Below are 64,879 nucleotides of genomic sequence, written 5' to 3' on the forward strand. Positions count from 1 at the left end.
GAAATAGCTCCAAAGTGCAATTTCTATTTTGGTAGCATCTAGTATCTACATTAGAGATTTTCAGTTCCTTGGAATTTCAAAATACAGGTTTCCTAGTAACAATGCACCAGTGGCATAATACTCCCATTTAGTTGTTCGTGGAGGAAAGTTCTTTAAACTGGAAGGAATTTGTAGTCTTACAAAGATTACATTAGAATTAGTTCGTTTTTTCCTCTAGGAGGGCGGACATTTCTCCAAAAGTTTTGGTAAAAGTTATGGCTCAGATTTCAAAATGCAAACAGATGTTCCCGAAGCATCTGAAATGGGCCACTCCAGTTTTATTCCCAGAGCCATGGCGACTCTTTATTTTGTGTCCCAACCCCTGTAAAAGGAACCCCACCCCCCCCCCTTTGATGTACACTTTCAAGAGAAGTGGCACCGCACACTTTTGGCGGTTCCCAAAGTGGCTGGCGACTTGTGAGGTCAGGCCGTTGCACGAGTCGGGGCTGGAGAGCAGAAACCTTGAGGGCAAGAGCACTCAGAAGTTTCCAAGCACTGGGCTCAGGAAGGTTTCTACATGCCCCCCATCTAGCTGGTCCCAGGGAAAATTAGTGGTTGTTACAGTAGAAAGAAGGCTGTTCCTCTTTGCATTTGCAGCCCGGGCTGCCTTGGTGTATGGGGGGGGGGGGGGAGGACGACCCGGTGGGGGCACCCGGCTCTCCGACCTCGGAGCCTGCGGCTCGCGGCCGCGCCAGAGGGACGCACACTCGGTGCTACGACCGCCCCCCGCCCCCGAGGCGCCAGTCTTGGGAATCTGGCGTCGCCCCCACCTTGCCCGTCCAAGAGCGGGTCCCGCTACGCTGGGCCTCGCCGCCATACCCAGGCCGAATGGGGCTGAGCAAGGAAGCTTGGCGGAGCTCGGCCTCAAGATCTGCGGCCCCGTGAAAGGAGAGCAAGGAGAGTCGTTTCACCCAGTCTCTCCCCAATTAGGATCTCGGGAAACACGAAGTTACTACCCAAGAACCCCGCCCTCCGTGAGAGGCGAGGCTGCAGGGCTGCCGGGACGGTTTGAGGACCAGGCCCGGCCGGGAGGACTCCAACCTTCAACCCTCCGGTCCCCGGTCCCACGTCCCGCCGTCTCCCGGCACCGCCACTTCAGGCAACCCACTCGGCCCGGCCTCTCCCCGCGCCCGGACCACCCCCCACGGGGTGCTCTCACTGCGCAGCGAGTCCCTCCGCTGCCTCCTCCCAGCCCAAAATGGCGGCGGCGGCCACCGATCCTTCTCGTCGCCTTCCTCTAGGGCCGAGGATCCCTCCGCGCCCAAGCCCCTCCCGTCTCAGCCGGATTTATTTTCTGCCTAGTAAAGATTAACGCCATCAATGAACTCTTTAATTGCGGTTCGGGGGCGGATCTCGTTGTGCTTCCGCACAGCTAATCGTTGACGAAAGTGAGTATATTGGCAGACGAATTGACCAATCAAAGGAGGCAGCGGTGAGCGCGGGACGACACCCGCTCAAGGGTCGATGGGTTTTGGAGTTCTTGGTGTGGCTGTTGACGTGACAGCATCTTGGTGAGCCTTCCCAGGCGAGAAGAACTACAATCCCCAGCAGGCGCCGAGCGATCAGGCTGCGCCCTCCCCCAGCTGTAGTGCCTGAGCGACTTGACCAGAGCTGCTGCAACTGCAGCACAAGGTAGGGCTGAAGCATTGGGAATTGCACAGACAGGCGATCACACAGATGTAGTCGTGTGCATAGCTCTTGACAGCAAATAGGTCAGTTCCGCCTTTGTAAAAACCTCCTTCCCGCACCAGTTTTCCTTTTCCAAGGAATCCATCCTTATCCCAGTTGCGTTTCCTCTCAGCTGCGTGCAATGCGAAGACTTCTCCCCCTTTCCTCTGTTTCCGTATCCTGAGAGGAAGGAGAGAGGCAGGCCAGGCCCTGTAGATGAAAAGGCCTCAGTCCCAGCTTCAGCCCAGGCCCAGCCATGTTTCTTGAAACACTGACTTCTGGAGCGCAGCCTGGGGAGGAGATGGGAGGTTGCAGTTAAGATGGAGGCCTCTGGAAAGCACTTGTCCTGAGCCTGCTACATATTTTCTTGTTGGAGCCACTGCCCCACTCCACTCCCAGCCTCTCCAGGTCATTGCTGTTTGTATATTGACCTCAGGCAGTCTCTTTGCCCCACCCCTTTCTTGGCCTAACTCCCTAGTTGGCAGTCTGGACCACAGTGATTTCTAGGAGAACAGTATAGGATGTACGTCCTGGCCTGGAGCCTGACAAACAGGACTGGAAAGAAGACTTCTTAATCCCTATTTGCCCCTTGCTGGCTAGAGGTGTGAAAACCGGGGTGTGGAGGCAGCCTACAGGGCCTTCATTTGAAAATGAGGGTGTGCAGGTTTGGTGCTACAAAATGGCTGCTGCTGCCTTGGTAAAAAAAAAACATTCCTGGGCAGCCAGAGTCTTCCCGAGAATTCTCCTTCAGGATTTAAGTTTCTGTTGTTATTTAAAGCAGGTGTCACTGGGCATCTGCTGAGACATTTGGAACAGAAGAAGGTGACCACTCCGAACCAGACCTACTGTAATAGAGTTGCCAGCAGCCCTGGAGGAGGCCAAGGTAAGCCTCCTCGCCCGACTGCCTGGGCGCCATGAACGTGGATCTCGCCATTTGGGATCCTGGCTTATCTAAGATGTGTTGGCAGATTTGGAAAACCAGTATTTTTAAATGAGTCCCTAATATGTGCTGGGCGATATGCCAGATGCTACATCTATGCTATTTCATGACAGTCCAGTAGCCCTTCAAAGTAGGATTTTTAAATTTCTATTTTAAAGAAGCTAAGGCTCTAAGAGCTGAAAGACTTTCTCTAGAATCATGCAGCCAGCAAGCACAAGACCCAAGGTTTAAACTTAAGGCCTTCTGTCAGCAGAACCTTGCCTTGCATTTTGTCCAGGCTGAGAACCAAGTCTGAAGCAGGGAAAATAGTTTGAGCAGTTGGTTCATAATTTGGGATGGGGTGGGGGTAGGATATCACCCAGGAGAGAAGGAGAGACAGATTGTATCAGGCCCTCAGAATGTCCCCTTCTCATCTAGCAAAGAAGCCCAAACCCCCCCAGCCCATGCTCTCTCTTACTGCCTCCACCTTGCCCATTCTTCTTTCCTAGTCCACAACTCCCTATAGTTGAGGAGCGAACGCAGCTTCTCTGACTCATCCTGCCTAGCCACTTCCAGTGTTTCCTGGATTTATTTAATTTGGACTTCATGACATGTGAGGGCTAGAAGGTTCAGAGGGGGCAAATGACTCACCCCAGTCAAACAGCTTACCTGCAATAGTGGTAATGGTGGTAGACGGACAAGCCTCCAGGAAGGAGGCAGCATGCGGGGCTGAGGGGCAAGGCTGGCTTCGGTAAGGGGAAAGATCATTAGGGGACATTTGCTGAGGGTTGGGAGCAGGTGAATGATTGTGTACATATAAACAAGCCACCTGCCTCATAGTTCCCAGCAGCCTTGCTTCTTCCCAGCTGGGACAGAGCTCTGTCTCATGTGGCCCAAGACACTTATGGAGACAAGGCCTATCACCCTTGATTGATGGTCTCCCTGCAGGTGAAGTAACAATACAACAACAAACAACACACGCACACACCCTCTAACATACTTCCTTTCCCCTGAAGTTCTCTTCAGAGTCTCCAGAACACACGTAACATACCTCTGGCCCTTACAGGACTGCATTCATCTCCCTTACATGCCCCATGATTGTATGGACTCATGCTCAGATGTCTCTGAACCATATTGTATATTATAAAATAACATACCAGCGGTAGTATTATAGTTATTATTAGACTTCCCCAAACCACAAACTTAGAGCAACTCATTTCCCCTCCCCCACACTAGTACTCCCACCCTCACCAGGGCAGAGATAACCAGATGCCCCGAACACACACACTCTCTTGACAGAATCCTTTCCACCTCTTAGATAAGTTCTATCATTCTCTCAGCTACAGACTGGAAGTTGACCTGTATGGTTAATTCTCTTTCCTGCCCCAACTTTTGCCTGGAATAAATGTACTTTATCTTCTTCACCCTAGAATGACAGAAAGGAGAGTCTTGTGTTCTAATATCTTTTGGATCCCCCTCTCTTCTGGGCCTTATGTCATTTAACATGTGTTTGTTAAGTACTGCTTACCTTGGGCCATGCATAGGGACGCAGTGGAGAACTAAACAGACAAGACACATTCTTAGCGGAGGAAGACAGATGGTGAATGGTGCCATGCTAAATTTGACATGGGCTGTTAACTGGGTCATGTGATGGGGAGTCAGTGGGGAAGGGAGATGGGGGGGCTACTTTCGATAGAGGGGTCAGGGAGGGCCTCTATGAAGAGGTGACATTAGAACGAAGCCCTAAAGGATAAAAGAGTTGGCTATCCAAAAAGCTGGAAGCAGGATCAGCTACCTAAGTTGTGGAGCACAGTGCAAAGGACTCTTGATTCAAAAATTATTAAGAAGTTCAAGACAATGACAGCAGAGCATTAAGCAAAGTGTGGGGCTCTTCTGAAGTGGAAGGGGCCTCTGTGCAACTGCATGGGTTGCTTGCCCATGAAACCAGTCATGTCTGAAAGACAAGCTTTCTAGGAAGAGGGAAGAGCAAGTACCTTTTGGGCATCTGAACAAGCAAATGCATCAGAGCCACTTTCCATCCTGCTTTTCTCCTTTCCTATATCATTCATTCATTCAAATAGTATATACTGAATGCCTACTCTGTGCCAGGTACAGTTCTAGGCATTGAAATTACAGAGTGAAATACCCAGGCGAAATTCCTGCTCTCCTGTGAGTTTGCTTGGGGCCGGTTGGGGGACAGACGGTAGACAGGTAAGCCATAAACAAACAAATGGTGGCAGAAGGGTGAGACTTACAGAAGGACCAAGTTAGCTGTGTGTGGAAAGGTCAGGTTCAGGCTGTGGGGGACAGGAAAGGATTCTACCACCAGGGACAAGCTGGCTGTCATCTATCCTTCCTCATGCTCTCTTTTTAGATCTCCAGTGCTCCTGGGAGCCCAGAAACACCCCCTGAGCCTCATGACCCTGGTGGTTCCCTGCCCCCGACACCCCGGATGGATAGTAGCCCCTCAGAGGAGGAAGATCTTATGGGGGCTGGTGGTGGCCTGGGCTGGAAGAGTAGGGGTCTCCGGACCCAGTGCCGGAGGGGCTACTCAGTGGAGTCCACACTGGGCCGGAAGAAGCACCGCCGGCGGCCTTCAAAGCGCAAGCGGCATTGGCGACCCTACCTAGAGCTGAGCTGGGCCGAGAAGCAACAGCGGGATGAGAGGCAGAGCCAGAGGGCTTCCCAGATCCGCGAGGAGATGTTTGCCAAGGGCCAGCCCGTGGCGCCTTACAACACCACCCAGTTCCTGATGAATGACCGAGACCCTGAGGAACCCGACCTGGATGTGCCTGGCAGGGCCTCCCACCCAGGCCCCAGTGGGGAGAATGAGGCTGGGGACAGTGACAGGCAGGGCCACGCTCACGGTGAGTTCCAGCAGAGGGATTTTTCTGAGGCCGCTGAGCGCTACCACACTGAGAGCCTGCAGGGCCGCAGCAAGCAGGAGCTGGTGCAAGACTACCTGGATCTGGAGCGGAGGCTGTCGCAGGCCGAGGAGGAGACACGGAGGCTACAGCAGCTGCAGGAGCGCAGTGGCCGGCAGCCTGGTCGCCACGTGGAGGAGCTGACTGCTGAGGTAGAGAGGCTCCAGACGGAGAACCAGCGGCTTCGGCAGGAGAACGAGATGTGGAACCGAGAAGGCAGCCGAGGCAGTGGGGAGCTGGGCACCTAGGGATGCCCCCCAGTCGTGTTGACCCACGGAGACAGTCCCGTTTCACGTACACTCAGGCCAGCTGGGTCTCACCGAGGCAGGCGACAGATGAGAACCACTCTCAGCAACCCTGTGCCCCATGAGAATAGCTCAAATAGTTCAGACGTCCACCTTGTCATTTCCGCAGTTTGTTCTTTGCTGTCGTCTTAGGTTTCACGAAGAAATTAAATGGTTCTGGTGAAATCAAATGTGAGTGGCTGGGATTGATTTCACCAGGGCTCTGAGAATCAAAGCACGTTCGTCCCAGAGAGGTTTGGGAGTGGGGTCCCAGTGCCCCCTTTTCCCAAGCCCGGGAGGACAGCAGACCTCTTCACGGAGGACCTATCTGGATACCCAGGATGCCTGAATTCTGCTCCAGACTGCTCTGAAGGTTTTCTAGAGGGGGATGCAGAGGTGGGGGGCTCAGTCAGGAGCCCCTGGGTTCAGCGGGAACTTGACTTAGGATGCCAGACCAATGGGAGAAGCTAGAGCTTCCCCAGGGGAGAGAGGGCTGGGACTTTTGGAGAAAGTCCAGGGATTCCTTCAGGGTTTGTTCTCCCTGTCTTCCCTACACTTTAGGGGGTTGGGCTAGACGAAGTCTGGGTGCCCTGTGTCTCCTTGCCCTTGACAGCCTCCCACCCCCCCACATCTCCCAGCCAGGGGTTGGGCAGGAGGTTAGTCATCTGTTTGCCCCCTTGCCTCTTGGAAGGACACTTACAAGCACTCAATGGCAGTTTTCCTCTGATGGAAAATAAGCCCAATAGAGAAGGGCCGTGAATCGATCCTTAGCCGAGCTGGTAGCCTGGCTTTCCAGGTGCTGGCCATGCAGCTGCGCACCCTGCTCCTCTTAGTCCAATCACCTGTATGGTTACTTCCCTCTGAGGTGAGCCCCTCACCTGTCTGCACATAGTAGAGGGCTGAGTCAGCCTGGATGACGCAAATACCACCAACATGCCAGCAGTGGTAGGCTCTGAAACGAGCTCATACACCCCTCACACTCAGACCCACCCACCCCCAGACACCTGTCTCTTTCTTCCATCACCTTCCCAGCACCCCTGTTGGTCTGCAGTGTCAGACTGCGGTGGTGGAGGGGGGAGTTAGTCAACTCACCAGTGAGCCTTTGTTGGCTCTGTCACCGTGCACAGGGAGGGGCGGAGGCCTGGCCTAGCTTCCATTCCAGGAAGGCTCATCTTGACAGGCCACATTGGGCAAGAGAAGGACTTAGGCCTGGAACCTGCTAGATGGAAATGTTGATGAACCCTGTGTATTGCCAGGGCAGCTTTCATTTCTGCCCTGCCACACCCAGGCCTCAGCGCCTTCTACCACGAAACAAAGAGAGAACAGATTGAGGAAGGGATGGGTTTCAAGGAAGCAAAATCTCATATCCCTGTGGGGTCTGCCCCTGGAACCCTGGCCAAGGGTTTTGGCCTCTTTCCCTTTGATCCTGGACAGCTCTGTCAGGAAAGGCCAGAGGATTGTCCCCACTTTGCAGATGGGAAAACCCAAGACTCAGAGAGGGAGTGACTTTCCAGACTCCAGAAATGCTGGCCCAAGGCCTGCCTTCCACTATGGGACGCTGGCTAGGGACCCAAAGGCCCCTGGGCAAGCTCGGTGGCCTCCTAGCTGCCGCATTCCTCAACAAGGAGTCCTACAGGAGAGGGGAGGAGGAGGGCCAGGGGCCAGGACAAAGATTGTTTACCAGGAGGTGTGTGTGTGTGTGTGTGTGTGTTAATAACTAGGAAGGGAGAGAAGAATCCAGAACAGTGTGTTGGGGGGATGGATGTAGCTGCTGTATTGAGGAAGAGGGTGGTAAGGGTGTGTCCAGGAGGTGGCTTGGGCCATTGTGTCCCTGAATAGGAAAGAGCCACACACTGGAGGGGACAGGTGAGGAGTTTGGCCCTTCTTGGCTCAGAAGCTGAGAAACCTGGAGACAGGAAGCTGCCAGCTGGCGCTGCCCACTTCCAGCACACACACACACACACACACACACACACACACACACACACACACACACACAATGGCTGAAGGGCTCTTGGTCAGGGCTGCACCCAGGTGGGTTAATTTCCCCAAGGCTGGTTGGGGACAGGATAGAGTAAGAAGAAAACAAAGGAGGAGGATATGAGCTGGGAAAGTGTCAGGAGGGGCTGAAAGGGATTCATGAGGAAGAGTCAGTGTCACCCCCTTACCCTATATGGTTCCTGGACATCAGTGCCCCACCACCCCCATCCCAGGGTGCAGCTGGGTCATCTCTAGGTTCAGTACTGGGGAGGGGCAGCTCAGCCACATGTGGTCGCCAGGCACAGGTTCATTTCGCCTCCCCTCTTTCCCTCTCAGGCTGCCTGGTCCTGAGGCCTGGGCTTCTCCCTACCCCACCATGGTGACCTAATCTCCAGTTAACAGTCCCCCACCCCCAACACACATAGCCCCTTCACCTGGGGAAGACAGGCTTGGACACACTCCCTTCTCCACCCCAGGCCTTTCCCGAGCAAATGCTCAGTGCCTTACTTCTCTCGTGTCCATTGGCTTTCCGGGACCTTCTTGGTCACCTGGGTCAGGGGAGAGAGGGCGAGAGAGGCAGATATTTTCACAAGAGTGATTGCAGAAGCTTCCCAGCACCCCTGCGTCCCCTGGTCTGGGATCCTCTTTTCTTCCCCATCCAGGAATCCCCCAACCCAGGTGGAAACTGCTGTGTCTGGTGGACAGACCCTGCCTGCAATGGGGTCAGGGAATGAGAGGTAGTGGGGTGGACAGAGGAACTGAGGGGGCAGGATGAAGCTGCCAGGAAGTCAGGAAGGGGGGGTCTGAGGTGAAGAAATTCAGTATGAGGAAAGAGGGTGGCCGTGTCCCATTGCCCCTGTTGGGTACAGGCCTGATGGCACTGGCCCTTTAAGTGGGGGTGCCAGTCAATGCCCTCCCCCAGCCAACCCAATTCATGGGCACACTGAGCATGTGCAGGAGCTGAGCAAGCAGAGGGGAGGGAAGTAGGGGGATAGATTCCGGAGGGAACTCCTCACCCCCCTACATCCTGTAGCTGCCCCACTCTCCTTCCTGGGTCTGACAAAAGAGCCATGGTGCTCACCCAATCCCTTCCCCCACCCCAAACCCCAGTGGGTGCTACCCTCTGGGGATGCTGGGGCCTGCAAGGGGAGAATGGGCAGGCCCTCTCTTCCCTGGGAATTCGTAGGCAACCCCCCTGCTGCCTTTAGGTGGCACACACACTCAGCCCAGTGCCATCTTCACTTCCCTGGTGTGGGTGGTGGGTAATCTTCCTGCTGCTGAACATGTTTGATTTCATTCCATTGGTGCCAGAGGTTTTAAAACCTCCATATACCTGTGATGATACTCTGCTCTGAAAATTAAAAACAGCTGAAAAAATGAGCGCCCCTGCCCCCACCCCCCAGGAGCTTCCAGTCTAAAGTCTGAGAGGAAGCAAATAGCTCAGAGGCTGAAACTTCTGCCAAGTTCTCCTCCCTGCCTCAAACCTCAGCCCCTCCTTCACCTTCCCTCCACCATTTGGCACTTGCCCACTCTTATTCCTTTAATCTCTTAGCCACAGTTACCCTTATTTTTAATTGAGGTGAAATTCACCTAACATGAAATTAACCATTTTTAAAGTGAAGAGTTTGGTGGCATTTAGTATATTCACAATGTGTGCAACTGCCACCTCTATCTAGTTCCAACATTATCACCCCAAAAGGAAACCCCGTACCCATTAAGCAGTTATTCCCATTCCTGCCTTTCTCCAGCCCAGGCAACCACCCATTGCCTTCCGTGTCTTAAGGATTTACTTATTCTGGATATTCTGGCGGTAGAGCCAAGAGGGAAAGACTAGTCTGTTAGGCCTGTATTGGAAAAGCAGAGATCCCCTGAGGGCCTATTGTGGAGGGGCACTACGCCAAGAGTCGCCAGACCTGTGATCTATCCCAGCTCTGCTTCTAACTCGGGTCTCCTCTCCTTTGTTCAAGGGGGTGGGGGCTTCAGGCCAATCCAGGGTCCTGGGCCTTCCGCGTCCTATACCTGGCCAGGGGGCTTCTGTGTGGCATTGTGCTGCCTGGCCTGAAAAATACAACATCTCTTTGGTCCACTTAGCTCCTCCTTGCCATGTCCAGGCAGTGAAGGTGGCCCCAGGGGACATACTGTGGAGTTTGGGGTCAGAGGCACAAGATGAGGAAACTTCAGCTCAGAGAGGTTGAGAAACTTGCCCCAGGCCACACGCCTGCTGCGCCAGAGCAGCAACCGGCCCTCAGATTGTATTTGAGCTCTTGACCGCAGTGCTCTCCTGTCTTCAAAGAGATAAGTTAAGCACTTAGCCAAGTGTCAGCTGTGTAGGAGGAGGTGCTCTCTGATGGAAGCAGCCCTACATTTTACTACTTGTGAGGCATTGCATAATCGTGAAGTGACTAGCTCCATTCCAAGGTGCTTCATGGGTCTTCCTCCCAGGCCCCCTCCCCTTATCTTCTGGACAGGGTTTCCTCCTTGCCCTCTCTATCAGCGCCCCTAGAAAGACAGCTTTCATGGGGGCTGAGGGAGCTGCCTGGACCCTGAGCCCTTAGGGCAGGTGGGAGTGGGAAGCATGGCTCCTCCACCGCTCAAAAAGATGTTTTTGTTGCCTTCACTTTGGGCTCCGTTCACCCATTTCTCCATGGCTGAACACTCACCCCTGCCCTCCACACAGAAAGGCCTTTGTTGACCCAGGGACAGCAGGGGGCTGCACAGGCCTTGCCTGGCAGCAAGACAGGCTGAGCAGCTGGCTCCCAGTTGGCCCCCGTGTCCCGGCCTGCGGGCATGGACATTCCAGAGACCACCTGTCCCAGAGCCTTCTGGACCCCATCCAAGATGGGCCGCCCAGATCAGCCCTCACAGCACCTACTGTCTCCTGCCTCAGGACAACCAGGATGGACCCCCTCCCCTGCTTTGTCCTTACTCCAGTGGCTCGGAGAGGAAGTCCCCAAGGACTTCCTCAAGGAGACTAAGTGGTGAGGAGGACATGATGAGCCACGTGGGAATCCAGAGCCCACCTATGCCACAGCCTATCATTTCACGGAGAAGGAAGGGAAGCGTCTCCTTGGGCCCATAATTTTCCGTGGCTTATGCCTTCCAGCTCCTTCCTTGGGGTTCTCCTCAGGCCCACACACACCTAGTCAGCCATTTAGACTCCTTTAGCATAGTGTAAGGAGCCCTACACAAAAAACTGGAATTGCCCTCACAGTCGCCCCTGGAACCAAGCCCTGTGGCTGTCAGGCTGGCCGGCTCCCTCTCTTACCATTGGGTCCTTAGGCCCCACTGTCCTTTCTGGCTACACCTCCCTTCCTTTGCTTCTCAGTCCCACTCTCAGCCTTTTGTCTCTTGGGCCTTTGGAAAAGGGGACCTTTTTTTCTCTGGGCCCCTGGTCCAACTGTCTTCCCTTCTCATTCATATCAGCTGTGTTAATAGCCACAGGCATCACCCCGCCCTGGACTCACCCCATTCCCAAATCTCCCCTGAACAACTCCTGCTTCCCTGGCCTCCGTGGGCAACGCTCCTCAGCTGCCTCTCCCCACACCTCCTTGGGGCTCCAGGTGCCTGAGGACTTTTTGTTTTTTAAACCCCCAATGACTACACATGTGTTGTCCTGACACTATTGAGAGATTCTTTTTTCCTATGATTTGCAATTCCATGTTCATCAAAAACTGCCTTCACATACGCATTTGTGAGTTTTCTATTCTACCAGTTCTCTGTCTCATTTATTGATAAACCAATCACATTTTAAAAATCACTATAGCTGCCTAATGTGCCTTAATATCTGATAGCTCTATTCTCTCTCATTACCTCTCTTTTACTGAAAATTCCTGGATAGTCTTAGGTTTTTAAAGACAGCTTGTCCAGATCCCCTCCCCAGCGCATATCTTTATATCTTTATATGTGTGGTACGTGCCGTTGAGTCGGCTCTGACTCCCAGTGACGCGGTGAATGAGTGACGTCCACAGTGTCCTGCCCTCAGCAGCCCCGCTCAGCTCCTGCAGACTCATGCCTGCGGCTTCTTTTATGAAGTCAACCCATCTCATATTTTCTTCCTCTTTTCCTGCTGCCGTCTATTTTTCTCAGCATTATTGTCTTTTCCAAAGGACCCTGCCTTCTCATGACGTGCCTGAAGTAGGGCAGCTTCAGTTTTGTCATTTGTGCCTCCAGCGATGTCTCAGGCTTAGTTTGCTGGAGGACTCACTTGTTCATCTTTCTGGCGGTCCAGGGTATCGTAGAGCGCTCCTCCAGCACCATATTTTAAGTGGATCTTTTTTCCCCCAGTAATTATCTTCACTGTTCAACTTTCACATCGTACATAATAACTGGGAATACGAGGGTGTAGATGATCTTAGCCCTGGTCTCTAAAGCCACATCTTTGCTCTTTATCTACCTATAAAGATATAGATAGAAATGCAGATATCGACATAGATGTAGGTCTCGAGATGAAAGGAAGCCTGTGAAAGATTTCTAGATGTTACCTCATTCAATATCCTAGCTTTAGTTTAGATGAAATATCTTTCTAAGTCTGTGACTCTGTCTCGTATTCTTTAACCATTTTAAGTGTACAGTTCTGTGGCATTAAGTACATTCACATTGTTGTGCAACCATCACCACCATCCATCTTCAGAACTTTTTTGTTTTCATCTTCCCAAACTAAGATTCTGTACCCATGAAACAATAACTCCCCATCCCCCCCTCACTCCCAGCCCCTAGCAACTACCATTCTTCTTGTCTAGAAGGCTTTTGATATGATTGCTTTCCTGCTGTTTTCCATCCAGCTGGAGTCCAGGTTCCCTCTCTTTGCAGCAATCCTTTGTCCAATAAATTATTGCTTCTCAATTTGACTGCCCATTGGAATCACCTAGGCAACATTTTTAAAGTTCTGATGTCTAGGTGCCACCCCCAAAAATTCTGATTTAATTCTTTTGGAGTGCGGCCTGGGCAGTGGAGTTTTTAAGGCTCCCTGGGGGAAGCTCCTATGGCAGGGCTGAGAACCAGAGTTCTAAGAGATGCAGATGTTCTTTCTGGTCAGTCAGTGTGTGTGGTCCAGACTCCCTTGTGTGGGGTGCGTCTCCCCTGCCCACATCCCTAGGAGGACCCTGAAGATGGCATGACTTCCAGTGTACAGACGGCCGACAGGGAGCCAGGGAGTTTGGGGAACCTTAGAGGGCAGACCAGGGGATGGGCAGTGCTCAGGTTGGAGGAATTTCTACCAATTACCTGGAGATCAAACTTTCTCTGGAGACTCTGGGCCTCCATCACTGGTTGTACTAGGGCCCAGGAGGAAGGGCAGGAGGTAAGACCAGAAAACATGCTGAGGGCCCCTCCAGCCATCAAACAGCCTCGCAAAGAGCTGTTGCTTCATGGCCACAACAGCACAACCACTGCAGTGTGTGTGTGTGATGACGACTTCTGCCCATCTGGGCAGGGGGCCTCCAACTGGGGGTTTACCCAGGCCTCCTGGTACCGGCAACCATCTGTGAGCAGTGCTGTGTATGAGTCTGCCGAGAATTTCACAATCAAGTGCTATCTTTGCTTCCCTTTTTAGAACCTTCGTGATTGTCCCCTGCCCCATTTCTTTGCATTCATCCAGAGCAGAGGCAGGGAGGGAGGAAGCCACTGGAGGCTAGGGCAGGGAGGGTGCTCCAGAGCTAGTTGGGCTTCTCCAGTGTAGAGGTGAAGAGCACAGATGTTGGCATTGGATTACCCAGGTTCACATCCTGCCTCATCTGTCCCCTGCTGCTCCCCACCCAGCGCAGAACAGGACAGGTCCCTTCCCCATTGCCTGCCTGGACATGCACATCCTCCTCTGCTGGCAAAGAGATGCCATGGCTCACTGGGGGCACCATGTGTTCATCCGACAGATCTTTACCAAGTGTACTAGTTTTCCAGGGCTGCCGTAACAAAGTACCACAAACTGGGTGGCTTGGAACGACAGAAACGTCTTGTCTCACAATTCTGGAGACTAGAAGTCTGAAGTCAAGGTGTGGGCAGGGCCACGCTCTCTCTGACACCTGGAGAGGAAGGATCCTTTGTTGCCTCTTAGCTTCTGGTGTCTTGCTGGCAGTCTTTGGCGTTCCTTGGCTTGTAGATGTGTCCTTCCAATTCTCTGTCTTCCCTCTCTGTGTGTCTGTCTGTGTCCAAATTCCCCTTTTATAAGGACCTTAGTCCTGTTGGATTAGGGCCCACCCTAATAACCTCATTTTAACTTGGTTACCTACGGAAAGACCCTATTTCCATATAAGGTTCCATCAGGGGTTAGGACTTCAACATATCTTTTTTGTTGAGGGGTACACAATTCGATCCATAACATTCGGTGTCCATGCTGTGCCAGGCCCTGGGGGTATGACAATGAGCTCAATGGACACAGCCTCTCTCCTGTTGGAGCTTCCCCGGTCTTTTTACCTATATTTTAAAAAATCTAATAGTACTAATGCCTACTTATGAACCACTCTGAGCTTTCATTCACATGAATTTATTTGGGTAATAAATGAGGATGAGGTCCCCATTTCATGGATTAGAACACTAAGTTTTGGAGAACTGAAGTGACTTGTTCAGGGTCATGTGACTAATAAGCAGTAACACAAATAATAACAATATTCAGCCCTTACTAGATACCAACCAGCACAAACTTGACACGCTTTATTTCATTTGATCCCCACAAGCATTTTTCAGGATGAGGAAATGGAAGTAAGTTCCTCAAAGTCATGAGGCTAATACGAGATTGAATTGGGACTAAAACCCAGATAGCCTAGTCATGGCATCCATGCTCTTTAGCCACCACCATATGGCTCACTCCAGGGAGACACAGCCCGGAGCCTTTTCCACTGCTCTCTGCTATCTGCCCGCGAGTCAAACCTGATTACTCAATGGGCCCTCCATGCCTACAATGAGCCACTCCTTGTTCCACCTTGTCTAACTTCTCTAAAGCTCCTTCTCCCTTCCTTCTTCCTTCCTGTCCCTCTCACTCTGGACAGAGTTGCTTTTTCAAATGTTTACTTTATCCTATAATATTGTAGACATAAAACCCCCATGTACTCGCCACCCAATTGGAGAAATAGCAACATTGCTTTTATTGCTGAAGCCCCACTATTGTATTGCTCCCCAATTGCATGTCCTACCCTAGAGGGAACCAGGATGCTAGATTGGTGATCATGATTTCCATGCATCTTTAGAAACACAAAGTTGCTTCTGACCAATCGTAATGGATTTTTGAGCTCGATGCTTGACAAGGAAATGTAGCAAGAGGTGGGGAGCAAGGTGGAGGCGTAGCTTGAACTGAATCTGTTTTGAAAATATATTATGATGAAATGCTTCAGACATAGAAAGCCATAGAGAATAATGGCGTGAACCTCCTGCTTTGGAAATAAAACATTACAAATAATCCCCAGGGTTTTCCTCCATGATCGCATTCTTTCAGATGAACCACCCACCTGAATTTGGAGCTTATCATTTTGAGCTGAATCATGGGGGAGAAGCAGAGGTTAAGAGTCAGGTGGGGGTAGGAAAAGAGAGAACAGTAGGGCAAATTGTCACAGGAATGAGTTTGGGAAGTGCTGTTGTGCATGGCTGGAAAGCTGGGTACCTGTGGAGGAGCGGGGTGGGGGGGTTAGTTTGGGGAAGTAGATAAGGAGCCAGCCTCACCCTCCTTGGTGGGCTCACCTTTGTATTTCCCTATATCATTGCCCTAATCACATGCACTCATAATTATTTGTTAGCTTGACTCTGAGATTCTAGAGGTAGGGACCCTCTCGGTTATCTTTGTCACCCAGCATCTAATACAGTGGCTGGCCCAAATGGGATTTTATTCAATATTAAATTGGTAAGTGAGTGATTGAATAATTGTTTAATTGAATTCAGCCTGCCTGGGGATGGGGTGCTGGTGGCAAGAGGACAGTCTGAATGGGAAGTCTGAACGAGAGTATTTTTGAAGAGTATCGTTGGTACAGTACACTACCCCCTTCCTCAGTGTTGCCAAGTAGACACCTTGCTTCAATGTGTATCTGTAAGGGTGAGAAATCTGCCGTGCAGACCAGTGTGCCATGATGGGATGGATACCTGATGGGCTTCAGCCACCACTGGCATTATTCACAACCCTTCACACTATTGGCTCTATTAATCAGCCTCCCACAGAAACAGGACCAATTTCTCTTTCTTAAAAACAATCCTCAAGGCCTATGCATTCCCGCCCTCCCATATGTTCATTATCCAGCTAACTCTGCTTATGGCTGCAGAGGCAGCCCCTCCTTTGCATTCCGAGAAGCCTCTCTCAGGGCTGAGCTTGTCTCGGTGGGTTTTGAGTGGTGAGAAGTGCTTCTCTCAGAGGTTGCATTCCATGTGGGGCCTAACAAACAGATAAAAGGTGCCTGCAATTAGTGATATCTCTTTGCATGCAAAGAATTAATGTACTGAAGGCTGTTTGTTCTCTTGCACCAGACGGATAGGCCCAGCAATCCTGTTTCAACCAGGCTTTGACTTTTCTGTCCCAGGAAGAGGACAAATGCAATAATAAAAGAAAGACAAATGAAATGAGAATTATCATATAGATACATCTTAAAAGGTTTTGGATAAAGAGCAAGTCATTGAAAGATTTTGGTAGTATGATTCATAGAAATTCAGGCGACCACATTCTGAATTTGCAGAGTTCTGATTAATGAAGTTGTTTTGTTCCTTCTCTGTGTCTTGTAATTCAGTTCAGATACAGAGAGCTGAGTAAGACTGAGGCCTCCATTTATTGCTACCCCTCCCCAGCTGCCCCCACTGTGGCAGGTGGGGAACAGGGTGGTGGGCATGCCTTGGAATTGGGATTTGGTGTGGGAAGACCAGACATTGAACCCTGGCTCTGCCGCTTTTACTAGCCGAGTGGTCTTTCATTCACCAAACATTTGTTGAGTACCAGGCTTTGAGTTGGCACTGGAAAAACAAAGATAAAAGACCCAATTTCCCCACCCCCTTCTCCCATTTTTGTTTTTTAATGCTGAGGGGTACTTTTAACTAGGAAATATGTCAGGTCATCAGAAAATCATAAAGTATACAGAATAATAAAATGAACACCCATAATAAAAACCAACTGGCTTAAGAAATAAAGCTAGAAAAACATTGGAAGACCCTTGTACATATCTCAGTCCCCTCTCTCCCACCACAATGGAAACCTCCGTTCTGCACCCGGTATTTGCCATCCTCCTGCATAGCTGTCATTTGTGCCACCTCACTATGTCCACTTAAACAAATGTAGTGTTAGACACTTTTAAAATCCCTATGCACCAAGGACCCAAATCTTTTAATAACTTGTTCTTTACACACAAACATGATAGGATTTATTTATGTGCTACAAGTAGCTTAATTGGTTTGTCTTTTTTATATTAGTGTAAACTTTTAATTGAAATGTAACATTTATAGAAACAAGGGCATAAATCATAAGTGTACAGCTTAATATATTTTCAGAGTCAACACAACTGTGTAACCACACCCAAAAGAGAAATAGCACACTTTCAGTATTTCAGAATTCCCCAAGCCTTGCAGCAGTGGTTCGTTCTTTTTCGTTGCAGTATAGTATTCCATTGCACACGTATACTAAAATGCATTAATTCATTCTGCTGCTGCTGGACTTTTGGGATGTTTCCAGTTTGGGGTTATTATGATTAGTGTTGCTATGGAAATTATTTTACGTGGCTTTTGATGCACATATGAACGTTTCTCTTGGAGATATATACAAAGGGTGCTAAAAAATATATATGTATTTTAAGAAAGGAAAACTGTATTAAAATTGTAATACTTAATATACACTGATAACAAAAGATGAACACAAGTCACGTTTGACTTCTGCAATTACAAGAGGTGCTCAAAGTGGTTACCATCAGTGCCCAGACACTTCTGATTACGGCAAACTACTGCTTGAACAACGTTGACCAAAGTGTCCACTTGTATACTTTTTTTGGTACCCCTGGTATATATATGAAATTGCTGGGTCATACTGTATGCATATATTCAGCTTTAAAAGAAATTGCTCAATGGTTTTCCACTTTTACCAACTGAGTATGAGAGTTCCTTTGCTCCACATCCCTGGCCAACACTTGGCTTTATATTCTTTTTCTCACTTACAGAGGAGGTGGGGATGGGCTTCTCTTTTTTAAGTTAAATTTATTGTGCAAAGCAGATATACATATCTTCTTGTTTTACTGTTTTATGTCAAACCCGTGAGGAGAGTATTGCCGTTTTACAGATGAGAAACTTGAACTTGAAGAAGTTAAAGAACTTTCTCAAGGCCACACCGTGAAGGCTTCCCTGTCCCCAGTGGTTGTGGGCTGCAGCCAGTTTGGCAGGGGTGGGGACCCATGAAGGCAAATCATTGGAAGCCAGTGAGACAAATGCAGTAACTGAGACATTATGTGCGGTGCAGTGGTGGCTCCAAAGCTGAATGAGACCAAGCCCACTGTGTGAGTCAGGAGTCACAGAGGAGCGCTGGATTGACCTGGATCTTTGGCTAAGTCAACGTAAAGTAATAACGTCCATCTCCAATGGTCCTTGTGAGGATTTAAGGAGCTGGCATTAGGTAAAGTTCCTGGTACGCGGCACAGAGCTGGTGCTCAGGGAAGGGTTGTTGAAGGGATTAGTAAACATATAGGTCTGGGAGACCGTCATACAGTTATGCCCCTTCCTGAAGCCAGGGGGATGGACAAAGTGACCTCTGTGGGCCCCTTTCATCCTGAGTCTGGGAGGGCCAGAGGACAGCTGGAGTGAAGGGCTAGCTCCACCATCCCAGGGAGGGAAGACCACCCCGCCCTCACCAGAGCCCACCCTGCTTCAGAGGGGCTGTGAGAACAACTGCTTTCTACACAGGAAGAAATACCAGCACAGGGAATCTCCACACCCTGCTCGACCCATTGTCACCTCCTCCCCGTCTCCATCCTGATCCCTGGACCAGGCAGAAGGAACTGGAATCTGGGAGCAACAACTCTTGGAGAAAGGCCCAGGCAGGCTGGGGATGGGCCAAGGAGGTGTGTGTTTGTTTTGAAAGCATTGTGCTGCTCCAGAGGAGAAACAAGAGGAAGAAAGGAGGAGCTCCAGAGAAACAAGAGGAAGAAAGAGGAAGGAAGGAGAAGAAAGGGAGGGGAAATGAGAGGGGGAGAGGGAGATGGGGCTGAGAAAAGGGGAGAATTAATTTGCTACTCAGACTCTAGGGCCAATAACTGAAGTCTCTTCCTGCTTATCCTGTCCCCTCCTCCACCAGGCGTTAGGCTTGGGAGTTGCCTTGGGTACCCAAGGTGGGGGAGGGAGTGCGGGGAAGCTGAGGACCTGGGAGTAGGAAACTAGACCCAGGCAAGGATGAGCGAGGCTGTTTTCAGACCCCGATGGGCCAGATTCTGGAAGATACCCCACTGACAGACCAACCAGTTCCAGGTCCCGGCTGAGCCTCCGCCAAGCGCTGCCAGAGCTGGCTCAACAGCGGCACCTACTGGCCGAAGCCCTCCTTGCGGGGCGGGGCTCCCTCTCCGCCCAGGGAGCCCAGCGGGTGAGTCACTCCAGTGGGTAACTCCAGCGTCAGATCGGAATATGTCGGGGGCCGAGGAATGTCCCCAACAGGCGGGCTTGGGTCTTTCCAGTCGCCACCTGTTCCCTTAATTTTGCCCTATACACCCAGGACACGGACCGAGGGTTTGCCCTGGGCTAGCGCTGGGGGAAAAGAGCAGGGTCAATTTCCCCAGCTTCAGGAGGCTCCTGGTTTGGATAGTTTGATTGTTTTTTTATAAGTTTTTATCTGGAAACATTTCAAGATTACAGAAGAGTTGCACGAATGATACAAAGATCCTCCATATACTCCTTACCCAAATTCACCAATTATTAAAATTTTGTACCATTTATTCTCTCTCTCTCTCTCTCTCTCTCACTGTGGCCCCTGTTCAGTGCAGGACAGAACTGGGGGTGGGAAAGGAAGGGGGCGCTCTCCCTGAACTGTCATATTCCAGTGTACAATCCTAGAATTTTTTATTTGAACCTGGCTTTCTGGGTCATCTTGAAGGTATATTTGCCAGAGTAAGAGGATAGAATTTATTTATCTTTGTTGGCATGATTTATAACTTTTATATATTTAGATGAATTGTAAGTGGGCTCCAGTTGACTCCAGTTGCCTTCTGGCCCTGGAGCCACAAATGTCAGGAGTGGGGCTGGGATTAATTTCTTGTTCTGTGGCCTCTGTGGCACACCGAACCTTTTCTCATGTCCTCCATTCCAGGCTGTGAGCTCTTCCCAGGCAGTCCTGGGTCTAATTCTTCTCTATTTCCCTGATGCCTGGAATGCTGTTGGCCCACCATAAATCATTACGGAATAATGAGTGTAGAGGTTCAGCTGCTTGCCCAAGGCCTTGCCCTGATCTTGGCTTTCGTCACCATGACCTCTGGGTTGACTGGCTGGTCATGAGGGAGACCTTTGAAAACTGGCTATACCTTGTCTAGAAGAAATGGTAGGGAGAGCTGGGCCCCCAGACCTAGGCTCTTGTCTCTGCTCACCATTTTCCTGACCTTGGACAAGTCACTTAACTTTTCTGAGCCACGGTCTCCTTGTCTCTAAAAAATGGGACAAATAACACCAATCTCAGCATGTTACCATGAGTATCAAACTAAATGAGACCATTCACAGGCACGATGCCTTGTATTCAGCAAGTCTTCCATAAATGCTCCTTAAGTCAACACTAATTATATACTTACTGTGTGGCAGGTGCTCAACTCTTTTCCCCACTTCACGTGCCCTCTCTCCCAGAGGTTAGGCCTGGGTATTCTCAGCAGCTCCCTCAGCATACCCTCTCCTCTTAGCTCAGCAGCTCTGGGCACCTAGGAACCCCATTCCATTTGCCGCTGATTGGATGGGGTCTAATCGGCCCTAGTTTGTGTGGGCCTCAGGGTCCTGAAAGGGAAGACCCCTCTGACTGGGCTAGCAGGGCTGGTTTAGACAGATGGACGGACAGACAGACCAATGAAGTTAACAGCTGTGGTTTGTGACCTCTTAGCTCAGCCAGACACCCCAGAGTTTGAGAGGGGACCAAACGCCTCCTTGGTCGACTGTTTCAGAGATTATGACACTTAATCTGAGATTAAGATTTGGTGTTAACCAAAAAGCTTGTCTCCACTTCCCTTGGCTCTCCCCTCAGGGGCAGCATGAAAAGCCAGACGGCCGATTTGGGTGTGAATCCTGGCTGTGCCATTTTCTAACTGGGTGACTTGAGTTACTTCCCCATTAGCAGCCTAGCGGCCTCATTAGGAAAATGGGAACGGAATGATCCCCAACTCACAGGATTGATGTTTGTAACTCTTCCTTTTGGGTTCCGCCCTCTCAGACTGTTACCTCGAACTCAATCCTTTCAGTCTTTTCCCTTTTGATCTCAGAAATGGCTACTGCCAAGTTTTCCTTACAGACAGCCCTCCCACACATACATAAACTATTGCTGTATCTTCATCATCATCATCCTCACATCCATTTTTAGGGCACTATGTGCTACGGAGTTTATACATAGTATTTTTAATATTCTATTCTAGATATTTTCTCACTTCTATTATGAGTTCTTCAACCGATAAATTATTTAAAAGTTCATTTTGAAATTTTCAAATGCATGGGGTTGTCTTTTCTTTTTATGTTGGTTTTTTGATCATTAAGTTTTAATTTAATTCTATTGCAGTCCTATAATGAGGTAAGTATGGATCTTTTGCATTGGTTGAGACTTGCTTTATGGTCTGATATGTGGTCACTTTTGTAAATGTGTGCTTGAAAGTAAAATGGGTTTGCCCATTGTTGACTGGGGTACTCAAAATATTTAATTAGATTAAGCTTGTCAGTTGTATTTTTAGATCTTCTACCTCTTTACAGTATTTTGTTGTCTGTTAAAACTACCAATTCCAGAGGGAGGTGATTTAAATAGTACTTTACATTAGTGGACTTGTCTATTTTTCTCTTTCTGCTTTATGATTTTAAAACTATGTTATTAGGTATATATAACTGCAAAATTGGTTATGTCTTCCTAATAAATTGAGACAGGCAAGTATCTTATCATCTCTCTCTGCAGGGTTGATTTTTTTTTCAAGTTTACCTGAGGCTGTCATCTTGCAGGCACCCCTGGCTTTCGCAAAGTGCAGATTGTCTCTGATCCAACCTCTTACCTTCTGAAGCTCCAGATTTTGTCTTGTTACTTTCTGGATTTGTGCCTTTGGGGATTTGTCTTTTCTTGCCAGCTTTGCACTGAAAATAACATACACTCACAGTTTATCTCTTATTGAATTTAGCATTTCTAGCTTGTTTTGTATCAGAAGAGTTTCTCTGGAAATAAAGTCCACCTTATTGCTAGAAAGAAGTCTCTGCTAAGCCCTTTACATGAAATTTTATTTACTATTCAAAACAATTCTATGAAATCGGATTGACATTTTTTTTTCAGAATTAGAAAACCAAGGCTTAAGGGTGTGGATCCTAGCTCTGACATGTACCAGCTGTGTGGCCTCGGGTAAGTCAGTCACTCAAGAGGACACTGAGCTCAGAGAGCACAGCAACAAGACCTTGCAGGACTGCTGTCCAGCTTCGAAGTTGTCGTGCAGGGTCTCAGCTCCCGCTCCCCGCACAAGAACGCAGGACATGGTGAGGCCAAAAAGAAACATCCACGGAGCCATAGATAGGGGAGTCATACCACTATATTCTCGCTGGCGGCTGGGTTGGAGACACAGGAAGCAGGAGCCATACGATCCACAATCTGCCGTCCGCTTCTCTGCCAACCGACCAACAACCCCCTAGTGCAGCCACGCAGTTATATTAGTGATCAATGGCTAACTGGTTACAGTCGATGGCCACCTACTACCTAAGCCAGCACCTTTCCACGTGAGGCTACGAGCCTGGAAACTGCTCTCTTGGCTCTGTCCCCACCGAAGGACATGTGGAAAGCGCCTGCCTCTGCACCAGCTACAGTGTTGGTGCTCAGAAGACATCAGTGACCATTGCTGTCTACAGGGAAGGAACATGGGACTGGTACCAGGGGGCTGTCCTCTCTTCACGGGGAGGTGTTGACAAGGATAGTTCAGTGTCTGTCTGAGCGTTTCCTGGGAGACCATACAAGGTATACTTCCCCGACCCCACCTCCCGTGAGATTCTGATTAAGATGCATGGCCAGGTTTGGGCACTTGTGTCATCTGAGGTGTGGTTCATAAAGTGTGGTCTATCCCATTCCACTGGTGGGTTACAGAAAGGACACTGTAGTGAGGCTTACTTCCCTCGTCTACCACAAGTCTCCAAGAGAGATAGAACAGCCCTCCTTGCTTAGACAGCAAGCAACTTGCTTTTACTTTATTTTAACTTTCGAATAGGTAATAAATGAATAGGGTTCAAAAATCAAAATGGTGTAGAAAGAAATGCATTGAGAAGTCTTGCTCCCACCTCCGCCTTGCCTACCCTGTTTCTGCAGCACCTTATCGGTTACCACTATTATTATTTTCCCTATACAAATTCAAGCGAATACATTTTTTTCTTATTTCCACCTTTCTTTCTTACACAAAAGATAATATACTATATATACTGTTCTGCACCATATCTTTCTTCCATATATATCCTGAAAATCTCTCCGTATCAGGACCTGGCATCCTCATATTGTTTTTGTTTGTTTTTTGTTTTTATAGTTGCATAGTTTTTTATCGTGGGGATATAGCGTAGTTTATTTAACCCTACACTGCCCAATGTAGTAGCCACACATGGCTATTTACATTAAACTTAATTGTAATTAGTTAAAATTTGAAATTAATTTCCTCAGTTGCACTAGTCACCTCTTGAGTACTTAGTAGCTGCACGTGGCTAGGGGCTCCCCTATTGGATAGCACAGATGGAGACTATTTCCATCATCACAGAAAGTTCTGTTGAGTTGCTGGTTTCACTGAGTCTCCATAGCCAGACACCTGGTTGATGTTCAGTCTTCAGGCAGTTTAGTGATGAAGAGGCCCATCCCTGGGACGCAGGAGAGCTGAGTGTGAGCTGTGCTGGGAAGGCTGGGCCTTCAACCCCAGAGCTCAAAATCTGGAAGGCTCCTATCAGGGGAAGGCTTTTGAGTTTGAGGCAGAGGCTTGGTCAGGATCTGGAAACAAGAGTGGCCGTTAAGCATAGGTTTCCTGCTCAAATCCAACCCTCTACTCCCTCCTCCAGGACTGCCAACATGCAGTCCTGTTTTCTTTCACTCAATATTTCAATCCTGTGCTGGGGGTGCAGGGATGGAAAAGATGACACAATCTCTGCCTTGGAGAAAAAAAGAGGTGGATCATTGCCTGCCTTGTGACAAAGACTTTCAAAGAGGCCTCATCAAAGATCAAAAGGCCTGATAAAGTCTTCTGTTAAGGAGGATGTGGGGAAACGGGAAATCTCATCCATTGCTGGGGGTTGCAGATCAGTGCATACTTTTGGGAGGCCAATTTCCATGAAAATCTATCCAGAATTTAAAAGTGCATAACCTTTGACCCAGCAGTCATATTTATGTTTGTCTTATAAATACATAAGTGCAAACAAATATATATACCACGATACTTCCTGCAGGCACCAAGCTGACATAACCTAAATATCCACTAGGAGGGGAATAGTGAAATAAATTGTGAGACACCCATATGATGGGAGGTTATGTAGATTTTGTACAGACAGATCTATCATTAAGAGTGCGCTGCCGAACAGTGTGCTATCACTCGTGTCAAACGCAGACATGCAAAAACGCAGACATGCAACACACTGCTTGTATGTGTCCAAAATATCTTTGGAAAGATACATTGAACTGTTTTTCTTTTTAAGTGTGCACATATATTACTTTTTATTTTTATTTTTTTAAAAAAAGAGGCACTAGCTGAGTAACGGTGAGCAGGGGTGAGATTCCTGGGGGAAATCTTCTCAGTCGCCTGAGCTCTGAGTGTCCCCAGTGACTGCACAATGTCTCCATTGGAGGTGACAAGGCAACAACAGTACAGAAATGTCACCCACGCTGTGACTCCATCTTCATCACTGCTGGAGGCCTCACCCTCCCTTGGCTGTCATATTGCCTGAGCCCAGCAGGGGGAAGCACAGACCCACCAAAGCATTGGTTCCAAACCACCAAGCATCCCTTCTAGGATTTCCTCCTCTGTGGACTATGATTGGAAAGATAATTTGTCAAGCCAACCAAATTTATTAGGTAACAATTGATTAATTTTTCTCCCCCTGCCTTTTTTTTTGTTCCTCACAGATCTGATCAGCACAAGAGAGAGACAATGTAGGCTTACTGGGCTGATCATTTTCCACGGAAGAAGTCCTACTTTGCCCAGCCTGATTTTCACAAGACCAGGGTGAGGGCTGGCTGGCAGTGGCCTGAGCATCCCCAGGGACTGAGGGCTCAGGCTGACAACTACTACACTAGAGGCTCCCCACCCTGCTCGGATTTTCAGCTGTGGGGCTCAACTCCTGCCCTTCTCCTACCCATAGCTCTGGGCAAGAGGAAGGAAGTGTGAACACTTGGCACTACAGGCCTGACTGATGGCAGCCACTCTCCCAGATGTGTTTAAAGTCTGTACCTTGCTAGGCTGTAAACAGCCCAGGGACAGGGAGGGACTCTTTTCATCTGCCACAAAATCTCCAGGAGCGAGCGCAATGCTGGTCACACAGCTGGTGCTAAGTAAAGGTTTGTTGCTAAATGGAAAGAGACAGCCATCGAGGAGAGCAGGGACTAAATTCTTTAAAAAGAAAGAGGTCCTAGCTAATCTCAAGGGCAAGAACCCAAAGGTAAGACTCTGGTCTGTCCTAGGCTGGAGGTGAGGGCAGTAGGTATAGCATGGATCACCTGCTTAGCATGCCCAAGGACAATTCTACGTTGTCTTCCCTTTTGGGTGGGACAGGAAATAAGTGACCACATCTCTCACCAACCTGAGGTGCCCATGACCTTGGCAGAAGAAAGGCTTACATCAGGGCAACCTGGAAGAAGGGGCTGGCTCATTCTAGGGCCTTCCTTAAGATTGGATAGTTAATGTCCCAGCTCCTGTTTAAATTCTTGTCAGTGGTTTTTAATTTGAAAGAGAGGGCATAAGGAAGAGGAAACTATAAGAGGAGGGGACACTTTTGGCTCCTGGCCTGGCCTAGAGAAAAATCTAGGGCTCACTAACGGGCCCTCCCTTCTCAAAGCCTTAGTAGTGCAAGCAGGGAGCAATTGGGGATCCCCACAAATTAAATGGGGTACGAGAGGAGCAACTAAAAGAGAAAAGCTTCAAATTCAGACTGGAGAGTGTGCCCAAACCTGGGGTTCTGCACCCCTCAATATGTTCTCACTCTTCTGATCCATCCTGGATGAGAGGGGCAGTAGGGCACCAGGACAGCAGCTCCAAGGCAGCATAGATTTTGCAGGTAAACAGAGAGGAGGCCTGTTTCTGCCCTTTATCAGCTGTGTGCCCTTAGACAAGTCACTTAACCACTCTGAGTCTCAGTTTCCCCATCTCTAAAATGAGGATATGAAAACCTCCCTTCCCTGGTCATTGTCAGGATTAATGAAAGAAGACCCCTGGAAGTATTTCTGTAATTGTCAGACATCAGAGATTGTTATTCTCTAAGATGAGAGGCCACCCTAGTTCCCTAGAGGTGACAGCGTCAAGGAGATTTTTTTCCCTTCTGCAGTGCCTGCTCCTTTCCCAGCCTGGATGCAGGCTTTAATCCTTCTTTCCCAACCCCCACGTTTCTCCTTGAGACGCCGTAGTGGTCCCCACATTCTTGAATTCTGCCGTTTTCCACGGGTGCTCCCATTCTAAAACCACTGGGGGTGTAGGTAGAGGCGCAGAGTTGGTCCAGGGTGGAACAGGTCGCGGGGTCTCGGCTGGTCTGGGTCTGCGCCTCCCACCCCCGCCCTGCTTTGGGGTTCTCATTTGCAGATGGTTCCCTCTGGTCCTCAGCTCTTCTCTGGGCTAAACAGAGGAGAGAAACAAGGGGTGGGGGGCCTGGAAGGGGGTTCCCACCTTTTCATTTGGGAACCAGAGAGAGGGACGCAGCCATTGCGCCCCAATGCTGTACTGTCATATGTCTCCAAGCCGCGCTCACAGTTACTGACAATCCTCGACTCGGAGGTTTGCCCCCTCCGGCCCCCAGGGTGACCCCCTTCACCCAGATCCCGCCAATCCGCCGGCTCGGAGCGAGCGGGAGCCTGCGGTTCTAGGACCCGGAGGCGCTGCCTCGCGCGCTGCCGCCTCTGCCCAGCCTCGGTCGCCTCCCGCTCCGGCAGGTGAACCGGCCCCGGCTGCCCCCTCTGCGGCAGGTGAAGCGGGTCGGCAGCCCCCTCCCCGCCGCGCCATGGCTGCGGCCGACCCCTGGCCAGCACCCGGCGCCCGCCTCCTCCCTCCAGCCCGCCCCCCTAGGGCTGGGTGCGTAGCGGCGGCGGCGGCAGCGAAACGCGGTTTGCGCTCACCCGGAGCGACAGCAGAAGTTAGAGACTCGCCGAGGGGGGAGCCCGCGCCGCAGCTTCCTGCCCCCGGCCCGGCCCTCTGGCCCCGGCGGCCTGCAGCCTGACTTCCTCCCCCCGCCCCGCAGCTCAGAGCCGGGCTCCTCGGACGGGGCCGCCGCGATGGGACGCCGCGCCCCGGCCCCTGCGCGCCGCTGAGCCGAGCGTCCGCGTCGCCGAGCCTCCGCCGCCGCTGCCAGCCGCTGCTCACCTCCCCCCCAGGCCGGGAGCGTCGTCCCGCGTCCCCCTGAAAGCTGGATTTCCCAGGTTGGAAGCGCCTGGCCGGCTGGGTGGGGACCACCATGGGCAATGCAGCCGGCAGCGCGGAGCAGCCGGCGGGCCTCGCCGCGCCATCCCCTAAGCAGCCCGCGGCGCCCAAGCAGCCGATGCCCGCGGCCGGAGAGCTGGAGGAAAGGTTCAACCGAGTCCTGGTGAGCGCTACCTGCAACGCGCAGGGCACGGCGGGGGGCGGCAGGGGCTCAGCACGCGTCCCCGCCCCCGGGGGTTCAGGTACCGCTTGGAGATCCCCGGCCCAGTGACTGCCCCACCATGGGTGGGACTGACGGTGGCTCCTTTCAGAGTGACATAGCACTCTCCCCCCAAAACTTTCTTCTGCCATCACCCAGTCTCCCTCCCCAACACAACCCCGTCCCCCTGCGCTCCTGGGTCTAAAGGTCTAAGGAAAAATGTTCTGTGAGGAAGTTGGGAGCGGAGCACGAAAGGGGTTCCCGGGGCCCCCCCTTTCCCACTGCACGCAGGCCCAAGCGCCCCGCGCGGGTCTGGAGCATCTGCTTGTGTCTCAGGGTCAGAGACTGGAGGGGTTACAGTTTTAACCTCCTGGCAGCTGGAGACTGAGTTTAAGGTGCCTAGGCTGCTGGGAGCTCCGCTGTGAGATCCTGCAGAGGGGACGTCTGTTATTCTCTAAGTCCAGGAGAGGCTGGCTGCCTGGGGGTCTTCCTCTTGGGTCTCCCCTCCTACTGATTGAAGAGATTAAGGTTAGGAAGGGCGGGGTCAGGATGGGTTGCTCACTCTGGCTTAGGGTGGAGCAAAAGTCTGGAAGCGACCCCTCCTCCACCTGCTCCTGGGAATTGGGGCTTGGCGACTAGGCCACTGGGGAGGGAGCCATCAGGTCAGGCTGAGCCTAGAGGCAGTCAGGGTGTGTTTGGTGGGTGGGAGCTCCAGAGCAAAGTCAGGGCTCCTTAAGACCTGCTCCCTAAGTAGGGAGGCAGAAGTAGGGAGGGGGAAGGGCCACTCATTCTCACTTCCCTCTCCCCATCTCAGCCCTGTCCCAGGCTCCCTTCTCTAACTAATTGCCTGGTGGTCTGTCTGCTGTCAGCTCCCTTGCTGGACACTGGGTGACAGGCGAATAAGGCCGTGCTTTTTCCCAGAGGCACTTTCCAGTCTGAGCAGGCGGTCACTGCAGGTCTGAGGGTGGGGGCCGAGGGAGGTGCAGGCAGCAGAGCAATGCTGGCTGGTGGCAGTGCTCAGTTCTTATCCCTTCTACCTCCTTGACATCATTTCCCCTCCCCTGACCAGTCATGAGGCCATACTTGCCAGATCCTCTACCTGGGCCCTCTCAACAGTTCCTGGAAATCTTGGCTGCTGCCCGCTCCCAGGAGAAAGTCTAGGAGGGGTTTGGAAGAGCCGTGGGATGGGGTGTGGTCTGGTCTATCCTTGTGAAGTCACCTTGCTTGATTAGGGGAGAGGGACCCTGAGGGACACCTCACACTAGGCTAGGCCCTGAGCACCCATCCCTCCACCTGCTTCCCCTTCCCCAAACCCATGGCCTGTCTGACAAAGCTAAGCGGAGCTGAGCAGATGGGGGAGAATGAGGAGACAGTCTCTGTGGGCCATCTGGGGAGCCTGAGTTGGTGGTGGTTCCCTGGACCCCTGCCAGTCTGATTGGGTGGACCTGCATCTGTCTTTCCCCCCAAGTATGTGTTTATGGATGAGGGTGGGACAGGTTCTTAGGGTGAGGTCCAGGCCCCAGCCCCTTCTTGGTACACACACTAATGAGGAGGAGCCGTGTGAATAATTCAGGCCAGTGGAAAATCCAGAAGTCAAATGGTGAAGTTGTGACGCGTGTGTATAGGACTTGATTGCTCTGCTGGCGTTTTTGGCCTTTGCTCTGATTGGCGGAGTCTGACACTAAATGCCATTGAGAGTCCCTAGGTACCAGGGTGTAGAGGGTGGAGGCCCTGTGATGGGTCTTAGAGGGCATTCTGGTGGGGAAAGGGTGGTGGCTGGGTACAAATCTAGGGAAGCAGCACCCACTAGGGCTCAGCATCACCTCAGCACCCAGGAGCCCCAGTGTGTTTGTACCTCACCTTCTTCCTGAGGAGGGATCAGCCTGCCCCTCGTCTGTGTAGGCAGAATGGACTCAGCCCAAGGTCACTTGGCTAAGAACTTGGCTCCTCTCACTCCCCACCAGTAGGGGCACGAGCTCCACCCTGGGGCGACTGCTTGGTCCCTGCTTAAGGCTGTCCAGGGCTAAAAATTTGGCTAAACCCACAGGCCTGGCTATAGGTATTGCAGGGTACGTCTCCGTCTAAGCACTGCTCCTTGGCCAGAGTGAGTCCAGTCGTCAGTGAATGTCTCAGGCAAAGAACCTCAGACTGCTGAAAATGATGGTGACCTCCTCCCCCAGAGACCCCAGTCTTGATGGGTGCACAGCCCTCCCCTTGGGATCTAGTCACTTGGCCCTAGGGCACCTCCTGTTTTCACTTAAGTTCAGTCTTTTCATCCCTGGTAGGGAGTAGGATCCTGAAATCCTAAACCACTCCTTGGCTCCTGGCTATGGGACCTATATTGTGGGTGAGGGGTGCCCGCAGCCAGAAAGGAAATGAAGAAACTTGCTCTTTCCCCATGGGCAGCCTTTCTCCCATGAGAGGGTGGTGGTAGGGGCTCCTTTTCTAAGGAGGCTGTGAGACAGGGGAGTGCCCCCGCTTGAAATGGAGATGGGAAGAAAGAGCAGGTTGAACCAGCCTTTCTGGCTGCTGCCTTAGCGACAGCGAAGGAGCAATGGCTGCCCAGCGACATGGGCCTTCTGCCATGGTGGGACACCAGCCCGCCAGGCTTCATTTCGCCCTCTCACTTCTCCCATGTCATGCTTAGGGCTGGGTGTTTTCTAGCCGCTTCAAGCCTTCCCCTGCCAGGGTTAGGGTTTTGGATGGCAAGGTACTCTTTCCAGGCCTGCCAGAAGTTCCATGCTTACGACTGGGCATAGGACATCCCTGATCTGTCTGGGCAGGGAGGAGCCCGTAACCTTGAGGCAACAGGATCAAGGAAAGTTCCCTGGGCCATTGTGCTTGAGGCTGAGAGTGATGCTGGCATCCAAGAGGAGGCTGGACCACTTGGAGAACAATGTCCCTGATGAGGCCTTGTATCCTGACCCTGGGGTGCCCTTAGCATGTGCCCAGGGGCATGGGAACTTGACCAGGCTGTGTCCGGAGGTCCAGACAGCCCCAAGCAGGGTGTGGACCCTGGGATCCTGCTTTCAGCTGGACACCTTCCCCACTGGGGCTGGTGGTGAGGAGCAGGGATGAGTGTTTCCATCCTGTTTTCCGGGGATGGAGGCACTGCCACCTTGACCAGCTCCCTCTTCTTGGGTGTTTTCCAGCCGCTTCAAAGACAAAGTTTTGGGGGCACGTAGCTGTGGGGTTGCTCAGGCCCTGTACCTCCTAATTCAGGGGTGTTTCAGAGGATCCCAATGGAGTTGTGGCCATGTGGTCAGTTGTTGGGCTGGGCAGAGGCTGTGGGGTGACATTTCCGGCAGGCAGGGCTGGCACATACTGACCCTAGAACCGAGGGATGTGGTAGGCATGATTCACAGTGACATCTGGGGCCAGTTGGCAAAGAGCTGGGTAAGATGGGCAGGAGCAGGTGGGACTGCTCTCGAGGCCACCTCCACATTTTTCCTGGGAACATGGAGCCCCAGAAGGTGGCTCGGGCCTCCTGCCTCTGAGAGGGGCAGGGGTTACTCATGGGAAAGGCAAAGGAGCTTCCCGGGCTTTGGGGTCATAAAGCTTGGGGGCTAAGTTTTGCCTTTGCCACTTGCTACTTCCGTGACCTTGAACACGTTACCTGTCCTCTCTGAGCTTGTTTTCCTTATGTGTAAAAAGAGAATAATAATGGTATATGCTGGCTTCCTAGGACTATTGAAGGGATTAAATGAATTAAGGAGATTAAATAGAGTGCTTAAAACAGTGCCCAACACAGAGCAAGTGCTCAGTAAACACTCTCCCCTGTGAGGAAGATTTGGTCCTCTCCATCTTGGAGCCCTTCTAGGTGAAGGAGCCCAGACCCTGCCTCTTCTCTCCCCCATCCCAATTACCAAGACCAACCAAGGTGGCTATCTTTAGCCATCATGGACCAGGCTGCCCTCCCTACCATTATGCAGGTCAGCAACAGTGGGGCCTAGACTAAAAACTGCCTGGTGGCCGGAAACCACGAGAGGGAGGGCCCACCTCTGCTGGAGGGTGGGGCAGCAACGGTAGCTGTGTGCATATGGGGAGCGGGTAGGGAGGCCTCCACTTCCCTCTGAGAGAGGGTGTGCTGGGGGGGGGGGTTCCCCAGTGAGTAAGAGCTCAGTGTGGGCAACAACAGGAAGCGTAGGGTGCTGGGTGACAGGAAATAGGGCTGGCTGTTCCTGGTTGCTCAGATGAGGGATGGGGGCCAGGCTGTCTGCAGAAGACCCTGGGGGGCCAGGACACACATTTTGCATTGACCTCAGTGCCCCCTTCTTCGGAGGAAACTGTGTCTTCTTACCAGCTTGCCAGCCAGGTCACCTTGGGCAAGCGACTTCATCTCTTTGTGCCTCAGTTTCCCATTTGTGAAATGGGGATTGTAATAGTATCTACTTTGTAGGCTTGCTGTTGAGGCTTACATGAGTTGTAAAACATTTAGAATGGCATCTAGCACCTAGCATGTGTTTGGGGAATATTTATTATTATTGTTGTCATTGTTCTCCTACCAGCCTGGCATTTATGGACAGTGCCTACTACCCTGGCTCCCACCCTGCTTGCCCTAGTTCCTGCTCTGGGAACTCTTGAACCCTGATGGGAGAAGATGTTAGCTTTTTGGAGTTCTCAGCACGTGATCCTAGGCCGATTACCCAACAGCCCTCCTCTAAGCCTGGAATTCCTTATAAGAGCCCCAGAGCATCTATATGCTGGAATTTTTTAAAGTGGATAAAATTGATTGTTTTTGGAGGTGCACCGAGAGTTCCAAAACCAAGGTTGAGGCCAGACAGAGGTGGGTGGGGGGGAGATGGATTGGGAAATAGGGGTTGGGGGACAGGGCCACTTCTAGGCTCAGCAGGCTGCGGAACTGCTGCAGGGCTGGTCTGAGACTGGGATTGGTGTCCAAGTTCAAGGGCATCCTGGGGCTTGAAGGGCCGGGCCTCATGGGGAGAGGGTGGGCAGGTAGGTTGGGACTAGTCTCAGCTCAAACTGAAAGTGAAACAAGGGTGTGGCTGTGTCCAGATATAGACGGAACCCTTCAGTCTCCAGGGACGCCTGTCCTGATGTCAGCCTTTGAGGGGGGGGTGGTATAAGCCTGCAAGGGGCTGGTCTTAGGTAAGCCAGGCTGGAGGTCCCTCTGGCACCCAGGGACATAGGGGCAGGGAAGGAGGAGGCTGATCCCCACACATCCTAATAGAAAGATTGGGAAATCAACTCCTTTTCTTGGCTACACCCTAGAAGATGAATCCTATCTCATCCTCCCTCTGACCCAAAGCATTAAGGGCAGCAGGGAAAGGGGACTGGAGGGGCAATACATGTTGGCTAAGCATTAGAAACAGGTCTGTTTTATCTGGATGTATTCACTAACTTCTGCTCATCACATAACCCCTCACCTTGGGGTCGTCCATGGACTCCCCCAGCCCCAGTCTGTGAAATGCCTCTTTATTGTGGTGTGTCACCCAAGAGTATTATCACATCAGAATACAGCTTCTTACGGAGCGTTCCCAGGAGCTCTGTGAGTCTGTGAGGCAGGAAGGAAGTGTGTCCGTATTATGGAGGAGCAAGCTGAGGCTCAAGGACCAAAGAATTCAGAGCTGGTGGGCCCAGGGCTGGGTCTCCTGAATCTAGCTTGGGTCCCCCCAAGTCACAGCTGGCCCTTCCCCCTCACAGGACACAAGTGAACTCCCCACACATACACCTGAACTTCCCTGTCCTTTCCTGTACCGGTCGAGCTGTCAGCCACCTCCTCATCTCCCACACGGCTGCCTCCTGGCTGAGGACCCTGGGTCTGGGGGTCTGTTCTGAATGGCCTTACCCCACCCTGAGTGAGTGGCATCGCTGGCCCTTCTCCCGCTCCCTCGGGTGCTCGTCTCCTTGGTGGGCACAGCAGAGGAACAGCTGCTAATTAGCGCTCAGCACTGTCAGAGCTATTTCTGATTTTGAAGCCTAAATTTAGCCCGTCTGGCAGGCTGGCGTGTGGGCCCAGGGGCCTGAGGAGGCCCAGGTGGGGAAGGGGCAGAGAGGCACCCTGTCCTCTACCACTGTTGGGCCAGATGTGCCAGCCCCAGCAGAGCCCTCCCCCTCCCCACTAATAACCATGGCGCTGTCCTGAGGGAGTGGCCCGGGGCGCTGGTTCAGAGTCAGCTCTGGGCTCAAAGCTCGCTCAGCATCCCTCTTACAGGCTTCGTAACCTTGGGCAGGTCACTGGTCTGTGCTTGCACCTGTAAGATGGGAATAATGACTGTGCCAGTGATGATGAGGGTGGAAGGCAGTCCTCTGCCCTCGGAGCTCAGAGCAGTGCCCTGTACGGTTAAGCATTCAGGCAAAGCTGGCTCCCATAATTTGGATCATTATTATGATTAGTTGCTGCCTCTAGAAGTGCCACTGGGGCCATTCCAGGAAGCAGACAGGTCCCCGGGGTGGGTGAGGGCCCGCAAAGGCCCATGTCGGTAAGTGGCTGTCCCCTACAAGGCTTAGATGCTGGGGCTCAGCTACCCCCCTCACTCGTATGTGCCCTCCTTCCCCCTCAGCCTTGCCCTCCACCTCAGCCCTACCCCACCCTGGGTCTCTGGGGGGTGAAGATAGATTAGGAGAGATGAGAGAGAGAGAGAGAGAGAGAGAGAGAGAGAGAGAGAGAGAGAGAGAGAGAGAGAGAGAGAGAGAGAGAAGGAGAGGGAGAGAGAGAGGTCAGGGAGGCCCTGGCTCAGTAGGACCCCCCCCAAGGCCCCTTGCTGGGCAGCCCTTCCCAAGGTGGCAGGATGGCAGGAGCAGTTCTGGCTTTTGGCGGGTTGGGGGAGGGTGGCAGATGAGACAGTAGCAATTTCCTCAGTTGGGGCTCACTTTCACAACGGGGTAGAGGAATGACGTATCCCCATGCCCAGCCAGCCTGGGGGCGGGCAGGTCTGGTGGCTGGGTATTTTCACCTCTCAAGTGGGGCCCCAGCGGGAAAGCTTAGGCAATGGGGGCTGAGAGCACCTAGCTTCCTGTTGTCAGGGGCTGACAGAAAGCAGTGATTTGGGGGATGAGGTCTGGCTGGAAACCCAGACCTAGGCCCAGCACCCCAGAGAGGAAGCTGGCTGAGGTGCCTGGGGTGGGTGTGGCCCCCTTTGCTCCAGCTGTGGTCACATGTGGCCATGTGACTGAGGATGTGTAGTTTGAGCCACTGGAGAGGGTGACAGAGGCTTCCTCCCACATCACCTGTGGAGACTTGGAGCTTCTTGAGAGCAAGAACTGTCTTTTGGGGTCTGACACATCAGAGACGCTCAATAAACCCAGGGTTTACTGAATTGAGGTGAATTGACATTGTCTTCTGAGTCTATCAGGGAGACATGCCGAGGCCTGGGGGTCCAGGGAGCTCCTAGTGCTGGCAACACCTGGTGACCCCACAGCCCCCAGGGGGACCCTATGCCTACCCTGTGGGGGAGAAGCTTGAAGGGCTGCTGCACCCATGTCATGTGTGGCGGGGGAGGACCCAGGCAGGACAATGGAGGGGAGTCCCAGCCTGGGCCGCCAGCACCACAGACCCAGCTGGGTGCTCTCACCAGGTCCTGTGGCTCGTGTCCTTCCCCCGGAATCCCCCCCTCCGCCCCCAAAGACAAGATGTACTTGCTTGGAACTCCCTGCCCTTCTGACCTCAGTTCCCTCAGGCTTTCCCCACCTTCTTCCTTCCAGAAGTGACGCGGGGAGGTGGCTGGAGAGGTATGGGGAAGAAGGCTGCTGTGTGCCATCCTTGCAAGAGGTTTTCTGGTGTTCATGAGACACTGGTGCCCTGGGCTGGGACTGCACACATATGGTGTCTGGTGGCATGTGGGAACAGGGGACAGTGCACACCTGGCCACACTTGGGCCTGGCTGCAGATGCTCCTGTTAGCATCCCACCCCAATAGGAGAAGAGATACCTGCTTGTTGCATATGGGAAATGAACCCAGAGGTGGCTGAGATCCCAGGAAGTTAGGCTGAGAACCCACACTCTGCCTCCATGCCAGCTATGCCAGGGAGGCGGTATGGGGAGCACAGAGCCCAGGCCCCAGGGTCCGACAGACTCAGATTCAAATCCCAGTGTCACCCTCTAGCTGTTGGGCCTAGGGCAAGGTACCCCGCCTCTGGGCCTCGGTTTTCTCATTGGCTACCACTACTTATCTCCATGGGTGAGTGTAATGAGGATTCATGTGTATGACTGACCTACTAGGGAGCTGGCTCCTAGTGGGTTCCCTGAAGATGCCCATATTCCTCCTCCCCCATATTGGGGCCCCAGGCTAAGGGTTTTTACCTTGTCCTCTCCCTCCCCAGAACTGCATGAACTTGCCCCCAGACAAAGTCCAGCTGCTGAGCCAGTATGACAACGAGAAGAAGTGGGAGCTCATCTGTGACCAGGTGGGTAGCTGGCCCCTCCCATCCTCAGGGTGCCCTGCACTGGCCAGGCTGGGGCTGGCAGGAGAGGGGGCGTCACCATGCTGTCCATCGGGCCAAGACCCTGCCCAGAGACTGTAGCATCTGGGGAAAGTGTTGGGAGTGCAAGGCTCCAGAATGCCTCTCTCCTGGACATGGGCCTCCGTGGGGACCTTATGAGTCACCAGTAGGGCTGGGTCTGCCCTCTGAAGAGGTGGTGGGGGCTAATCCATGCACTGGCCAGTCGTGTCACCGTCCTCCTGCTGAGCTTGCTGGAGCAGCTCTGGGATGAGGAAGAGAGGAGGCAGCCCCAGAGTTGGACATTTTCGTTTGACCCCCAGGGGAGGTAGGGAGGAAGGGGTAGGATCCCCATCCTCCTTTTATGTTGGGTCCAGAGGAGCTGCTCCCCAAAGTCGACCAGTTCCCAAGTGGCAGAGCAGGGACTAGAAGCCCTGTCTCCTGGTGCTTAGTCAGGTGCCCGGGCTTGCCTCCTTCATGGCTCACTGGCGGCCCTGGCGCCTCCAGCTTCTAGGGCTGCTGTCCATGGTAGCGGGAGGACCCCTCCCACTGCTGGGGTGGGGCGGGGCCTGGCTGCCCCAGTGATTCAGAGGGAGGAAGGTGGGCCTGCGGCAGTGGAGGCTGCGGGTGGGGAGTGGGGATCAGGGAGTCTCCCCTGGGAGCAAGGGCTGGGCCTTCTGCTGCTGCTAATGGACTAGGATGCGAGGAACTGGCAGGACAGGAGTCTCGGTGGGGGGAGGCAGGGTGAAGGGAGGAAGGGCTGGGCTGTGGGGAGAGGGTGGGGCGCTGCTCCCAAAGGCTTTGAGCTATGGTAGGGGTCCCTGTCACTTGTCCTGGCATCTCAGGTTGGGGCTCAAAGAGGTGGGCGGTTGAGGGGTCTGGGTTGGGAAGGATGGGAGCTCCTCTGGGTAGGGGGCCTCTGATGTGGCCCCTGCCTCTTTGTGTGAGTGGTTCCGGGAGCCCTGGGTGGGGTAGGGGAATTAGGTGCACAGGAGAGGAGCACACACACACAGGTGAATGGACAGCTGCGGTGGAGCCCTGGGGAGGGGCCCTCAGTCTGCACAGGACCTCGACCCCTTCCTGAGCCCCTTTCATACTGCCAGGGCTCCCCGCTGTGGGCTGAGTGTGGCCAAGGAGGATGGGGGCTGGGAAGGTGCCACCGACCAGCCGCTCTGGGTCCCTCCCATCCCCAGGCTAGGTTGTATGGCAGGACTGTTGCCTCCACACTTCACCCTAAGGCTGTGCTAGGCCTGTGGCCTCTGAGGCCACAGTGGGAAGGGAAGCCTAGGCCCAGGGCTGGGGTCTTTTAAAGTGGCCTGGTGGATCATTTGGTTAGGTCTCTAGTATATCCCAGGGGTCTTAAGCAGCCTGGGACCTCGAGTCAGAGCTGAGAATGGGACCCTGAGACAAGGGCTGGCCATTTGCCCCGGCTGGTTCCCTGTACACCCCATTCCATCTCCCTAGGAGCGGTTTCAAGTCAAGAACCCCCCTGCAGCCTATATCCAGAAGCTGAAGAGCTACCTGGAAACTGGTGGGGTCAGCCGAAAGGTAGCAGCGGATTGGATGTCCAACCTGGGGGTACACGTCTCCCCCTTTTTCTCTGTCCCTTTCCCCCTGCACGTTCTAACCTTCTAGGCTCTGGGCAGCTGGAGTAACTGTGTGTATTTCCCGTGGGCTTGTGTGGGTGCATGTGTGAGCGTGTGTGTGTTCATAGCGGACTGAGAGTTCCCTGGGCAGGCACTTTCAACAGGTTCCTCTGCAGAACCTGTGTGTGCTCACACGAGCACACTTGTGTGTACTTGTATAGGTGTGTACGCTGTGTGTCTGTGCTTAGATGGGCATGTACTTTTGTGTCCATATATGGATATGTGTGTACCCTTGAGCCCATGTACAGGTGTGTGTGTATACCCCATGTGTCCTTGTAGGTGTGTGTGTATACCCCATGTGTCCTTGTAGATGTGTGTGTACCTTTTATCTGTGTACCCAGGGTGCTTGTGTCTGAATGTGCATATGTGTGTGTGTACCTGGGGTGTTTATGTTTGAATGTGTACGTACCCCCAGGTATGGACGTGTGTGTACACTGTATGTCTTTGTAGGAAGGTATCTGTATGCACCCTTCGCGTCTGTGCATGGGGGAATATGCATAGCCTAAGAAAGACTATTCTGTTGGGCAGGTGTTTGGAGGTGGTGGGGGAGGCTGAGCGTGAAAGGCCGGTTGTAGGGGGAGGGCTGGCTGCTGCCTCAGGGCTTGATGGGCCTGTGGGAGGCCGGGCTCCACCCACCAGACTCCTCTGTTCTTGGCCTCCAGTTTAAGAGGCGAGTTCAGGAATCCACTCAGGTGCTGCGGGAGCTGGAGATCTCCCTGAGGACAAACCACATTGGGTGAGTGAGGACTCAGATTTACCTCTGGGGCACCCAGCACAGCTCTGCCTCCAGGCAGCCCCTGGGGCTTCCCTTTGTTGCTCCCCTGCCCATCCCCTACGGGGTGGGTGTCCAGGACAGCTTCCCTGCCTCCTCTCCTACCCATGCTCTGCCTGCCCCTTGCGTCATGATTGGGCCGTGGGTCCTGCCTGAGCCGCTAACATCCCTGAGCCTCACTGGGCCCTCTGAGGCTGCCCCAGGGGCCCTTGCCACGCCTGTTCTATGCGCCCACTCCAGGCAGGGCCTCCTTCTTGGCTAGAACTCAGGGAGCACTGTGCCCTACAGGTGGGTGCAGGAGTTCCTCAATGAGGAGAACCGCGGACTGGATGTGCTCCTGGAGTACCTGGCCTTTGCCCAGTGTGCTGTCACGTAAGCTGCCTGCCCTGGCCCTCATGCCGCTCCTGAATCTTGATCTGTGCTTCCCACAAGCACCTTTCCCACTTCTCTGGCCACTTCCAAGCAGTGCAGCCAAGCCCACCCATGGCGCTGAGCGATGCCTCTTCCTGAAGGCTTGCCATGGGCAGGGAGGGATGCATCCTGGGATGACCAGCTGGGACCTGGATGGCTCACTCTTCTGTTCCACTGTTCCCTCTTCCCCTACTATGCCCAGCGCAGTGCCAAGAACACAGCCTCCTCCTCCCACTGCCTAGTCTCTCCTGTAGAGCTCTGTCTCTTAATTCCCTCTACCCCTCTCTTAAGTGCCCCTACAATGTTGGCCTCCAACCCTACTCTGACCCCCCAGATATGACATGGAAAGCACAGACAACGGGGCCCCCAGCTCAGAGAAGAGCAAGCCCCTGGAGCAGTCAGTGGAAGATCTCAGCAAGGGCCCGCCCTCATCTTTGCCACCACAGCCCAAAAATCGCCACCTGACCATCAAGTACGTGGGACCCATGGCAGGGTGATGGGGAGAATGGAGAATTCACCTCTAGACTGTTGTACCAAACGAGGCCCACCCTGGGCCCTTGGGGATAGTGGGAGGGGTAGCCTGGCATTGGGGATCAGAATAAGAGCCTCAAATAGGGCTTGGGACACTGGTGTGTCAATAAGCCTTCAGGGCCACGTGGGCACCTAGAGGCTGGTATCTGGGTGGGTCTGGAATAAAGAGGGGTTTCTGGATGAGTGGGACCCCTCGTATACCCATCTAACCCCCTGTTTTCTTCCATGCGGCCTCCAGGTGTCCCCCTTCTCCCCGGTATGTAGCCCCCTGGGGGCAGGTGCATGCCTGGTCATGTCCTGGGTGGTGACAGGGTTGGGTGAGGCATTCAACGGATGCTCCTGGGTTCAGCTGCTGCAGATAGGTCACCGCACCCTAACTCAGAGCACCCTGTTGGGAGGTGGGGAGAGAAAAGGAGATGGCCCTGGAGCCTCATGTGGAAACCCAGCTTCTCCTCTTCCTACTTTGGGTCTAGGGAACTAACTTCATATTAAGCCCCAAACTTTCACAATGTTTCTTTGTTCGTTCATTCATACATTGGACAAAGGATTTACTATGTATCCTGCCTGGTGGCAGGTACTCAGGAGACAGATTACCATGCTCTTGAGAACCCTTGGTCTAATAGGGGACAATGTGGGATCGGCTGTCATGGAGGTGTGACTGGGAGCTCTGAGAAGGGAGGCAGCCACTGCCTGGGGCATCAGGAAGGCTTCCCAGAAGAGATGGCACCAGAACTATGTTTTGCGATGGATATAGGCTTTACAAGCAGAGATGGGGACAGGGCAGGCATTCCAGGTAGAAGGAATAGCATGAGCAATGATGAGAGAAGAGCAGTGAGGAGAGAAGGGCGATGTGGCAGGTAGAGGAAGGAGGTGGGGCCTCACAATGTTGTTGAAAAGGTGACAGAATTGTCAAGAGGACCTGATGTATAAGTCACAGTCGGCAGTTCTGCAACAATGAAAAAAATCACGTTTTTTAGCAAAGAATTATCAAGCATGCTCATGTAGCACTTACTATGTGCCAGGTACTGTTCTGAGCTCATTTCATAGTCCCAACAACTGTATCAGGGAGGTGCTATTATTATCATGTTCCCCCAAAATAAGACCTAGCCGGACCATCAGTTCTAATGCGTCTTTTGGAGCAAAAATTAATATAAGACCCGGTCTTATTTTACTATAAGACCCGGCATTATAATATAATACAGTATAGTATAGTATAATACCGGATCTTATATTAATTTTTGCTCCAAAAGACGCATTAGAGCTGATGGTTTGGTTAGGTCTTATTTTCAGGGAAACACGGTACCATTCCTGTTTTACAAATGAGGAAACTGAGGCACGGGGAAATTAAGTACGTTGCTTAAGAAGTGGTGAGTTGGGATTTGAAGCAAGGTAGTCTGAATTCAGAGTCAGCCTCTCAAAATGGAATATAAGCCCATGTGGCCGTGAGCGCCATCTTGTGGAGAGCATTTCCATGGCGGTTTCCAGGCTTTGGCTGTGGTTTCTTCCTACCGGCTCTCCATCCCCATAACACAGTAACCCTTCTTAATGCCAAGTTATTGTTCAGGAGCTTTGTTTTCCTGACCCAGTATGTCCTCCCCAGCATGCCAGGCCCCAGGCCTAGGGTCTCAGGAGGCCTCCCTGTCCTCAGCTGGCCTCTTTGGTTGGGTAGATATGCTGCCCTCTTTTCCTAGAGGCCATCTAAGTGGTGGGGGAAATGGGAAGCAGGGTTTGGGACTCTGACTGCTGCTGCCTCCTCCCTAACCCACTCAGGCTGACCCCGGCCCACAGCAGGAAGACCCTGCGGAATTCCCGCATCGTCAGCCAGAAGGACGACGTCCACGTCTGCATTATGTGCTTGCGTGCCATCATGAACTACCAGGTTGGTCAGCCGGGCCTGTCCTCACCAGAATCTGCCTCAGCTGTGGAGGTTCTGGGACCAACTGTGCCCCTATCCTGTCCCCCACTGGAGAACCCTGGGGATCTGGGCTGTTGGCTCAGAATCCTGATGCTGAGGGGAAGCCCAGATTTCTGACCCTTCCTGGTCAGGTCCCCTCGAGCACCCTGGACATGATTGGCAGCCCGGGTATGCCTCAAGTGGGGACTCAGGCATACCCGCCAAGAAAGGCTGGACACCAGGGCCAGGGTGAGAGCAGCTCTGGGTCATTTTGTTATATAAGTACCGCACGCTAACCGATTGCGCCACTGGAGCTCCTGGGTCATTTTGTTTGGAGGAGTGATGGTGAAGCTGGTCCTTCCTCACTCAGCTGGCCTTTGAGGACTCACTGTATCCAAGGTGCTGAGTCCTGACACTGACTTTTGAACAGACAACGGTATTTAATAAGAAGGACCAGGCTTTGGCTGCTGTAGAAGAGGTTGTGGGTAGACATAAAGAACTTCCTAAGCTGGAAGGCAGAGACCAGAATGGCATGGCACTGCCAATGCCGGAGGTGCTGGGCAGGAAGGCGCTGGCAGTCCCGGGGCGTCTACCTGGAGGAGCTAACCTCTCCCTTCTCCCCAGTCTGGCTTCAGCCTTGTCATGAACCACCCAGCCTGTGTCAATGAGATTGCTCTGAGCCTCAACAACAAGAACCCCAGGTGAGGTCCAGGCCCCTAACCTTTCTCCATATCTAGACTTCACCTCTTGCCTGCTCTGTCCCTCAGTTCTCAGGACTACTTCTCAGGCTCATTCTGCCCTACCACCAGCTTCCCTGTCCTCCACGAACTAGACACATGCCCACCCTTGCTATGGGGCCTGCCTGTTTTCGAGGGACAACCTGCCCCTTCTCTCCCCAGAACCAAGGCTCTGGTGCTAGAGCTGCTGGCAGCGGTGTGCCTGGTACGGGGAGGACACGACATCATCCTTGCGGCCTTTGATAACTTCAAGGAGGTACTGGAGGCCCCCAGCTAAAGACATACTTGCTCTCTTAGTGTTGCTTAGAGCCTGGATGCTGGCAGTTGTGGCCTCTGCTTGGAGCAGCTGTGGACACTGGGTGGGCATTTGGGGAACTTAGGGTGGGGACAATCTGGGATGGGGAAGCTCTGAAGGGAAGGTACAGAATCGTGTAGGGACACTGCCTGGGGGTAACAGGGACAACTGTGGGCATCTGCTGAACCTGCGACCCTCTCAGCCTTGCCAGATCCAAACTGGACATATATCTCGGAGATGCTGCCTCTGGTTACCCAGCTCTCAAGAAGTCAATGCTTGAGAACATGATGCAGAACGCAGCATGTGGTCATTCATTTTTTTAATGAATAATTTACTGAGCACCTACTATGTGTCAGGCACAGAGTGGGCACTTGGGATATATTAGCAAACAAAAGAAATAAGGTAGCGAAAGACCGATAGAGAACATAAGTAAGCAAGTTACACAGTGTGTTAGAAAATGACAAATGCTACAGGGAAAACGTCAGGGATACACGGGGAAGAAGAACTGATTGCAAGTGGTCGGGAAGCCCCAATGAGAAGGTGAGCTTTGAGCAAAGCTGTGGGGGTACTGAGGGGCTTGGCGGGGTGGCTGTCTCAGGTAAGAGCACACCAGACAGATGGATCAGCACGTGAAAGGCCCTGAAGGAGGTGTGGCTCGAGTAAGTGAGGGAGAGAGCCGTGAGAGATTCAGAGGGAGTGGAGGTTTTGAGCAGAAGGGTGACATGGCCTGACTTAGATTTCACTTGAAAAGAGCCTATAAAGGCACACGGGTAACAGCTGGAAGATGGCTTAGGAGGTGTGTCACTGGGGCCTCAGTGACAGCCATTCTCTCCACCTAGGTGTGTGGGGAGCACCACCGCTTTGAAAAGCTGATGGAATATTTCCGGAATGAGGAAAGCAACATTGACTTCATGGTGAGCTCAGGAGCCCAGCCTGGGCCGGTCCACTCTCGGTGCAGAGTGCAGCCAGAGGCCTGGTATCGGCCCCTGCAAAGTATGAAGACTGAGTGGTTGTTGGGCGAGGGATGGATGTCAGAGAGGGGAAGTCTGGAGGGAGTGGACATGGAGAAATACGGGTAGGAACAAATGAGAAATGGAATGGAATGAGAAATGGACAGAGAGAGGCCGACTTGGGAGTAAATGTGTGTGTATGTGAGGGGGGCTGGGGGGGGGGAGCGGACAGCACCGATCCCATCCAGAGGGTCAGAGACCTGCTCATGTTCCCTGCTGCCTAGGTGGCCTGCATGCAATTCATCAACATTGTGGTACACTCGGTGGAGAACATGAACTTTCGTGTCTTTCTGCAATATGAGTTCACCCACCTGGGCCTGGACCTGTACTTGGAGGTGAGACCTGTACTCCGCATTCCCCCCACCCCGGACTTAACCACTTGCCCACTACAGAGTATGGCTCAGTTGTTAGCAGCACATGTGTTAGGGTCAGGAAGACCTGGGTTCAAATCCTGACTCTGCCACTTCCTAGCCCACGTAGACAGGTCTGTTTTCTCTGACTCTGTTTTCTCATCTGTAAAATAGGAGAATCATAGAGATAATAATGACTCTAACTAGGATGGTGTCTGACACATAATAAGCACCTAGCACCCATAGAGCTGTTGTTGCAGTGACAGGCTCTAGAAACTAGAACAGGCTCTAGATGGTCCTGGGTCTGGTTCTAGGAGCACATAATGAGGAGCGCAGAGAAACCGGGCCAAAGTGAGAGCTGGCTCGTACTGGATGGGTCCAGGTCACGGAGAAGTTCCTTGCCCTAGGGAAGATGGACAGAGGGGCTTTCTGCTTCCTGGCCCAGCCTGAGCAGAGATGCTGTAGCTTTCTTCTCGGACTCCTTGGGAGGCTTCCTGGAAGATCAGGGCCTTTGGGATTGGATTTATGAAAGCCAGGATTAACAGAAGGTGAAAAGCAGGCTAGGGTGATATATCCATACAATGGAATATTATTCAGCCATAAAAAGGAAATAATGATGCAAGCTACCACATAGATGAGTCTTGACAATATTGTGATAAGTGAAAGAAGCCAGATATAAAACACTACAGATCGTATGGTTCCTTTATATAAGATGTCCAGAATAGGTAAGGCCATAGAGACATAAAGTAGACTGGTGGTTGCCAGGGGCTGGGGGAGGAGAAAGGAGAGAGAATGGGGAGTGACTGCTAACAGGGACAGAGTTTCCTTTTGGGGTGATAAAAATATTCTGGAATTATATAGTAGTAATGGTTGTACAAACTTATGAAGGTAATAAAAACCACTGCATTACATGGTTTAGAATAGTGAATTATGGTATGTGAATGGTATGTGAATAGCTCAATAAAAAATAAAGAAAAAGCAGGCTAGGGCTCAGGCCCCTTCCTCTGGGCTCTGGTGGTGATGGGGGGTATTGGAAAGATCCCTCACACCAGGCCTCACCCATCCTTTCATCTGGGGACAGAGGCTTCGGCTCACAGAGAGCGACAAGCTGCAGGTACAGATCCAGGCATACCTGGACAATGTTTTTGATGTGGGCGCGCTGCTGGAGGATACTGAGACCAAGAATGCTGTGCTGGAACACATGGAGGAGCTACAGGAGCAGGTGGCCCTGGTGAGAGCTGCTCCTGAACCCACACAGTAGGCCCACAGGGCCCCACACTGGCATCAGGCACTGGGCCTCTAACACTGGTTCTAGGTGCGAATTGGGGATGGCTATCTGACTGGCCCCTGAGTTTGACCTGAATCCAAATCCTGAATCTTCTGAGTGTCTTTCTCAGTGAGTGTTCATTGAGCTCCTACACTGTGTTGGACCTCTGAGGAAGGCAGGCCCCCTCCTCTCCCAGTGGTTGGACCCCAGGCCCTGACTTGGATGGATCCGAGACCCTGAGGCCCCTCCCAGCTTAGTTTCTTCTTCATCTACCTCGCCCATCAGTGGTGCCTTAGTTTTCCCTTCTGAGAGAACGTAGTGGCCTCAGTGCCTCACCTATTTGGGTTCAAGTGCCAGGCTCGGCCCACCTGGCACCCTGGGCTAAGCACGCAGGAAGCCTCCCCCAGCCCTCCAGGCAGGCATGCCTGATGCCGCCCCCTCACCGGTGGTGCCAGTGCCCAGCAGCGGGTGGGAACTTACCATGTGCTGGTGCCACAGCTGACAGATCGGCTTCGGGACGCGGAGAACGAATCCATGGCCAAGATCGCAGAGCTGGAAAAGCAGCTAAGCCAGGCCAGAAAGGAGCTGGAGACCCTGCGGGTGAGGCTGGGGGCGTGCGCCCGCCGGGGGTGGGCTGGGCTCCCAAGAACAGACCAGTTGGGGGTTCTGGGCTTGATACTTCCCTCCACCCTGGAAAGAGGATGGGGCTCTATACCAGGCCTGCTGGTGGGCACTGACCTCTCCCTCGGTACTCGCAGGAGCGGTTCAGCGAGTCGACCCCCATGGGCGTCTCCCGGCGTCCCCCGGAGCCTGAGAAAGTGCCTGCCCCCGCCCCCGCACGGCCCTCGGCCCTAGAGCTGAAGGTGGAGGAGCTGGAGGAGAAGGGGTTAATCCGTATCCTGCGGGGGCCCGGGGATGCTGTCTCCATCGAGATTCTTCCCGTCGCTGTGGCAACTCCAAGCGGCAATGATGCCCGGACTTCCGGAGTACCCACCAGTTCCCTCAGCCCAGGTGCGCAGGAGTTTCTAGCTGGGTGGGGTAGGGTGGGGGAGCCAGGGCCTGGAGGGGAGCCTAAGGACGCCACCCGTAGGAAGAGTTGGGAGAGGTAGGTTTGGGTTGGGCTGTGGGCAAGGTTCAGGTAGGTGAGCGTGGGTAGGAAATGGGCCCAGTGCGCATGCGGACAGCGGGGAGGCGGAGGTGAGACCACCCAAGCCCTGAAGGTGACTCTCCCCCTCCCTGTTCTCGGTTTTCGCTGGGCTCAGATCTCCCACCTGCAGCAGATCCGGTTCCGGGAGCAGCAGCCCCACCGCCTCCGCCTCCACTGCCCGGCATTCCCTCCGAGCAGGAAGCCCCGCCCGTGGCGCCCCCACCCGCCCCGCCCCTCCCAGGCAGCCCCGAGCCCCCGCCCCCACCCCCACTGCCCGGACATCTGCCCTCACCCCCGCCGCCACCGCCGCCTCCTGGCATTGATGGGCTGGTACCTCCGCCGCCCCCACCGCCTCCGGGAGTTCCCTCTGATGCCCTTGGAGGGCCCAGCCCAGAGATGGGCCCAGGTGAGTGGACCGCCCAGGGCTGGAGGAAGATGGAGGGTGGGGTCCCCGCCTCAGTGTCCTCCAGCATCCTGCGCCTCCTACTGCCTCCCGCCCGCCCTGTCTGGGCTCTGGTTCCCTCTAGCCACTTCACCCCCTACCACCCCAGTACTCATCACTCCCTCCTTATCTCAGGAGTGAAGGCCAAGAAACCCATCCAGACCAAGTTCAGAATGCCACTCTTAAACTGGGTGGCCCTGAAACCCAGCCAGATCACAGGCACAGTCTTTACTGAGCTCAATGATGAGAAGGTGCTGCAGGTGAGTGTGGACCTACTTGGTGCCAGTGTGGGCACCAGAGGAAGAGGGAACTTGTCTGGATCATGCTGGGCACTAGGGGTGGTTATCTCCTCTCCTCCATCCCATTTTACAGATGAGGACATGGAGGCCCACGGATGGGCATTAAGCCAAACTGGATTAGTGCATCTAGTAGGCAGTGTATCCTGACTCCCCTGAGAGCTTTCCCCTCTATCTCTGCAGACAGGCACATCTCTCCCCCAAGGCTGGCTTCTCTCTCCTCCTCTCAGGCCCCTCTCCCACCACCTTCTCACAGACAAATAGGGCTTCAACCCTTCTAATTCCACTTTCAGTTTTCCGAAAGGGATGTGTTCTCTGGCCGCCAGGACCTTGCTCATGCTGTTCCCTCTGCCTGGAATGCCCTTCCCTTTTCCCTTTTTCACAACCCTGGCGAAGTCCACTCTTCCTTCCGCTGTGATGGCTTGGGTCCCCCGGGCTTGGTACTACTCCTTCTCCTCAATGTTCTCTCTGCTTTCCTTATATCCCCCATCAGGGCCTGTGGTCAACCTGGGTTACTGGTTTGTTTCTCTGCCAGTGGCCTGGTCAGAGCTGGATAGGTGACGCTAGCACCTAGCAGAGTGCTGAGCCAGGAATGTGTCCGACCCCGGCCCCACCTCCTGTCTCTGTGCCCTCAGGAACTGGACATGAGTGAGTTTGAGGAGCAGTTCAAGACTAAGTCCCAAGGTCCCAGCCTGAACCTCAGTGCTCTCAAGGGGAAGGCAGCCCAGAAGGCCCCCAGCAAGACCACACTCATTGAGGCCAATCGGGCCAAGAACCTGGCCATCACCCTGCGCAAGGGCAACCTGGGGGCCGACCGCATCTGCCAGGCCATCGAGACGTGAGTACCTCTGCCCTGAGCTTGTGGGCAGCCCAGCCCCTCAGCTTGGCCAGGGTCATTAGGCATCCTAGTAAAATAGCCCCAGCTATGGGACAGAGCCCAAGCTTTATACCAGCCCTGGTCAGGGAGTAAGGCAGGGAACCTTGTTCCCATTTTCAGGCTGAGACGCTGAGGCCATACTGTGAGTTCATGCTGAGACAGGTGTTCCCATTCCCTCTCTACCTCCTTACCCAGCTACGGGCACTCAGGCTTAGGCATTTACAGCTAGGCATGTGCTACTGATTGCGATGGGGACCCCAGGCTTCCCAGCTGCCAACTTTCCTTGACTCCTCTCTCTGATTCCCTGAAGCTGTTGGCAAGTAGCAAATACTGAAGTCCATTTATTCAATCAAGGAAGGGGAGGGAATAGTCCTCCTCTCAAGAACTGATGGGTATGGAGCTACACCTACTCCTCTGCCCTCAGGTATGACCTCCAGGCCCTTAGCCTGGACTTCCTGGAGCTGCTGACCCGCTTCCTGCCCACGGAGTATGAGCGCAGTCTCATCGCCCGCTTTGAGCAGGAGCAGCGGCCGGTAGAGGAGCTGTCAGAGGAGGACCGCTTCATGCTGCGCTTCAGCCGAATCCCACGCCTGCCAGAGCGCATGACCACGCTCACGTTCCTGGGCAACTTCCCGGATACAGTCCAGCTGCTCATGCCGGTGTGGGCGGGGCAGGCAGGGCAGTGTGGGTGCAGCCTGGGTGCAGCCTGGGCGGGGGATGGACAGGAGGCCCCTCCCAGCCTGGGCTCCAGCAGGGCATTTGGGAGTGCTTGAGCCTCCTATGGACTTGCCCCCAGCCTGCCCCAACGTAACTTGCCTCCCTTATCCCACCCCCAGCAACTGAACGCCGTCATTGCAGCCTCAATGTCCATCAAGTCCTCTGACAAACTCCGCCAGATCCTGGAGGTAGGGCAAGAGTCTGGGAGGTAGGGTCTACCCTTGACTCCTTGCCTGTTCTGGGTCATGTGAGAGGGAGACCCTGGCCCTCCCTTGCACACCCAGGATGTAACAGACATAATGTTCGTACCTCTCACATGCAGGCTCAGCATGGGGGTCGGGGGCCATGTCTACAACAGCGCACCTCAGACCCTGCCTAAGGGCTCAGCCCCTCTGGGGGTTACTGTGTGACTAGCAGAACACCCACACCTGCTCAGTGGAGTCTCAGGGAACCAGTAGAAATGGCTGTTAGAAAGCAGCGACCCCACAGCCTAGGAGGGAATGTTTTCAGCACAGTTTTGGGTGGGAATAGCATGTGCCATGGTGTTAGCCATGCACACGGCAGACATGTACACATGCATGTACATGTGTCATGGATCCGAGGGGTCTCTGCAGGAATGCAGTGGCGGCTGAGTGTGGGGCTTGCTCTTTGCCACCTTTTCTGTGCAATTCATACTTCAGGGGAAACGTTTCCTCAGCCCAGCACCCTGCTGAGCTCTCCCCTTGCCTCTCCCAGATCGTCCTGGCTTTTGGCAACTACATGAACAGCAGCAAGCGTGGAGCAGCCTATGGCTTCCGGCTCCAGAGTCTGGATGCGGTAAGGGGCAAGAGGAGGGGTCCCCTGGCTTGGGGGATGGGACAGGGCTGGTGGCCTGTGGCTTACCAGGACCTCGTGCAGCTGCTGGAGATGAAGTCGACTGACCGCAAGCAGACGCTGCTGCATTACCTGGTGAAGGTCATTGCTGAGAAGTACCCACAGCTCACAGGTTTCCACAGCGACCTGCACTTCCTGGACAAAGCAGGTGCAGGTAGGCGGGGCAGCGGCCTGGCTTTGGGTGTGGGGAGGGGCTCAGCCCTGGGGACTGCCATGGAGAAAGCAAGGGGACCACAGGATGTTTGGACAGGAATGCTCCACTCTGATTCCCTGCCGCTCTACTGCCTCTTCCCCGCCCTCAGTGTCCCTGGACAGCGTCCTAGGGGATGTGCGCTCCCTGCAGCGAGGCCTGGAGTTGACCCAGCGGGAGTTTGTGCGGCAGGATGACTGTGTGGTGCTCAAGGAGTTCCTGAGGACCAACTCGCCCACCATGGATAAGCTGCTGGCAGACAGCAAGACGGCTCAGGTGGGCTGGGGATGGCCCTGCCCTGGAGGTGGGGAGGGTAGGAAGGGCTACCGAGGTGGGACTGAGTGGCCAAGGCCTAGAGGGGCGTGGCCACAGCAGACACCTTGGGGGATGGCAGAGGCGTGAGGGCCCCCTGCCAGGAGGAGCAGACATGAAGTGGCTGATGTCATTGTACTGGAGGTCCAGAAGCGGTCAGGCTCCGAGGGGGTCCTGCTGGTGGGACTGACCGGCTGTGCCCACAGGAGGCCTATGAGTCTGTGGTGGAGTACTTCGGAGAGAACCCCAAGACCACGTCGCCCTCCGTGTTCTTCACCCTCTTTAGCCGCTTCATCAAGGCCTACAAGGTATGTGTTTCTGGTGGGGACCACTGCAGGGCACTGCAGCTCTCCGCATGGGCAGTGGGAGGGGTGGTGGCTGCCTCTGTCTGGGGAGCGGGATAGGTGGTGGAGGCCTCTGCTCATGGAGACCCACCTTGGCCCCTCAGAAAGCTGAGCAGGAGGTGGAACAGTGGAAGAAAGAAGCCGCTGCCCAGGAGGCAGGTGCTGACACGCCGGGCAGAGGGGAGCCCCCAGCGCCCAAGGTAGGCAGCTGGCACTGAGCTTGGCTCTGGGATGCAGTGACGCTTGGTGTCCTTAACCCAAAGATCTGGCCCTCCTCTACATCCTCTTTTTACTGATAGACCCTGCCCAGGGTGAGGACGGTGCCCAGTAGCCTGGTTTGGGAATGGGTTCCCCTGCTTAAGCCAGCGCTAGGGGCTTGCTGGGGGGTGGGGACCAGACAGATATGGTTTGGTGGCGGGGGGGGGGGGGGGGGGGGGAAGAGTCTCACAGCTGGAGCCACATACCCTTGCCCTCCCTCCAGTCCCCACCCAAGGTCCGGCGGCAACAGATGGACCTCATCTCTGAGCTAAAACGGAAGCAGCAGAAGGAGCCACTCATCTATGAGAGTGACCGTGATGGGGCCATTGAAGATATCATCACAGGTGAGGCTTGGCCAGGCCTGTCCTGCCCTCAGTCTGTCCTGTGCTCTCTTCCATCCACCCCCACCCACCTGGGGGTCTGACTGCCTCACTGCCTCTTTGCTACTTTTTCTGTCTGGTTTTCTTTTTCCTCTCTTTCTCCCCTCCTCCCTCCCAACCCTCAGTGCTCAAGACAGTGCCCTTCACGGCCCGCACTGGCAAGCGGACATCCAGGCTCCTCTGTGAGGCCAGCCTGGGAGAAGAGATACCCCTCTAGCCCCCAGGTACCCAGACAGCCTGGCCTCTGATCCCAGTTGCTGCCCATAGCCCTGGGGACTCTGGTGGGGGGGAACTGAGTTCTGCTATGTGTTTGGCGGGGGGGTATAGTAAACATAAGCAGACCCTCTTCCACTTGCACACAACCTGGGTCCCTATAAGGGTGAGGTTTGGGCCGTGGAGTGATGGTCCCAATCCTGGGCAGACTCCTGAAGGGTAAATGTGTCTCCTTTGCCAGATCTGCGGAACCAGCCCTATATCCGCGCAGACACAGGCCGCCGCAGTGCTCGCCGGCGCCCCCCTGGACCCCCCTTACAGGTCACCTCTGACCTCTCGTTGTAGTCTCTATTTCTGCAGTTGGACTATGGGGGGTGGGGGGACGGGGGGCAAGCTGGGGCTCAATGAAGTGGTCCTCAGCTCGGCTGGGCCGGGCAGCCCCCTCTGCCACTGTCCCCCGCCGTGGACCAGTGCACCCTCATCTTGCCACAGGGGGACAGCATTGCCAGCCCCTCCCCTCCACCAAATGCTGCTTGCAGCACCCCTCTCCCCCCAATAGCCATACTGCACTTAGCCTCAGTGGGAGCCTGGCCCATAACTTATAAAGTGCAACCTTGCCCCCACCCCCAGCTCCAGCGACTCTCCATGGACCTTATTTTTATACAAGATTAATAAAGATGTTTGCAAAAGATCTGTGTCTGCTCTGTTCCCCCATCACACTGAAGCCTGTTTCGCTCTGCAAATGCTTTACTTGTACAAGTTCTTCATAGCAGGTGTCTGCAAACAGGCTGGTGAAGGGGAGAAGGGCTGCTTCTGCACTAGCGTTGGTGGGGAGGGAGCCAGCTTCCAGGGGTGCACATATGCTACTGGCTGGTCCCCGAACCCTGCGGGAGGGCAGATGGGGAGGGTGGAGGGTCTAGCCCGCCATTTGGCATTGAGATGCTGGATTAGCTGCTCTTCAGTCTGCCTTTGTGGCGGCCCATCCCACTTTTGCCAGTCCCACCTCCTACCTGGGTACCCTACCCTATTTTTAGTCACGCCAGTGAGTGATCTCAGATTACATCTCCGCCTATCCCGCCTCCATCTCTGTAGGGCCTGTCCCAATTTCTTGGAGTACTACTCCCACTCTTCGCCTGCCCCACCCTCCCCACTTTGTCACGTCCCATCTGTCTGCCCCCTCCCTGCTCTGGCGCCCCACCCCTCGCATGGCCTGCTTCCATCCGCCAGCCCCACGTCCTTTCCCGCTTTCACCTTGGCTGCGCTGCCCCTGGTTGGGTCTGAGCTTGGAGTGGCTGGACGGGTAGGATTTGGAGGGGTAGGGCTTGGGAAGTCGGACTTCGGGGCGTGAGGCCTGGTTCCCTGTCTTGTGTTCTGGCCGTGTCCCCTCGGCCAGGTTAGGTATCTGAGAGTAGGGGCTGTGTGCACCTGGGGCGTGGAAGCCTGTAGGAGGAAAAGGAGGGGCTGTCCTGAGAGCCAGTCCTGAGTGAGAGGAACCTCTCCCGCGGGCCCTCCCAGCCTCACAAAGGGGCACACCTGCAGTGTGCAGTCGTTGCAGCGAGCGCACCAGCTCGGTGTCAGTAAGGCCGCCGAGGCGCACGGCCTGGCAGAAGAAGGAGAGGCCCGCTTGAGCGTGCGGCGAGTGGCCATGGCTGCGGACCCGGCCCGGGCTCTTGCAGCCTGCGTTCAGCCACAGAGCCCGCTGCTTCTTGGAGTAGTAGCTTGACGGAGAAAAGTGGAGCAGTATATTCAGACACCCACGTCCCCGTCCTCTCCATCTCACAGGAGGGGAAACCAAAGCAGGAAAGGAAGCTACTTGCCCCTGGCCTAGGGCAAGTTGTCTCCCAGGAAAGTGACCCAGAATTCAGGGCTCCCATCTCTGGAGCAGGAACATCAGGGTATCCCTGCACGGGGCAGAGTCTGCTCCCCCCAGCCTGGGTACTGAAGCCCAATACAGTTGTGCCCACCTCATCACCTCCCGCGTGGACTTGTAGGGCACAAAGCCCTGCCTCATCAGCTTGAAAACCATCTCTAAGAACAGGGTTTGCAGGTTCTGGGGGTCACAGACCCGGCTGTTTCTCACCTGGCCTGGGGTCAAAGAACACAGGAGAGTAAGGAGGAGGCTTCCCCAGGCCAGGTCCCACCAGCCTTGTCACTCACGTAAGCACTGAGCAAAGCGGTGGCTGTCAGTGAGGACAGCCAGGAAATCTTTGAAGCTTACGGTTCCATCACCTGGGAAGAGAGATAGATGAGTGCCTGCTGGGGTGCTTGCTCCTGTGGAGGTTACCCTGCATAAGGATTAGGGGCTTGCCAGAAGTTCCGGGCATAGAAAGCCAGTCCTGCCTCTAGCCAAGTGACAATCCTGGTTGAGGGGGGACAAATAGCCCTTGCCCTGGGGTAATCCCAAATCAGGATGAGGATTTACACAGCAGAAATATTTAGGGGGTCTGGGATAGGTGTGTTGATCAGGGCAGGCTTCCTGGAAGAGGGAACTTTAAAATAGGACCAGGCCAGGGATTCTGTGGGCAAGGGATGTGTTCTTCAGGGCTAGAGGAGAGAGAGGATGAGAGGGCAGAGATTGGGGCACCCACCATCCAAATCTGCCTGCTGCAGAGCCTCACACATCTCTTGTGGGCTCAACTGGATCCCCACATTGCGCAGGGCAATCTTCATGCTACGCATGTCCACAGTGCCTGCTGGGCCGGAGCTGAACAGTCTGAAGATATTCTGGAATGCTGGGGGCCAGGAGAGGGGCAGGCACACCCTCAGGAATCCTGAGATCCGCCCAGCTCAGATGGGACTGAGGATTTGGGTCCCGTCTCCTGGGCATCATAACTTTTAATATAAAGAACAACAGTGGCTGCTGTGTGTTGGCACTTGTTAAGGGCTCATTTAATTCTCATGTCCAAAACTCATGTTCAGACGTGTTTGTATGAAAACCATTCAAAACTCATGTCCAAGGTCACACCACCAGTAGAGGCAATGCTGGGCTTTGGACTCGGTGGTCTGGCTCTGGAGCTACAATGTTTTGAGTCTGCAGGAGCCTTGCTGGTACCTGGCGTATAGCAGGCACTGAAAATTATTGATGAATACAGTGATTCTGCTTTAAAGGACTGCTGCCAATATCATGGCATGATCTTTGGGGAGCACTGGGGTCCCAAAATGTCAGAGATTTCATCTACCCCAACCCCCCAGACCCCAGGGGGCAGGGAACTCAGATTCTTTTTTTCCATCATTTCTCCCAGTTTCCCCTCTCTCTTCCTTCTTCCATCCTGTTCATCCAGCCACCCATTCACCATCCAAGTATCTTCTTATGCACTAGTCTATTCCTCCTTCCATCTAGTCCTACACACACACACACACACACACACACACACACACACACCCTAGTGAGCCCTAGGTTTGTAGAGATAAACAAAGTAACAAATCAGACTGGCATACAGGGAAGATTACAATACAATCGAGTGCTTCGCGCAGTGACCCCAGCCTCTGAGCAGGCAACCCCTTGTAGTTCTGCTCTGAATACCCTCTAATTTTTCTCCCTGCTCCCAGCCATGGGGCCCTCACCTGCCAGCTGCCGGGGTGTCAGGGGTAGCAGGTTCTTGTCTGCAAAACTGCCTCAGGGAAAGAGGTTGGAAAGGCCTTTGCACCTGCCGCAGAGAGATGCCAGGGCCGGGCAGGCCTTACCCCAAACCCAGCATGCCCGCACCTCTGAGACCCAGCACCAGGGCCTGACTGCACTGAGTGGATAGCTGCAAGGTGCTTGCACTGCTTGGCCCTCTGTGAGGCCTGCTCAGCCCCTGTGGCCATGGCCGCTGGGGGCTCCGTCTGGGCCAGCAGGGTCGGATGCTGCTGCAGCCTCCCCTGCTGTGCCCCGCCGGCCTGTTCCTCTTCAGGATCTCGAGTGAGCAGTCTTTGAGGCTTCTGGGGAGGCCTTGGAGGCAGGGAGAAGACACTCCGCTCTTGAGTGCTGAGATGCCAGGGGACCCAGGACCAGGCCTGTGGATACACAGCTCCACTTCCCCCAGGACAGCTCCCCATGCCAGCCTGCACCCACAGTCCTCTATCCAGGGGATGGTAGGGACAGCAGCAGTGGCTCCTCCCCCAGCCCTAGTCACCTGTACGTTCTCTGTGCCGCCGGGGCTCTCTTGGTCCTCTGCCCTCTGCTGCCTGAAAGGCAGAGTCACAAGCTCTGAGGCTGGTCCAGGGCCCCAGGCCCGAAGCTCCCAGGCTGGCTTCAGGGAGGATTTTAACATCTTTTGGCAGGAGTGCACTCTCTCCCTCCCCACAGGCCTGTTCCTCGGTGCTGGGGAAACTGACGCTTTATTCTTTTGAGTTTCTGCCTCCCTTAAGGCATCTGAATGTGTGACTCTCCTCTGGAAGTTCACAGAAGAGGCAGAGGCCCAGGAGAGAAAGAAGCAAACTCCAGAGTCCTGAAGTCAGGGCTTGTGAGGGTGGCGTCCAGCCCAAGGTAGGGCTGAGGCCTATCTTACCCCAGCTCCTCTGGGAGGGAAGGATCCCCTTTTCCAAACAATGCAAATCCACAAACCATATTTAAAAAGTAACTCCAGGAAGACGCATCCCAACGGCTGAATGACACCTCTGGCCCCGCCTCTCCCAGTCACTCACCTCTGCATCTCCTACTCTGCCCTCCTTCCAGCCCCTTGCCCCCTTCTCCGCTGGCCCCCAGTCCATTCTTAACTGTTCACCCGTTTCTAATCCTACCCCCCCAGACCCCAGACCCCTGTCAAGGCGGGGCAGGCTCTTGAGGGTCTGCAAGGCTGGGCTTTCACTTGACAGAGAACCTTGGCCCAGATGGGTCTTGAGGTCAACCAGGGCCTAAGCCATGGTGCCGCCTCCCCTTCCTCTCTCTCCCTGACTCCCCTCTTCACACCCATGTCCATCCCGCACTCAGAATTCCCTTCCCTTCTTTGCTGCCATCTCTCCTCTTCCAGAACCTTCCCCACATTGCCTATTTTCCCCTGATGTGGGAAGGCATGTGCATTGGTGTGCATGTTTAGTACGTGTCTGTGTTGTTGATGTGTGTTTGTGTGCATGGCATGTGTGGAATGTGCTTCCTCTATCTATGTGGATGTGTTAGGTGAGTGCCTGTCTGTGAGATATGCTGGCGAGCCGATGGTGTGTGTGGGTCTGTGTGTGTTTCATCCACTATGACACATGACTCTCCCCTTTGAGGTACTGCTAACTCAAGGCTTTGTGGCCCTAGACGGCCAGTCCTCTGGTTCCATTCTTCCTCTCCTTCTCGTCCCTGGACACTGTCCCTACCCTATGCCAGGGCTGCCCCGTGGAGAGAAGCAGGAAGAACTCCAGTCAGACTTCCCTTGCCTGCCCATCCCCACACCCAGGAGGCTCTCTTCTCAGATGATCCCTGGATGTCTCTGGCTTCAGGCCAAGAGGAAGCCCCACTTCACGATCTAAGAAACTGAAGCCTCAGATAGGGCCCTGAGGTCTCCCCAAGTCTAGTCATGAGTCTCTGTTGCTGGCGTGGAGGTTAGACTGGTGCGCGTCAGGTGGAAATACCCGTGGGGAGTGAGCGGGGACAGACAGGGCTGGTAAGGCAATACCTCAGGAGGCAGGTGGAGCTGGGGTAGCTGAAAACTGGGGCTGGCATCCCTAAAAATCAACACCAGGATTTCTCAGCTAGGTGAGCTCACTGGCCCAGGAGCGTCAGCACAAAAAGTCTGAGCCAGGGGCTAGCACTGGAGGCTTTATTGGTTTTGTCTAGTCATTTCTCTGGGGGGAGGGGGATGACAACTTAAAATGGATTTTCAGCAATAATGGACTCCCTGTCTTGGTTCTTGGCATCGGCACCAAACTGCAACGCAAAAGAGAGAGTGTCACTTGGGCCCTCGTGGGAGGGTTGGGGGAATGGGATGAGCCCAGACGTAAGAGGGCCGCTTCCTGCGGCAGGCTGATAAGCAGCTGATGTTCTATTGTGTCCATCCAGCACCAGGGAGCCAGGGGTGCTGGAAAACACTTTCCCTTGTTTGTCACTTGATGGAAGTGTCCTGGGCCCAAGTCTGGGGCCACCAGAATCTCAGGGCGCCTGAGCTTTTCTCGTGAGGGAGAGGCCAGCTGCCCTCCTAATGCTAGAATGGCCCTTCGCATTTTGAACTCAGGGCCCAGACTGAGCTTTGGAGCACTCACCCTCCATGGTCCGCAGGCCTGCTCCAGCCCTGGCGCCGCACCTCAGTCTACCGGAACCTTGTTTCCAGCAGCATTTATGAGGTCACAGCCCAGCCCATCCCTCACCCAGCTCCTTATTCCACTGTTCCCCTCCCCCACCCGGTTGTGTGAGGAGTGGGCCCACCCACACACATTCTAGCACAGACTCCTCTTGGGGGTAGCTTCGTGCCAGCCTCACTTACTCTTTCCTGTCTCCTGTCGGTGGAAGGGACACATCTGAGGACTGAAGCAACTTCACGTTCCCTTCAATAGTGGCCCTCTGGAGCCCTGGCTTGCTAAAGTCAAGGTAAGGGTAAAAGAAGTTCTTGTCTTCCTGCTTCCTGGCTTTCTGCAGCTCTTCGGCATCCAGTGGTTTCTCTGCTGGCCTCTCTAGCAAATCAGACAGCGTTTTCCGCTCTGGCTTGTCCTGGGCAGGCTGGGTGACCCTCTCCACCATGGGCGCTGTAGAAGGCTCCGCAGTCTTCTGGGGCGGAGCTTTCATCATATGCTCCCAATCGGACAAGTCCGTTGTGCTGGAGGCCGAGGCCACGGAAGATGCCAAGCTGATCAAATCTGCCAGGCTGATAGTTGGTGGGAGACTGGAGGATGACGGGTGGGCACTTGGCGGCTGCTGGGAGCCTGCTGGTTGGGTGCTGGCGTTCTGGAGCTGCTTCTTGGAGCACAGGGTGTCCTTGGGGACGGGCTCCTGGTTCAGGTTGCTGGTCGTCTTACCTGTGCTCTTCTCGCCATTCTGCATGTTGATCTTCTGGTGCAGGCTGTGTTCTGAGGTCTGGATGAGCTTGTCTGCCCAGAAGAGGTGCTTGGAGGTCTGCAGATGGATGGAGCGATAGGCAGTGGTCACCTCTTCCTCTTCTAAGGAACTCAGGCAGCTGGAGCTCGACCTCTCACTCCAAAGCGCGGCATCCCACTGTGCTGGCCCCTCCTCGTCCTCTGCGTAAGCGTGGAGGGCCTCTACCCTGCACCCCAGTTGCTCAGAGTCTTCGCTCTTGGTTTCTAGGTTGGCGTCCAGATAGGCCTCAGGCTGGAACTCGGGTGTCAGACACGGTTCCAACTCGGGCACAGCCTCGGCCTCCAGACCCATCTCCAGCTCCAGTTCTGAGCCCAGGTCCAGGTCCATGTTATGTAGGGGCTCCAGCTCTAGCAATTCGTTCTCCAGGTGAAAAGTTTCAACTGAAAGCTGAGGAGACACCTGCCCCCAAGGTCCTCCCTGGCACCAATTCCCAGTCCTGTTTCCCTCCCATACCCCCTGTCCACTGCTCATTTCCTCTCCCACACTTGCCTCTTTGTAGACACCTGCCTGGGGCAGGGAAGCCGTGTGGACAGTTAATGAGGGCTGGTGTGCATGAGCGTGCCAACACGGGCCTTCTGCTGGGGTCCCACAATAGTCAAGGGTAGGGGCTGGTCAGAATTTAGGGAACTCTGTCCTTTGCCTACCATCTCCCCTTAAGAGGTAACCCTGCCCACCATACCTCCACCTGATCTTCCTCTTGTGCCTGCCGGTCTTGGTTTATGACACCCCTAAAACAGAAGGAGACAGGTGGTGACAGGCTCCATGGAGTGGGAGGGACGGCTTTAGGGGGGAGGGAGCCTTTGGGGTTGGCAAGATGTACCCCGCTCATCCACTCTACTGGCTGTCCCCACTCCCACCAAGAATTCTAGGGTTGTATTCTCAAACTTTAGTGACTTTAGGAAGCACGTGGAGAGCCTGCCATGTTGCACCCCCTGCCCCCCACAAGGAAGGAGCTAGTTGGTTAGGGGTAAGGCCCAGGAATCTTGATTTTAATCAAGTATTCCAGTGAGTCAATGCAGCTCACTTAGAGAACCAGTGTCCAGAAAGCGGCTCCTCACAGAAGATAAAGCACAGAGCATTGCCCTCCCCGCAACCTGCCCAGTCCCAGCTTAGCTGATGTGAAAAGCAGAGGTGTGTGCGTGCGTGCGTGTGTGTGTGTGTGTGTGTGTGTGTGTGTGGAGGGTTCTCTCAGTTTTTGTCTGCAGTGTGCTTCTGTCTTGGCCCTTGCCTTCAGTGCTTAGCCACATGACTGCTTCTCCTTCCTTAGGCACCTGCCCTCCCCCATCTCAGACAGCTCTGTCCTTAGAGCAAAGCAGCTCTAAGGGACCAGGTCCTATTCATGTCCCTGGGTGTGCCCCACCACCTCTTAGTTCTTCTCTACCACCAGTGACTGGAGGCAGAGGCAGAAGGGGGATGGTACCCCCCCCATGGACTTTTGGCCTGCACACTGTCCTTGGGGAAATTTTGGAAACAGACAAGATGGAGGGAGACCCTGGGTTGGAGGGCTACATGAAAACTTGGCAGTGGTGGCCCAGGGTGAGGCTTCGTGGTCCTGGAAGGTGGAGGAGAGGTCCTATGATGATGGGGGACTGGTTCTCACAGTGTTTCCGTAATGTCCACTGAGTCCTTGTTACAGCAGGGAAATCCATTGGCACCTGGCAGGGAGAAGGAGGTGAGGAGGGCAAGGGAGCTGCAGGTGGGGATGGTGCCTGGGGAGTTCCAGAGCCTGGGCGGCTGGTGGGGCTCCAGCCACCCCCTCCCTCCCTCCCTGTCCCTCACCTCAGCCCATTTGCCATCCCCTCTTCCATCCTGCCCCTGTCTCCTCTCTCTCCTTTGCCAGTGTCACCAGCTCTATCCTGCACGTCTGCTCTCCTCCACGCTCCATGCAGGCCCATCACCGCCCTCTGCCCTCCATAAGGGTGAATGCTAACAGTACTCATTTCCATACATTGAGTGTTCAGGCTTTGTGCGGAACACTCGCGGCGCTGTATCTCACTGATTCAACACAGAAAAAGGAGAAGAGGTTCATTTGCCCAAAGTCCCTCAGTTGATGATTCAGGAAGTCAGCACTTGAGTGCAGATTTGACTCAGGAAACTGAACTTCCCCGCCCCACATGCTGTCAGCAAGCCTGGAACTGTGTGGGGTCCTCCGTCGTGCCCATTCCCCTCCATTCCTGCCCCTCTGCCCTCTTTCTTCAACTTTCTTTGGCCAGATCTGCCGCTCACCCCAATCCTGGCCATTCCTACCCTGAAGTCTGCCCTTTCTTTCCCTGGCTTCTCACCCCATCAACACCCTGGGGTCATCCATCCCCAGCTCAGGGCCAGGGTTCTCACCCCGGCTTGTTCTGAGGTGATACTGATGCAGGTCTGATGATTTATGAGCTCGATCAAGCTCTCCAGAGGGGACTCCTTGGGGGAGTCCTGCCACCCCAGGTCCCTTCTTAGAGTTTTGTATCTTTTATTGCAGAAGCTTCATTTTTATCCTCTGGGGGTGGGGGCACCAGGTTGTCCCATTCTCTGCTCCCCAGGAGAGTGGATAGGGGTTGATGGCGGGATCATCACGGCAATAAGCAAGCTGGGTCCCCATGAGTTTGGAGTGTGGCAGGAAGTGACAGTCTTGGCTCTGGCTGAGACTTGCTCCCAGGATTATATCAGAAGGATGGGCACGTGCTGATGCCTCGTACGACAGACGTTGAAAGATCCTTGCTAGGAAAGGTCATTGGATCAGGAGCAAAGAATTCCTAAATGCTTCTAATGTGGAAAAAACCAGTCACCTACCAGGGGAGGAGAATCATACTGGCACCAGTGTTAGGCACAATGGTTGCCTTTAAAATTCTGAGGCAAATGGTTTTTAACCTAGAATTTTATATTGAGCCAAACTATCGCTCCAGATATGGAAAGACTCAGAAAATTTACCTCCTTGCTATTTTTCGTTTGTTTTTAAAATTATTTAAGGATGTGCTAAGGCAAAATTAAGGTGTACAACAAGAGAGCCAGGAAAGAAAAAGGGTGTCCACTCCAGGTAAAACAGTTGAGTCCAAAGATATGAACGGTATCGAGGCCAACAGCCAGTGGTAAGAGGACGGGCCCTGGGCAGTAAGCCTCTGAAATAAAGAAAACCTGATAGAATAGTGGGCTAGATGCACGGGATGAAAGAAACGAAGACTATAATAAACCCGAGGAGTACAAGGCACAGGCAACTAGAAACTCCAGGAAAAACAAAAAGCTATATGAGAAAGAGACGGTAAGTGTGGTAACCCTCCTGGCTCTGCAGGGAACAATAGATATGTAGTTATAATAATGTAAATCCTGTTTATTGACTTTCAGCTTTTAGAATCAACACATAGACGAAATTTGGAAAACACAATTGTGGTTATGGGATAACGTAAAGGTTACCAACCTTGATAGTTGTTTTTGTTTTTTGTTTTTTTTAAATACAAGTTAGCGTCTTTGGAGGTGGAAGGCAGGGAAGAAAGCTGAAGAGAAAGGTAAGGGCACTAAACACTTCATCTTACTATGCGGGGTGTCAAAAGACACTGCCTAAAGTTAATGAAAAATAAAGATATAAGTATATTAAGCTTACAAAGATATCAGCAGAGCTACAAACAATGGGAGGATGGGGGAGGGTGGGGCTATTAGAGCAGGAAGGTGGTAATGTCTAGAACCTATAAACCAAGAAAGCCTGTGAGTTTGTAGAGCGATAAGAAGGTAAGTGGGCCGAGAAACAAATGAAAGTTCAAGTGAAATAACGGTGGTGGCTCTGAGTAGTCAGACTGGGGGTGTGGTGCAGCGGGTTCTTGCTTTTCATCACCAGATAAGCTCCTCAGTACTACTGAACAACATGCATATATTTCTTTGATAAAAAAAAGAAAATGTTGAGCCCCAGTTATGGGCCAGGCACTGTGCTAGGGGCTGAGGACAGGGCATGACACACACAGTCCCTGCCCCTTTGGAGCGTTCAAGCCCATTGGCCATGACCACTGGAGACCCTCCCATTTCTAGTTCTTATTCCTCCTTTTCCTGAGCGCTAGACTCAAGCTACAGTCAGGGATTACACATTCTCCTGAAGGGGCCCTCAACTCCACCTTGTCCAAAACACTACAGATCCCTCGTCAGAGCCTGAGCTGTCTGTTCTCTCTGGACTTCCCTTGTTCCCTATTGTGATGGTGCTCAGGGCTCACCTCTTCCCGGAGACCTTCCGGACTCCACCTCTTAGCCCTGGGCTAGGATCTCCTCCTGCAGTCACCCACCCAGACCCTGCAGACCCCGATCTCAGTATATGGACTCTTGCTGACCCGTAATTAGAGGTGGGCAGGGAGTGTGGGTTACTCGCTTTGCATCTCTGACCCCCTGCACAGAGGCTGGCACAAGGTGGATGCTCAGGAAGAGTCTGTGCAAAGAAATGAATCCCGTGTCCCTCTCACCCTGCAGACCCTGTGCTTTAGCCCGCATTTCTTACCTCAGGTTCACACCCTGCGTATCTGCAGTTCTGCATGTCCTACCTGTCTTCCTTTCCAATCGCTCATCTCTTGATAACCCGCTCTCCCTTCTCCCCAATTCATCCTTCATCCTATCACCCAAACTGGAAACCTGGGTCATCTGTGAACCCCCTTACTTCCCCAGCTTCTGACCTTCCTACCGTTGATGCTGACCTTGTGCACCTCGTTTTCTCCACCCCCACTGCCTCCCTCATCTCCCAACGCCAAAGTCAACACAAACCTAGGACTTACTGTGTGCTGACACCCCGTGCTCAGTGCTTTGCACACATTCAATCCTCATAGCCACTCTATGCACAGATGGTCACGATTCTCCCCTCACAGATGAGGAAACTTGCACAAGGTCACACAGCTTGAAGAGCAGAGCCAGGAGCTGGATGCAGGTCGTATTGTTTCCAAACTCCATGATGCTAACCACGGTGCTGTCTGAAATCTCTTTAGGCCTCTAGCTGGACCGCTGTAACCACATTTCCCTCCAGCCTGGGCTTTGCAATGACTCCAGAGTGAGCCTGCTGCCTCACACCTGCCTCTGGTCACACCCACATTCTAGGGTGGCCTCAAAGACCTTGCTTGGCCTGACCTCTGTTTTATCTCTTGGTATCCAGCTCCCTGCCATGCCCTGAGCCCAAGCAACCCTGGAGCACGGCAGGCCCTGTAGTGCCTCAGTGCCTTTGCACATGCGATTTCTGATACCCAGAGTCTCTCTTCTGGCAAAATCCTACTCATGCCTGAAAGTCCAACCTCCAGAGTCATCTTCTCTGTGACATACCTAGCTGTCCAACCTACGTTTTAACTTTTAATTAACTCATCAGACTCAGGGCCTAGCATAAGAGTAAGCCCTGAAGGGGGTGCAATAAATGTTGCAGGAGTGATTTAAAGTGTCTGCACAAATTTGTTATGTCACAAATTTGGAAAAGGGGAAAAGCTGCTCTCTGGTGGTTGGTTCTTGGCACATTTTTAATGCTGGCCATGTCTTCATGGAGAGAAAGTCCTGAGAAACAAAGCCCCAATTTCACAAGGGGATCTGAGGCCTCATTATTAAAAATCTGGGAGACCCAGGGCCCTGAGGGGCAAACGTCTTTGCTTGTTGGTACAGAGAAGAGTGCAAAGCACAAACGAGGCGCTCATTAAATATTTGTTGAAGCAGATTGTTTGGTTTTCTGCAAAAGCTCCAAGCATCAACCAGGCACAACTGGAGTGATTTTGGCGGTTATCTGCAGTTTGGATAATTCATGAGTCGTTTCCTGGGCACAAAGCTACTGCTCTTTCGGTGTGCCCAGAACCTCTGGGCAAGAAGAACCGCTGAATCTGCGGCCTTAAGCCCAAGGTGTGCATGCGTGCCATGCACACGCACGCGCAAGCACCGCGCAGGACCCAGGCTGGGTGAGAGAGTCAGGGCAGCACCCGCATCTCACCCCCGCGGGGTTGGCGAGGGCTTTGGCGGGGGCCCACGCGTTCAGGCGCCGGGGCCCCGGGCCAGTTCCCTGTCTCCTCGCCCCGCCCCCTCCTTCACTTTCCCCGCCCCGCCCCGCCGCGCGCCCGCCCGCTCCCACCTGTCAGCCCCATGCTGACCGAGGAGGCTCCGTCGGGGAGGCGGGGAGCGGGCTGGTGGCTGCTGCCCCTCCGCTTGCAGTGCGCTCTTTGGTTGGAGCTGTAGGGGACGGTGGAGATGCTGGGGGCGCCGGCGCCTGTGATGTCGCCTACTCTGTGACGTCCCTGCAGGGACTCTGGCGGGCAGGGTAGAGCTCTCGGGATTCCAGGCAGTCACGTGCCGACCCCCGGAGAAGGCGGCCCCGCCGCGCCCCGCAGCCGGAGCCCCTCGCTGGAGACCTCCGGCGGCTCTGTTCCTCCACAGCAGGCTCGGAGCGGTGACTAGGGCAGCGCCGCACGCCAGGGGTCTGCTAGACTGGCCCTTGCACTTGTCCTGGGCACGATGGCAAAGGCCGCTGCCCCCTCCGTGTTCCCAGGACCCCTCTGAGAACCCGCTGAACCTGCAGCCTTTACCCCAAGGTGTGCAGGTGCGTCCCTGCGCACACACACTTGTGCACAAGCTCAGGGGGTGTGGAGCCAGATGACATGAGGCGCCCTGTGTGCCGGTGGCATCGTGCTCAGACAGGCCCCTGTCCCATGACCACGGTGCCCGCTCTGAGAAAGCCATCTCTGATCACGCACTGGCACTCAGAAGGCGGCTGAAGCGCTGAGTCCAGGAGCACTCCCAGTTCAGTTCCTTGGAAGCCTGGCCTCCGGACAGGAGCAGTGGATGTGGCCATCTCTGCTCTGGGCACGTGGTATGCATG

The 64,879-nt window shown here is 53.6% G+C and overlaps 3 protein-coding genes across 7 annotated transcripts; 2 read left to right on the plus strand and 1 right to left on the minus strand.

Moving 5' to 3' along the window:
- Positions 1–1,237: 1,237 nt before the first annotated feature.
- Positions 1,238–6,016, plus strand: HEXIM2 (HEXIM P-TEFb complex subunit 2; the record flags this gene model as incomplete). The annotated part of the gene is given in 4 exon segments (XM_081028032.1): positions 1,238–1,340; positions 2,489–2,558; positions 2,560–2,590; positions 5,001–6,016. Coding segments are annotated over 4 exon segments (1,002 nt in total). The 3' UTR covers positions 5,799–6,016.
- A 21,274-nt stretch (positions 6,017–27,290) lies between these two features.
- FMNL1 (formin like 1) lies at positions 27,291–51,778 on the plus strand. 5 transcript variants are annotated; one of them, XM_081029986.1, is made up of 28 exons: positions 27,437–27,695; positions 36,014–36,097; positions 37,595–37,708; positions 38,439–38,512; positions 38,837–38,920; positions 39,294–39,431; positions 39,729–39,746; positions 41,261–41,369; positions 42,009–42,085; positions 42,284–42,377; positions 43,256–43,330; positions 43,651–43,761; positions 44,858–45,007; positions 45,542–45,643; positions 45,802–46,054; positions 46,306–46,596; positions 46,768–46,892; positions 47,564–47,766; positions 48,230–48,464; positions 48,642–48,710; positions 49,258–49,338; positions 49,420–49,549; positions 49,698–49,861; positions 50,104–50,205; positions 50,346–50,441; positions 50,723–50,843; positions 51,005–51,103; positions 51,334–51,778. In XM_081029986.1, the coding sequence occupies exons 1-27, from the start codon at positions 27,567–27,569 to the stop codon at positions 51,094–51,096; spliced, it is 3,321 nt and encodes a 1,106-aa protein (XP_080886112.1). In that variant the 5' UTR covers positions 27,437–27,566; the 3' UTR covers positions 51,097–51,103; positions 51,334–51,778. The 5 variants fall into 5 exon arrangements, with proteins under 5 accessions (XP_080886113.1, XP_080886114.1, XP_080886111.1 ...); XM_081029988.1 differs by lacking the exon at positions 39,729–39,746 and having other exon boundaries at positions 27,367–27,695; XM_081029985.1 differs by lacking the exon at positions 51,005–51,103 and having other exon boundaries at positions 27,367–27,695; positions 51,334–51,777.
- Positions 51,779–57,474: 5,696 nt separating this feature from the next.
- On the minus strand, positions 57,475–58,413 carry SPATA32 (spermatogenesis associated 32; the record flags this gene model as incomplete). Its single annotated transcript, XM_081028033.1, has 1 exon — positions 57,475–58,413. The coding sequence occupies one exon, from the start codon at positions 58,411–58,413 to the stop codon at positions 57,475–57,477; it is 939 nt and encodes a 312-aa protein (XP_080884159.1).
- Between the last annotated feature and the right edge of the window lie 6,466 nt (positions 58,414–64,879).

This window comes from Rhinolophus hipposideros, assembly GCF_964194185.1.
Source record: "Rhinolophus hipposideros genome assembly, chromosome: 20".
NCBI classification, from domain to species: Eukaryota; Metazoa; Chordata; class Mammalia; order Chiroptera; family Rhinolophidae; genus Rhinolophus; species Rhinolophus hipposideros.

Excerpts from the sequence above, each read along its gene's own strand:
- FMNL1 (XM_081029985.1), top strand. The coding sequence starts at position 27,567 with ATGGGCAATGCAGCCGGCAGCGCGGAGCAGCCGGCGGGCCTCGCCGCG. Across the intron at positions 42,086-42,283 it reads CTCAACAACAAGAACCCCAG|AACCAAGGCTCTGGTGCTAG; the intron begins GTGAGGTCCAGG and ends TTCTCTCCCCAG. Across the intron at positions 50,844-51,333 it reads CATTGAAGATATCATCACAG|ATCTGCGGAACCAGCCCTAT; the intron begins GTGAGGCTTGGC and ends CTCCTTTGCCAG.